Genomic DNA, 72,089 nt, shown 5'->3' with positions numbered 1-72,089 from the left:
ACTTCGTGATCCACCGCACTTGGCCAATGTTAAGATCTTTTTATGTTCATGTGTATAACTAGTTCTTACATTTTCAGGTTCCACACTATTTTATTGTATGAATGTCCTACTATTTATTCTATTGGTGGATATTTGAGGTGTTTCCAGTTTTCTGCTATTACAAATGGTGTTGCTATAAACATTCTTGTAAATGTCTCCTAGTGTAAAGATATGAGTTTCTCCTGGGGATATATGCACATTTACTTTACCAAGTAATGTTAAACTAGATTCCAAAATCGTCGTATGAATTTATACCCCTTCCAGCAGTATTTTCCCTTGCATCATATACTAGCCAATAGATTACATTTTGAACATTTTTTTCCCAATATTGTAGGTAAAAAATGGCACCTGTGATTTTAATATGCACTTTCCAGAATAAAATTAAATTTTATTTCATGTATTTATAAACTTTCTTCTGTGAAATGTCAGTTCATGTCTGTTGTCCATTTAAAAAAAAATTTCTTTGGGGCAGATCTGTTTATTACTAACATGGTGCAGTATAGTTTTAGCAAATTTAATTGTTTTAGTTTCTCAGTGACAATAATAATACAGATGGTCAAAAACAGGCAACAAAATCTCTTTTCTAGTTCCTTTACCTGGCCACCATTTTAAAAACACAAATTCTTCATATATATAGATATATTTATGTATTACTGTATGAAAACACATTTTAACAGACTTCACAGGTCATTTAAAGCTTCAGTTTATAGTCATTCATGTGAAAAATTTCTCCATGGAATGTTCACTTAGAATTCCTCACTGGGATTCCAGTGTTCTGTTAGAAATGCAGAAGTCCTTCTTCAGTGCAGTGCTAGACGTTTTACCTTTGTTCATCACAACTTCCATTCAAGGGTTTCCTAACCTCACTTTTGTATCTTCATTTTTGTTTGCTTGACTAATTTCCTTTAGTATATTTTCAGGTAAGGTAGGTTGATACCTGTATAAATAATTGTATACACGAAGATGATAAACAAGGTATCCTAACTCATGCATAGTTGTAGAATCAACATAGTGAAAAGAAACTGCAAGATCAGAACAGCAACCAGGACTCTCTCGAGGAGGGTAATAGTTGTAATTCCAGTGCCAAAAGGTTCTGGGTAGATAACCTTTAATTAAATGTTCCGGCACAAAGGGATGAAAAGTTTCTTTTCCAGTGGTATCTCTGGAATCTCCTGCTTCTACATTTATAATTTCCATGCATCTCCCCATGCTGTCTTCAACGGAGGAACTAAATGTACACTTGTCTTGTTTTAAATGCATCAACAAATCTCTTCAAGGCTTCTTTGCTTAGTACATATTCTGCACCTCCACTCAATGTAGTCCTGCTTTACATAGGGTTTTAATTTTCTCCCAAAGTAAATGGGTCCTTCAGGGTCATATTTTGAAAGAAGCCATCTCAAATTGTCTAGTATGACATATGTGTCATCATCTGCTTTCAAACACCAATCAGCATCTTCTAAATAATGTTCATGAACATACTGAAAAGCTTTGTTTTCCAGTATGGCTGATCTCTGCCTTCTTTGGTTTTCAATCTCACAGTAGTGAAGTCTTCATTTTCTTCTGAACTCGTTTTAACAACACTTTGTGACAATGCTAGGCCCACGTAACTTTGAGGCCTTTTTCTCTAGGTTTTAAGGGCTTGTCAAAACCCAGCAAAGAATTTTAACTTTCTGATAGAGGTTTTCAGCGATGTCGGTGTTCTCATCTTTATGTTGGCTAGAATCTGCATTGAAGTTCATTTGTCCTTCTAGATGATTGTGTCATTATCATCTGAATGCCTCGCATGAGAATCATTATGAAGCGTATTAGGCTGAGTGCCACCCTATTCTCCCAACAAAATACTAAATAGCTGAGAACATTAAAAAAAAACCAAAAATTCTATTGCCGATCCACAGAGGAAGGCTAACAAATTCAGCTAGGATTTAGAGGCCATTTCCCGAAAGTCTATTTCTCATATCAGCCGTGGCTCCCTCTCGCTCCTCCTGGGGGGCGGAAAGGAAGACGACTTGAGATCGGCGACCTTTGGTTCTCTGGGCAGCCGCAGAAGTGGCTCGCGGCCACGAGCCGAAACCGCCCGCTGCAGCCCAAATAACTCAGCAGCAGCGGCGGCGGCCCGAATTGCCCATTTTTCTATTGGGCTTCTATTGTTCTCATGTATGTATAGTTTATTACCTATTCTTGATAAAAGTCCTTGTCAATTATCTGTGTTCCAATATCTTCTCGCAGTCTGGGACTTTTCGTTTCACTCTTTTAATAATCAGTTCTTAATTTTATTCAAATTTATCAATCTTTCCCTTTATAATTTGTACTTTTATGTCTTTATTGTACTTTTACGTCTTACTTTTACGTGAACCCAGCATGATCACAAGGTCAGGAAATCGAGATCATCCTGACTAACACGGTGAAACCCCGTCTCTACTAAAAATACAAAAAATTAGCTGGGCGTGGTGGGAGGCACCTGTACTCCAGAGGCTGTGGCAGGAGAACGGCGTGAACCCGGGAAGCGGAGCTTGCAGTGAGCTGAGTCTTAAGAACTCCTCCAATCCAAGGTCATACAACTATTTCCTATATTTTATTCTTAAAAGAGTCTGGTTTTGCCTCTTACATTAAGTCCACATTTAATCCACCTAAAGTTGACATTTACATATGAGATTCCCATTCTATCATAAATCTAGTTTTCATAATATGTGGCTTCTAGTCTCTGTATATTGTTCCATGGTCTATTCCTGCATCAAGTCTGTATTATCTTACTTACAATACAGCTTAGTATCTGGTAAGGCAAGTCTCACTCCATCTCCCTCTCGGTTATCATTTGCTTTGGAGCTTCCGTATAAAATTTAGAACCAGACAGTCATATTCAGTAACAAAAACGAACTTCTTGGGATATTATTCTGATTTGCATTGATGCTATAGATTTGGGAGGAGCTGTCACATTTAATGATACTGATTCCTCCTGCCCAACAACAGAAATACTGATGTCAACAATGCCAGTCTATAGAACACACTTTCAGGAGCAGATGTCCATTGATTTGGGTCTATCTTAATGTCTTTCAGTAAAGGTTTAAAACTTTCTACAAAGAGAACTTTGCACACCTCTTATTAAACACTAGTTACATTATATCTGGCTTCCAAATTGACTTTATATTAATTGATCTTGCTAAATTTTTAAGTCTATTAACATTATATGTAGATTCTTTCACAATATATGTATCACCTCATATCTTCAAATAATGACCTCTAAGAATCAGTTCTACTGTCATATTCTCTGGGTTGGCTTTTCTGACTCCTAACGTGGATCAATGCTCTGCTACTGAATCTTACAAGATATCTTACCTCACCTGTAAACGAGGAACACCAATAGTACTGTTTTTAACACTTACATGAAACAACATATGGGAAAGTGACCAGCATATATTAGTCTCTTTAGTTCCTTTCTTCCAGACAGTCAATTGTTTTTTCTTTGTATGCTCAAGGTATTTTGCACATTGCAATCACTTTGAGTTACTCACTGAATGAAAATTATTTCATTTCCTGGCTCCTAAAAAAACAGAAGTAATATTCATTGGCTTTATATCTCCTTCCTGAATACCACACACATAGACATTCAAATGCTATATATATATATATAAAATATATATATACAGCCTATAATATGTTTTGACCTAGGGCTAAAAACAAAAAGCAGCATTACACAGCTAAATAAAATTAAGACCACTTTCTTACACCTACCACAAGAATTCTATTCAGAATGTTAAGATACTATAAATTTCCTCAAAAAAAAAAAAAAAAAAAAGTTAAATGTATTCTCAGGCCAGGTGCAGTAGCTCATGCCTGCAAACCCAGCACTTTTGGGAGGCTGAGGAGGGTGCATCACTTGAGCCCAGGAATTTGAGACCAGCCTGGGCAACATGGCAAAATCTGCCTCTACAAAAAATACAAAAATCAGCTGGGTGTGGTGGTGCACACCTGTAGTCCCAGCTATGCGGAAGGCTTGAGCCCAGGAGGTTGAGGCTACGATGAGCCATGATCATGCCACTCTACTCCAGCCTGGGTGACAGAGTGAGACCCTACAAAAAAAATAACTATTATCTAAGGATTCTCTAAGGTGACAATCTAAATGCAAAATAACTTCTTTTTAAATGACTCTCATTGTGTGCACTAAGTAAACTTAGAAACATTTTCAGTATAAGAATGGAAATAAAAAGGGTTTGATTTGATTAGCTGAATCCACCATAATAGTCAAAATATTATTAGGTTAATTCTGGTTTGATAGATTAGAAAAGGATCTTTCAAATCTTTCTTGGTTCCTATATCAGATCTTCAGTTCCTGGGTCTGCCCTTTACTGGTTGTATTACTGAACTATTTCTTCAATTATTAAAATGGAATTACCAAATCATTATTTACTGATTCATTTTATATATATGCCTATCTCTAGATGGAAGCACACAACATTTAAAAATATTTCAGCCACTGTAACAATCAAGAAATAGTTAAAAATAAGATACCCAATTTCCACCACTAAAATAGATTTTTTTTAAAGCACTAGTTATTGAAAAGAATGTGAAGAAATACACATTTTCACATACATTGAGGGTAAAAGTAAATCGGGGCAATTTACTGTGTCAAAAAACTCAAACATTCATACTCTGAATCAAGCACTCCAAGAAATTCATTATTGGAAAACAGGTATTTGCACTAAGATTTACCTATAAGGAAATTCATTGTAGCATCCTTTATAATACTCAAAAACCTAGTGAAATAACCCGAACACCCAGTGGCAAGAACTGGTTAAAATTATGTTACAAGTTGAAACAGCAGGTAGCCATTAAAAGTAGTTTAAAGGCACAATCTGTCAATCTTTGATGTGCATACAAATCACTGGGGATCTTGCTCAAATGGTTTTGATTTCACATGGTACATTCTGCACTTGTAACCAGTTCCCAGACCAGGTGATGCCAATGTTGCTACCCTGCAGACCATACTTTCAGGAGCAAACTTAAGAGCATTTAAGAAAATGTCAATACTCTAAAAGCCCTCAGTTGGCCTAACCTAACTACATTCTCTCTATAAAACTGACTTAGTCACACAAAATACATCATATCCAAGAACTCATGCTACTAGTAATGTTTAGAGCCAGCTGTGTTTATTTCTAAACAATGTCAATGTAATTTTGTCGTGATTTCATCACAATATTATGTAAACCAATGAAACACTGAGTGCAAAAGAGAATTGGTTCGATGAAAACTAAGTTTACTCTGGCTTTTTTTTTTTTTTTTTTTTGAGACAGAGTCTGGCTCTGAGGCTAGAGTGCAGTGGCCGGATCTCAGCTCACTGCAAGCTCCGCCTCCTGTGTTTACGCCATTCTCCTGCCTCATCTTCCCGAGTAGCTGGAGTTTTTTGTATTTTTTAGTGGAGACGGGGATTCACCGTGCTAGCCAGGATGGTCTCGATCTCCTGACCTCGTGATCCGCCCGTCTTGGCCTCCCAAAGTGCTAGGATTACAGGATTGAGCCACCGCGCCCGGCCTGGCTTTTCTTTTTGAGACAGGGTCTCACTGTCGCCCAACCTGGGGTGCAGTGGGACAATCTTCACTTGCTGCAGCCTCGACCTACCAGGCTCAGGCGATCGATCCTGACACATCAGTCTCCTGAGTAGCTGGGACCACAAGCCTGTGCCACCACACCCAGCTATTTTTTGTATTTCTGTAGAGATGGGGTTTCACCATGTTACCCAGGGTAGAACTCCTGAGCTCAAGCGATCCACCTGCCTTGGCCTCCCAAAGTGCTGGGATTACAGACATGAGCCACTGTGCCTGGCAAGTACTTTGTGAAGTCTCAATAAAAATGAGCTGCTTTAAAAACTGCCATTGACAATGAAATAACCACTTGTCCCCATTAGGATGACTACTATCAGATAAAAAGAAAAGCACAAGTATTGTTAAGGATGTACAGAATCTACAATCCTCATGCACTGCTGGTGAGAATGTAAAATGGCATAGTGGCTGTGGGAAAGTTTCACGATTCCCCAAAAAGTTAAACATAGAATTACCATTACCCAGCAATTTCACTCCTATATACCCAGAACTGAAAACAGGGACTTAAAAGATAGTTGTACACCTATGTTCATAGTAGCATTATTCACAATGTTCAAAAGGTAGAAACAGGCTGTCCACTGACAGATGGATAAACATGTGGCATGTATGTACATAAAACGGGATGATATTCAGCCACATATTGACACATGCTACAACATGAATGAATCTTAAAAACATAAGTGAAATAGCCGGGCGCGGTGGCTCACGCCTGTAATTCCAGCACTTTGGGAGGCCGAGGTGGGCGGATCACGAGGTCAGGAAATCGAGATCATCCTGGCTAACACGGTGAAACCCCGTCTCTACTACAAATATAAAAAATTAGCTGGGCGTGGCGGCAGGCACCTGTAGTCCCAGCTACTCTGGAGGCTGTGGCAGGAGAATGGCGTGAACCCGGGAAGCGGAGCTTGCAGTGAACTGAGATTGCACCACTGCACTCCAGTCTGGGCAACAGAGCGAGAGTCCGTTTCAAAAAACCAAAAACATACTAAGTGAAATAAACTAGACCCGAAACACAAATATTGTATGATTCTATTTATACGATGTACCCAGAACAGGCAAATTCAGAGACAGATGTACAATAGAGATGATCGGGGGCTGGGAATAGGGTGGGAATGGGGAGTTACTGTTTAATGGGTAGAGTTTGTTTGGGATGATGGAAAAGTTCTGGAAATGGATAGTGGTGATGGTTGCAAAACACTGTGAATGTATTTAATGTCACTGAATTGTATGCTTAAAAATGGTTAGAATGCCAACTTCCATATGCTTTACAATTTTAAACATGCTGACACAGCTCTTACAATAGTTGCTAACAAGACAGTGAGGCAGAACTATAATTCAAGATCACTCATTCAAATATTAACATTTGCTTGCCCCACACTGATGCAGACATTTGGGATTTAACAGATATTACAGTAAGATCCTTGCTTTCATGGGACTTTATACTTGAATGAACAAGCAAAATATACAGTTAGGTTGTAAATGCTTGTGAAGAGTAAAGAATAAAACAGAGTTAAGGGAGGTAGCAGTTTCCATTCAATAGAATGGTAAAAACAAACCTCACTGAGATTCTTCTCAGGCAGCTATCTCCAGCATTCCAGTCAGGGAAAATGGCCCACACAAAGGCTCAGACACAAGATAATACCTCGCCTGTTTGAAAAACAAAGGCCAGAGTGGCTAGAATGGAGTGAGCATGGGGAAAGGTACTGGCAGATCTGGTCAGAGGTAAGAGGAGCCAAATTGGTGAGGCAGCTCACGCCAGTAATCCCAGCACTTTGGGGGGCTGAAGCAGGAGGAGCCTGAGTTCAGGAGTTTTGAGTCCAGCCTTGGCAAGATGGCAAAAAGCCCATCTCTACAAAACAAGACAAAAATTAGCCAGGCGTGGTGGTGCGCACCTCCAGCTACTCAGGAGGCTGGGGTGGGAGAATTGCTTGTGATAAGGAGATGGAGGTTGCAGTGAGCCTGAGATTATGCTACTACACTCCAACCAAGGTGAGAGACTCTATCTCAAAAAAAAAAGGGGGGGGGGGAGAGCAAATCATGAACTTTTGTCAGGACTGCAGCTTTACTATGATAGAAATGAAGAGCAGGCTGGGTGAGGTGGCTCAAACCTGTAATCCTAGTGCTTGGGAAGTTGAGGTGTGAGGATTGTTTGAACCCAAGAGTTCAAGGTTGCTGTGAGCTACGGTCACACCATTGCAATCCAACCTGGGTGAGAGAGATCTTGTCTCTTAAATGAATGGGGAGCCACTGCAGGATTTTTAAGAAACAATATAGACTGAAAGCTATACTGACAACAGACTGTGCAGTGGCAAAGACAGAGAGCAACCCCAGCATTAGTAAGAGGTCCCAGGTATCTTCTGGTGGTAGAGACAAAGTATTTCCCTGTAGATGTAGAGTGTGAGGAGTCAAGAGTGATCTGTTTTGGGTCTACACAAATGAAATGATAGTATTTATATTCACTGTTGGGTAAGACTGTGGGTTGAGCAGGTAGGTGGTATGGGAGAGGAGGGGCTGAAATATTAGCCCATCTGAATTGGAAATATAAATTTGGAAACTGACAGCATATAAATCCTACAGTCATGAGACTGGATAACAGAACCAAGTGTAGAGACAAGTCCCCTGGAAGTGCCCTCAAAATTAAAAGGTTAGGGGAAACAGCAAAGGAAACTAAAAAGAATATAAATTTGACTCCCTGCTTTTAACCTTTTCTATTAACCGATCAAGTAACTAGTCTTGGCCAAATCTAATTAGAGGGCACGTTCTGTCCGTGTGTGTGTAAGCGGAAGAAACTATTAGAAGATAAATTACTGTAGATAACTTACTGCCCAGGTACGCATAATAGAGGTAAGAGAAGTCGGGCCATTCGTCTTTTAGTGTTCATTCATAGATGTAGTAAGTCAAGGAAAACATAAAATGGACTGCTACAGAAGTTTATAGGTAGGCAGTCTCTCACTGTACACAGACAAACATAGCATGTGTTTACAATGTGAAATATAAAAGGCTCAAGTTTACATACTTGGAGTAGAATGGGCTTCCAGTATCCTTGGATCAATTTCTGAGTTGTATAAAAATGACTTCATCAGAAAAGTGTTTACAATAGATAATCTAAGGTACACCATTGTGAAAAGGCAGCCATCACTAAAATCCTTTAATAACTTATTAGCTCCAGTTTTCACATTCTGCAAATCACTTTTGACTGTATTCTTAGGTTAGATGCCTAGGAAGATTCTTGCATTTTGTGTTAAGGTAATTTTTTCCCCTCACTTGAGGAAAGTTGAAGAGGTCATGATGTAAAAACAATAATCTATTTCAGGGGGAATAAAGAGCTAAAGTGGTACACATGGCTGGTTCCTATACTGTACTGGGGAGGGGTCCAATTTCTAGATCAGTGCCAACATTTCCCACACGTTATACCCACCTACCTCATATCTAATATGACAGCCATAGTAATTGCGTAGGTAGAACCTGTAGAAGTATTTACAGGAGACTACAAGATACCACACTAAAATGCTATGGCCTATCTTACACAAAAGTATCTAACACTGTATCTTGTAGAGTAGGTACTCAACATTTGTGCAAATGAACATTTTAAAGTCATGTGTTCCTAAATGGTTAGTTTGGGTATCAGTAAAGCTTAAAATCTTATGGTGGTGGCAGCTTAGTATCATGACGTTCAGTAAATAACTGAAAAATCATTCTAACCTCTACTCACTATATTCTGCTAGTCATAACCTTTCAGAGCCCACTGCCTCCCTTTTAAGAGTAGAACACTGGCCAGGTGTGGTGACTCACGCCTGTAATCTCAAAAATTTGGGAGGCCAACGCAGGACGATAGCTTGAGCCCAAGAGTTTGAGACCAGCGTGGGCAACAGGGCAAAACCCCATGCCTATCAAAACTGTAAAAAAAAGCCAGGCATGGTGGCATGCACCTGTGATCCCAGCCACTCAGGAGGCAGAGGTAGGAGGACTGCTGGAGCGTGGGGAAGGCTGCAGTGAGCCATGATCACACCACTGCGCTGCAGCCTGAGTGACAGCAAGATCTTGTCTCAAAAAAAGAAAAACAAAAAAAGAATACTGTCTTACAGGATAATTAAGAAACTAATGAAGCAATAGGTACAAAAACTATTTTTAAAAAACACTGATGGGTGACCAGGCACAGTGGCTCATGCCTGTAATCCCAGCACTTTGGGAGGCGAAGGCAGACGGATCACTTGAGCCCAGGAATTCAAGACCAGCTTGGCCAACGTGATGAAAAGCCATCTCTACTAAAACTACAAAAAAAAATTGGCCAGGCGTGATGGCTCACACCTATAATCTCAGCTGCTCGGGATGCAGAGTCTTGAGAATCACTTGAATCTGGGAGGCAGAGGTTGCAGTGAGCCAAGATCACACCACTGCATTCCAGCTTGGGTGAGAGAGCAAGACTGTCTCAAAAAATAGTGCTCATGGCAATCCCTTAAAAACAACAGGACAGCATCAGTGTGTTCTTCAGCTGGGTTGACAACCGTTAAACTGAAAACTGAGGAAGACAATTACTGCCGTCTCCGTCCCATAGCTTGATCCATCTACCCTCTCCCAGGGGACGAATGTGTTACTAGGTGGATTGCCACCATAAAAATGGGCGCTGAATCTTAGATAGCAAATCCTGACAATCTCACAGATCAACACCGTTACTTCTAAACTAAGTCATGCCCACACCACAATGCCCTCAATTTCCATTTCAAAGAAAACATAAGTCACTAAATATGACATCTTAAAATTTCTACCACGCACCTACAGCCCACAAACTTCTATTTTTATCTACCCTTATCTTCTCTCCTGACAGGAAGGGGTGTTTCTCTTTTATCTGTTCTTTTACCAATTTAATCTGCAGCCAAGAAGCTTTTTGAAATGCTGATTGTGACACTTCACACAATTCAGTGATTCCACATGACTCTTAGGACAATCTTTAATATGACCTACAAGCTCTGGAGAGCCTAGCCTTGCCAACTGCTTGAGCTCCACACATAAGGCTATGTTCCTCACTCCCTGCTTCAGCCAAACTGGCATTCTTTCAGTTCCTACTAGAATGCTCCTCTTGCCAAAAGCCCTTTTTGCAAGTCTGTGCTTAAAAGGTACTTCCCTCTCCCATTCACCAAGTAAAGTCATTTTTTTCCCTACAGATCTCAGTATTACATTAAAGCAGTAAATTTTTAAAAAGTTTTTCTATAAAATGAATATAGGTTTTTGACAGGTAAAGTATATATCATTTATCTGAAACTGACAATAGCTTATCAGAACTGATATACCATACGAAAATCCAAGAACTATTAATGAACTATGAACGACCAAGAACAGCATTGGAAATAACTTCTAATAATTATTATTTCATGGTAATGGCTCTGAAACAAAACTAGGAAGACTGGGAAAAATCTGTCCACAAATCTTTTGTAAAAAAAGCATCTCTCTTTCACTAAATCAGGTCTTGAACTGAGTCTTACGTACTGTGGCATCTGGCCAAAAAATATTCCTAATGATCTTCTCTTAAAGTTAAATGCCCTCACAGGGCAGAGACGAGAGTCTCAACTAATTCAACACAAATGGGGACTGATCAATGGAAAGATGTAACAAACAGTAATATGAAATCTAACAAAAACCTGAACCATAATTTTAGTGGAGGCATGGAAAGGGATCCCAGTGATGGTAATATTATTTCTCATTTCATATTCACTTGTTTATAAGTTACCTTTAACATACTCTAAAAGCTTGCAGGTTGAAATCTGAGACCTGATATTAACACCTGAAACAGAAATGTCTATTGAAATCACAAGTCTGTTACTGTTTCAAAAGTACCCCATAATGTTTCCAAGCTAACTAGTAAAATATTTTTGCTGTAAACATTTCTACTTGATTAAACTCTAGTGAGGTTAATGATCCTCTAAAACTAGACAAATGCTTTCTGAATCTTTGATTTAAAAACAATATAACAGCCTGGAAATCTGTCAGGCCTCTTAATCCTAATTTTAGCCCAATTATCAGTTGCTTTAAAGAGCACCAAAATGTCAATACACAAGAAAACAACCACTATCTAGGAGGCTGGCTTAAAGACAAAATACAGACAACAGTCCAATTTCTGTTATACTGCATACTGCCAATAAATATTAACTATTTAAACCATACACAATGGTTACCAAATCACAAATCAAACAAAAAGGACAAACTGCAAAGTCTTATCAAAAGTTTATTTTATTTTCAATACAAGATAACACCATGCTTGTTACCAGTGCAGTTTAAGGCCGACAATGGCCATATATCAAACTGCCGAACAGTCACCTAAATGCTAAAGAAAGGAAAGACAAAGTAAACATTAAACACAAAATTGCAATTACAAACATTTTAATAAAATGGAATGAGCTTTTTAATAGAAGCTAATATGAAGTCTAATTCTCATGGACAGCAAAAAAAAAAAAAAAAAAAAAAAAGAAAGAAAGTCTATTTGATCAATTATCACCTTACCTTTTTGCACAGAAATCTTATTGTGAAGTCACCATAGAGTCAATAGCTAAAATTTTAAGACTTTCTTTGGCCTTCTGATATTAAACAAATTATTTACAAACTGTAATCAGTAATTCACGGATATTGGTAATATGATACAATTTTTTTTTTTGTTAAGGGCTTTCCATTAAAAATTGTAAAACAACTTTGTAAGGCTGTACAGGGCTGTAAACTACTTTGCTAATATACCATGGGATGCAGAGGAAGGAATAATAGACCTTTTTTTTAAGGCTAAAGTTATCAATATTATAGATGCATTCCTTAAAATACATTATGATTTATACCCAAAGGATCCTTTCCCATTAAATACCACCTGAGTACAATTTTCAAAGTAAAAAAATAAACATGAATTCACCATAGTATTTTAAAATAATTTAAATTACAGAATGTTGAGAAGTGTTACGCAGTAACAGTGCGACAAAAAGAACACACTTTCAAAATAAAATGTTTTTGCTAAATGCAGGGTCTGTCCAATTATGAAATTACTGTAAAACATTTACACCCATGGCAGAATTTTAGGATACTCCCACATGAATAAAACTCTTGGTAGTATTTACTATGCACAGTTACCACTTCAAGGTGTGTGTGACTTCAATTAAATTCAACCTAGTATTTAAGACTCCCATTACAATATGTTAACTAATATAGCAGGAAGTCTTTAAAGACATTAAAATGTATATAATCAAGTATACGTCCCATACAAAAACCATAGTAGCTGCATACTCAGTGAATGCCAACAACCTGAAATTCTAAAAAAAGAACATTGGTTAAGACAAACCTAAATCAATCTGAACAGTGTTGCCTGAATATTTAGAATATTCACAAAAATTCCTATTGCTTCTTTCTAATGCCAAGAAAGAAGAGTGTAAGAACTTTCTCCCAGAAGCCTAGACATTTCAATACATTTTCTATTTCAACTTACAATGAAACTTTAATCCTGAATCTTGATTTCTCTAAATCAAAAATCTCACATTACGAACACAAGGAATGCCATATGTAAGGCCACATCTTAATAAATTTATAATTTTTGGTTGAATATTTATTGAAAAAAAATCAGTCTAAGGCTTCTAAGAGTCAAGTTGCTAAAAAAAAATAAATACACCAGTGTTTAAACTGAAGGTTAAGGTTAAAAAAAAAACGCGTGCGCACGCACACACACACACACACACTGTAAGAACAGAAAAATAGAATGCTTTGCTACAAAAATCCCACTTAATATATTTTAGCACAAAAATGTCTACTATACACAGTGGATAAGCGTGCATTTACGTACATACAACATTTACAGAGGGCTATGGGATGCAAATGAACTTAATGAGTAAAATTTAAAAACCAGTTATCAGTAAAACAGCGAGAATCTCAATACTGTATTCTCAGTCAAGAATTAGAACATAAACTTCCTCTTAAGCTGAAGCTTAAAACACAAAATTGGAGCCATTGTAGAAAATACAGAAAATGCAATGATCATTCAGGTATGAAAACCAAAATGTCGAGACCACTCCAACAGAAAAGTCTTGTAATGCATCTCATTGTATAAAACAGTATGTATTTAGATTGGCACAGTTAAATACATAAGGGAAAGAGAAAGTCTTTACCCTTTCAACAATTTTCCTTCACTATAAAATATTATACAACATTCATTAAAACCTCCACGTTTATTTTAATAACTGACCTGAACTAGTAAAAAATAAAGCAATATTCTCCACAGGAGAATTAAATGAAAATAGTATCTTAAGCTACAAGTTATCTGTATATTCCAAATTGTCATTAACTGCTTAAGAACATTCTAGGTAAAAGGACCATTAAACGGGCTAAACTATGATCAAAAGCCACTGCAACTTACTCCAAATCTTATGAAAATTGACAAAATAAAATGCACATCTGCAAATTTACACTGGAATATGCTTTCCACAACATAGTTCCTTTAACCAAAAGCAGCACTTTCAATCCAAAGTGCTGTCTGAGAAGCAGTACCATTCAGATACCGTATCACTCATCTGTTTACTACTGGCTGAAAGGAATGTGACTGTATAGCACTAATAAATGCTATGTTTTAAAATTCAACTCGTTTGTTTTCATATCCACTACAGTTATTAACTAAGGAAAAAATGAAAAGGTCTCTGAGACACTGTTTTTGGTGTCTATGCAAGGATTTATCTCTTTGGATTGTTTTTACACATAAAAAAACGGAAGAGTTTTCAAATAACATCAACCCATAAACAACTGAAGGGGGTATGAAGAATGAAACAAGGCTTGCAATTTTCACCTTTACTGCTATACATTCATGTGTTATCAGGTAGAGAAGGACTTTGCAAAATTACTTGGTCAAACCAAGAAGTTATTTCCTTCTGACAACACTTAAAATAACAGATTAGCAGCAAACAAATCTAGTACACTCACACTGTCTGCAACAAAGTCACGTAATGAGATCAGCCAAGCAGGGAGAAGAGTAATATAGAAGGAGCAATTAAAAGGTTCCACTGATAAAAAATGAAAAGGTAAAGGATTTAATTAGTATAAAATTTCCAGTTTCATTTCAAGTGCAGTTAGATTTTTGTGATTACATTTTCAAATTGTTCAAAGAAATTTTATTTTCATGGACATTTTACTTACCTTTTAACCTTACTATTAACTAATTTCTCTTGTAATATTTATATGTCCATACTTCTTCACATTAGGGTATTGTAGTCAAAATATTAAAAAGCCAAGAAATGACAAAAACTAACAATATACAGAAAACAGGAAAGTTTTGATACAACTGTAAAATAATATTAAAAAAGCAACTGCATTTTCAACAAAATGCTTAAAAAATCATTTCTGAAAGGGAACAGTTTTGATAAATATCAATGATCCCATGCAGATAACTTCAAACACAAAATATTTTAAAATAAAACTGGCAGTGATATGGGTAATTCAAAACAGCTAATTTTGTCAGAAGTGGTTTGATAGCAGACAAGATGAAAGTGAAGAACAGCAGTGGAAATTTCTGGAGGGTTTCTACAGTTGCACATAACATAGTATCTAGGGTATTTTAACACTTTAAGCATTGTCCTAGAATTTGGGTATACTTTAACAACCAATGTGTATCAACAGAAGATCTCTCAAAGATAATCAGATCTTAAAAATATATTAACGTGCTCAAGAATTTTAACTCAAATTTCTGAAGTAGTGATTTCAAATTACATTCCCATAAAAACACCTAATCAAGTTGACACCCTGCCTCTGCCAATTTTGCAATCAAGAACACATGCTAGCCAGGTGCTTTTAAAGTGGGCCTGTATGTAAGGCAGGTTTGAGAAAAATCTTTGATTACATAACTATAGCATGAATCAATACACTGCATGAATACACATAGTATTCCTTAAACTATGCAGACACGGTTTATCTGTAATTTCCCATTACACATACTGGGGAATACAACCGAATGTTAATGAACATCACATCCTTCAAAAATTTATACCAATTGGAAAATAAAACTAAGGCTCTCTTTACTCACATTTATCTGCTGCAGGGCTGTATTTACACTGCCTATGGCTTAAGAAATAAACCATAAGATCAATAAAAACAGCAAGTAATTGCAGCATCAAATCAGAATTGTCAAATTTTCTTCAATGTTAGCAGTTCACAATTAAGTGTTTCAGTACATCTGTATTGTAATTAACCTGCATTACACATCAAATATGTATGGGTTTTTACTTATGTATTAAAACCTCTGCTTTTTTGACCCCTTTACACATTGACTGGATTGCTATGTCCGTCAAATTTCAATTTTTACAAGTTTACATACCATTCAGCAAAGTCACAAGCTAACTAGGTAAAAACAGCTAGAAAAGCAGAATATAGAAATATTAAATATCCATGTAATCGCCTATTCTAATACCAAAATCAAGGGCAAAAGACACTTAATTACTATGTTTAATTCGCTGAACGCAAGATTAGATCGATGCATATCCAAAAACGCTATTGCAATGCTTTAAAGGACAGTAAAAATGTTGTCATAGTAACATTATCTTTAGATATTGCTGAACACAAGACTTTCCCTGAGGTGTAAACATCAAATAACTTGAACAGCTTTACACATCAGCCCCATTAAACAGTTTATTACAACACTACATCTATTGTAATCAAAGTGATGCTGTTTACAGACATTATCATATAAACATTTTTAACAAGAACAAACTACTACAAAAACAAGCATTTACTTGACTTTTTTTCCAATTGCTTGCACATTATAATGGCCAAATGTATATAACCAGTAATAAAGTTGCAAAAGCTATAACTTTTTAAATCACACAGGTTTCCTTCAAATAAAACAGTTAAGCAACATAAAAAATAAAAGTAGAGCTACTGGTTACCATTTATGCAGATTTGCTTTATTCAGATCTATTCCTGTTCATTTTATCCATGAATCCTTACAGGTTCAGTTCAATCACAAGAAGCAAACTGCTGGACAAGCGTCATTTTTCCCCCATGAAGACTGTTTTGTCTTGGAAGGTGATCCTCTTCCTTCAGCTGTAATGTGTCAAAATTTGTGATGTAGATTTTGCTATTCCCCAAAATACACAGAAAAACGCTGGCTTAACTATACATACACAAGTCGTGCATCTACTTCACTGTTACGTATTCTAACACAAAGTAAGAATTAACAGAAACAGTAGCTGCCTTTGTGGCGGTGAAATGTTCCAATTTACCTGATGATTAAACTGAGACATTCTGATTTCATTCTTCTTAGGTATTATTGCCTTATAAATTTAATGACTGAAGCAGTAATGAAAACATAGCAGCTACTGTTTCTGTGATGATGGAAACATTCATAAGTCATTTTCTAAAATATGCAAGCTACAAAAATAAATGGAAAATGTTTGGATGATTTTAATGTAAATATTTTTCATTCACCCACATTATCAAGTCTATAAACTCGTTTAACAATTAAATGCTGAACTAAATATAAAATTCAAAATTATTTTACAAATTAATTTATTTAACAGCATACAGGAACTTCTGCAAGTATTAGAAATCAAATGGTGTTCCATGTTACAAAATTTATAAATAAGATTTATAAATAGAGTATGGACATTTAAATTAATGACATCCACGTACAAATCTTTAGACATAATACAAATTTAAAACATTTACTTTACTTTTACTCTATTCCACCTATATAGAAATACCTAATGTAGTATTATAAACTAACCAAAACAAGCTAAATGGGAATCTACAATGATAAAGTTCATTTAAAACTCACATAAAATTAAAAAAATAGAATAAAGTTGATAAATTAAAATTTCAAGAATACATATATATGCAAACTTCAGGTAGAGGTTCACAAGAAACATTCAATTAACTTGGATATAAGTAACCATTGAAACATTAGGTAATTAAAGTATAAATGACAAGAAACCACTTCAATAATAAAGTGATTTAAGAGTCAAGAGGGCAGAAGGTTTTTCAAAAAAACTTTTTTCAATTTGAACATGTTCATAGGGCACAGTTTAGTGATATTTTGCCATAAAAATAACTGAAAAATACTTTCTGCTCTACAGTTAAGAGTTATTTCTGCCACTGTTATAAATTTTTCTTTTATGTCCTTTCCTCCCCAACTAGGTTGTAAGTATCTTAAGAACATCAGTACACAGATGAATGCATACTGCCTAGCAGTAATAACGTAAAATTTTAAAACTGCAAAAGAAAAAAAATAGATGGTACAATCCAGGACTTTCTATTTTATATATAATAGTTTCTATATACCCATATTTTTCAGATAACTTCAGCCATTGCTATTGTTATCTTTTATTGCATCTTCATCTTATATTGATGAAGCTATTTAGCAAAATTATTTAGTGGGAAAAAAATCTAAAATGGCAGCTTTCAAATGTTTTATTTTTATTATGTGCAATATGCTTTTAAAAAACTGGTTTATGTATTAAAGAAAGACAAGGCATATGTTCTAATCTTAAATAATAATTACTGGGAAATTAATAAATTTAACTGCAAAAGAATACTATCTCCCTAAATTTTCTGTTGCGCTGGAAGGGATAAAAAGAGATCAGGTCATTAAGAGGGAAAAACTATTTAAAGTCATAGCAAAACAAAAATATTCCATTCTTCCATAAAACATATCACATACACTGCATCTTTGTATCATTATCACTCCAGTGGAGAATTAATACTATTTTTATATAGAGAATCCTGTTTGTAAAATTGCAACACACATCTTTTTCCAGGACTAATGCACTCATTTGTTTGATTATACTTTATAGATAGATCTTTTCTATTAATAAATCTAATTTTCACCATACAGACATAAAATATGGGGGATAGTCTAGCCATTTTTATTTCTATTTCTAAACACTTTACATTTATGCACTTGGAAATACAAATTTTACAGTCTTAAATGAAAGTGACTTTGAAGGCAATACAACCCATTTCCAATAATCCAATTCCATATTATACTCTCAAATGTCTAAGTAGGCAACTACATCAACAAAGATAGCAAAAACCAGCTTAAAAGTGACAAATACATTCAATGCCCATGTTTTCAACGTATCATTTGGTAAAATCTGTAATGTCAAAGCCACACAATTACTTGCTTTAGCTATTAATTATAAAATAAAGGCCTATGTAAACAGATGTCAAAACAACTAAAAGATAAATGGAATCTACACCTTTTTAATAAAGTCTGTAAACTAAAGTGAACACTAAGTAAAATTTCAACACACAGAGAAGTACCTGTATTTTAATATATCAAGCCATTATTAACAACTCAAATTATAATTGTTTCTGTTAGAAATTTACGTACATTTGCTAGAATTAGTATTTTAAATTAATGGTAAATTCATCTTCTAAGATTCAAATAAATACTTGATAGGGCACTTTTATAGATTTTCACATTAATATACTGAATTAAAAGGATTCTCATATAATTTTAGAGATGCACTATTAACTCAATGAAATATAATTCACTTTTCTCTATCTGAAAACTTCTTAAGAGGAATGGAAATGAGGTGGGCAAGAGAAATAATTATCTACACACGAGTTAACTCTAAAATTAAAATTCCTTCTGGTGTTGACTAGAACATATTACATAAAAACAATTCTAGTTATTGTAGATATTTACAAGTTCTCGCTACCCAAACATTCATATTTTCATCTTTCTACCTCTGTACATAGTACTTACCTCATTTTAACTAAAGCATTTTATTACTCTATAAAACACATACATAATTGTTGCTCTTACAACCCAGTAAAATAGTAGAAATAAACTTAATCACATTCAAAGAAAAATGAGCTTTGTTTCCAAAATATTTACAAAATGAACATCCCAAAATAACCTGTTATTTGTAATTCATGAAGAGTTAAAACATGCTACCACAAAAGAAAAATTCTTAAAATTTGGATAGCATAAATGGCACCCTTACCCCTTTTTGGTTATTAGGTTTCTTTAAACAACGTTAACTAAATATTCATTCAAGACAAAATTTATTCAAAACAATCTATTTTACAAACTAAAACAATGGTAGTAAATTTAACACTGAGATGAAGGTGAGAGAGCAAGATGACTCACACTGGCATTGAATTTTTTTTTCAACAGGGAACATTAATCATTTGTAAACAAAACTATATTCTTAAACCACAGTGAGCAAAACACACTATACATCCATTCAAGGGATCACTTCCTACTCCCTCTTGTAACTTCAATTAAGTCAGCTGTGCAGTGAGACAGGTTTTGTAACACTCAAAGCAAGAAAAATCAGAGCTAAAGCAATGAAAGCTAGCATACATATCCAGATGAAGCAGAGTAGTTAGGCTATATTAGAAAACATATGGAGGCCGGGCGCGGTGGCTCACGCCTGTAATCCCTGCACTTTGGGAGGCCGAGGCGGGCGGATCACGAGGTCAGGAGATCGAGACCATCCTGGCTAACAAGGTGAAACCCCGTCTCTACTAAAATACAAAAAATTAGCCGGGCGCGGTGGCGGCGCCTGTAGTCCCAGCTACTCGGGAGGCTGAGGCAGGAGAATGGCGCGAACCCGGGAGGCGGAGCTTGCAGTGAGCCGAGATGGTGCCACTGCACTCCAGCCTGGGGGACAGAGTGAAGACTCCGCCTCAAAAAAAAAAAAAAAAAAAAGAAAACATATGGAAACAGGGCTGGGAGCTATAAGGCAGACCTCACATAACCTAAGAGCTGCAGAAACAATTTTAAAATCTTATTACAACCAGTATCATTCACCAAGTAATTAAGATAATTTAGTTTTCACATAAGCCTCAAAGCAACACTAAGAAGAAAATGAAACATCTTCAACATATGTAAGAATTTTTTTTATTCTTTTGACGTTTTTTGGTTGTTTTCAAATTAACACAAAGTTAATAAGCTGAACACACAATGCAAAGCATCCTAAATCTTGGGCAATAACAAAATCTACGATCCTAAGATCATATTTAAGGTAGTAGAAAGATAATCAGACGAGGCTGGCCGTGGTGGCTCATGCCTGTAATCAATCCCAGCACTTTGGGAGGCCGAGGTGGGCGGATCACCCGAGGTCAGGAGTTCGAGACCAGCCTGACCAACATGGAGAAACCCTGTCTCTACTAAAATTACAAAATTTGCCAGGCATGGTGGCACATTCCTGTAATCCTAGCCACTCGGGAGGCTAAGGCAGGAGATTTGCTTGAACCCAGGAGGCGGATGTCGCGGTGAGCTGAGATCGCACCATTGCACTCCAGCCTGGGCAACGAGAGTGAGACTCCCTCTCAAAAAAAAAAATGTAATCGGACAGCAAAGGCAAGTTATTTAATCCAGACCCCATACCCAATGCTTAAAAATTGTCATGGATAATAAAGATGTGAGAATTGTAAAACCTCATAAAATAGAGAGAGGAAAAGCCTGAATAAAGAGTATTAAAAAAAAAAATTTGGTTTCAGTAAACAAAGAAAAGCTGAATTGTTAACACAAATTTGCTGAGCAGAGATGTTCCAAAGAAGTAACAAGAGGAATGCAACCTTTTAAGTAACTCAACTAGGAAACTAAAATTATTTCAGTAAGAAATGTACAATCTTAAAGCACTGAACTACTTTTATTTTGCTCAGAGTGGTCTGAGAATAGAGGCAGAAATTACAGAATATGAAGCACAATGTATTTACATACTGAAATTTACAATATTGGTATTTTCTCATTAAAATATTATCTATTTGAACTTAGATATTGAATACTTTTAGAAAAACCAATACATTTTAAAATGAGAGAATGCAATTAACATTACCAACAGTTCAAACACAAAAAAAATTAAGATGGGACAGACATTAACAGCTTGCCAAGATCATTAAGTTTCCAGTTAAAAAATTAAGAACTTGCCCTTTTAGCCATTCATCATCACTTTAATAGATTACATTAGTATTTTATTTGTATACAGCCTTACTAGTGACATTCACTTTAGCTTTCAAATCACTCATTCCATTTAGTCCATTTAAGATTTACATGAAAGCTCAAAAGGACTCATATTTTAAAACTTCTAAAAAGGTCAACAGACCTTATTATGATGGTGATCAAATTTGCAGATAGCTTTTGTTTTTATTAAAAAGTTTTACTTGAATATATTTAATCGCAGTCCCCACCCCTTTATTCATGTCTACATCCACAATAAATACTGTTTGATATAGCAAATGTACAATAATCCAGGATAACAGAATTTTTTGCACTAGAAATGCTTATGTAAAATTTTGCTTGGATGAAGGCACATACAGTATTACAACTCAATTCTGATTAATGTACAAACAAAACATGGAAATTCTGGTATGGTACATCAGTGATTAAGAAAAATGTCAACAATAGTTTGCACATTAGGAATTTGTAGCTACTGTCTGAATGTAATGAAACTCAAGTCATGATATAGTTAGGTGTACCCATTACTAGAAAGTAATGTTAGCTAACTCAAATACTTTTAAGATTAACAATGGATTTTGTTTACTTGGCTGACTATGCTAGTTTTACTAAAACCAGTAAGAAATTTAATTAGTTAACTTTGGGTTTAAATTGGTTTGGAGGCCCCTTGATGGGCACATCCAATTTTGCAGAAGAATTCGTTTCATTATCATGTCTTGACTAACTAGAAGCTTGCTGATAACTTATAAAGTCTAAAAAAAAAATAGGTAACTTACAGAACCTGTACCTTTCTATAATGGAAATGAGTGACATAAATAAGCATTTCAACTAATAACCCAGTCACAATCCACCTTAAGCAACTGATGGATATTGAGAATTTTTTTCATTAAGATGGGATCAGATGTATTTAACTCAGGGGAAAAAAGTGCTACATCTTTAAAATTTAGTGTTTAGATTTACATAACACAATATTCAATTTTTACATTCAAAAACAATATCAATTTCAATAAGCTTAGTTTTAAAAGTATAAGATACGTTTTGCCTCATATTAAAAGAATGTTTTGAGTTTATATTAAATTTTGTAGTACATGGAAAACTATATAAAAATCAAAGTTTTGATATTCAATCTGCATATTCAAAATGCAAAGTATCAAAACCAGCTTTTTAACTTAAAAAGTCCTTAAAACTGTAAATAGTGTTAAGAGCTTATTTGTGTTCCATAAAAATAGCATGCTTATTTTCTAGGCATTTAAGGACCTTATTTGCATATCTGTTATGGTTAAAGAAATTGCTATTCTGTCACAGAATTACATACACTTGATAAAGCCTTTAACTTTGCCCATAACAATTTAAATACTAACAATTACCATGACTGAATTTTCAGTAAGTTTCCCATGATTACTGAAAATAATCACATAAAGAGTATTTACCTATGAGGGGTTTGCTTAGCCTTAATTTAATTTGAATATGCCAACCAACATATAAAGAAAAAAATATTTTAATTTACAGAATAACCTTTGTGTCACATGCATAAGCCTTATAGTGCCCTCCCCCCAGCTCTTCACATGAATAAATGCTGTTAACAAATATAAAAAATAAAATTACATGTGAAAATGAAGCATAAACAGACAACTCTTCCCACTTTATGAAAAATGTACACAAGAAATAGTTTTAAAATACAGAAAAAAAGACAATGATTATGATTTATGAATGAAACATCAAAGAAAATTATTTCCAGTTATTCTAAACTTGGGTATATGGCTTGACACGATTTAAAATTTTTTAGATATGGTTGCACCCTGAACCCATTTTAACTGAATAACTTTTACATCTTCTTTGCAAATTAAAGGATACTGTTTCTTTTAAAAACAAAAACCAGATGTCAGGATAGTGTCTTTTCTAAAAAAAAAAAAAATTTTCTTTCTTTCTTTTTTTTTTTTTTAAAGGAAAAGTCTCTTTGAATGTTGAGAAAACATCCTCCTGTATCATAAACTATTATTGTGTCAGATTTTCTCATAAATTTTTAGGGACAAATAAAACTAGTTCAGGAATAGTAACTTTCCATTTATTTTTAAAAATCCAAACACATAATATATATGTGAAATAACTCTATTTTGTATTCTAAATTACACGCAACCTAAGTATGTGATTACAAGAATCCCAATTTTTAGATTTTAGAAGTACACAATGAGTCCTCTTGATTATTTCCTTGCTTTGTTAAGACCATTAACTATTTGAAACCTAAAAGTAATAACTCAGCAATAAAATATTCAAAGATAAAAGGGTCAAAAATTTACCTGTCATTACTTACCCATAATTTGTTTCAGATGTTTCCAGAAGATTACATTCACAAGTAGTTGGACCATTTAAAATGTAGGTACATACTGTACGAACAGTAGCCTTGGAGTTATAGTTACTGTTAAGAATACACACACATTTAACAGGAAAAAGGAATACCCACCTTCTAACGATGACGATACTCGCGCTCTCGGTCACGCTCTCGGTCACGGTCTCGGTCACGATCCCGGTGCCTCTCTCGTTCTCTGCTTCTCTCTCTATAATAATCGTCATGACGGTCTCTACTACGGGATTTATGACGCCGACTCTTTTCTCGTGATCTACTATGGTCCCTCTCTCTTGATCGTTCACGTCTTCTAAAAGAAATTACTGGATTAATGCTCTCCATAATTAGATAGCTTAAAAATATTCAATTTTTTGATGTCTAAAAAAATCTAAGGGAGCAAAAAATTCTTTGTAAATCTGGTTTAAACTTACTATCCTGAGCTGCCAATAATGATTTACCAACTCACCAGTAAGCATGAACCAGAAATTTCATTATTAAAAACACTACCAAAAAATCAGCAACCGAACACATCACAGAAATGCATCACATCATCTATTTAAGCTAGTAGCCTAAAACAGATGTGTAGTATTTACTGAATGAACAAATAGAAAGGTACAGGGAAAATTTCAAAGCACTCGTGTTTTAAGCTAAACAACATCTACAATACGACTTTTTTAGATATAAGAGTCATGAAGTCATAACATACGATGGGGCTTAAATATATGAAAATGACAACCTATTAACATTCGGTTCATGAGGAGCAGCGTCCAACACAAAGAAACCTTCTAATACGCATGTTATATTTAGGGAAGGAGAAAAGGCACAGGAGAGGGCTAACAATTGCGACCAGTAAAAAGAATTGATACAGTATTCACACTGTATTTAATATGTAGAAATGTTTCATGAACTGCCATTTTTTAAAAACAAATAATTTAACCAAAGCTTACTGCCTAAAAGACTTCTACAAATTCTGCTAAATTTACAGTAAGGAAATAATAACTGTCTATTAAATAATATTTATGTCTTATATTTCTACACCAGACAGCTAAACTCCTTGATCAAGGCCTAAGTTATTACTTTTTTTTTCAAGGTAGGGTCTCTCTGTCACCCAGGCTGGAGTCCAGGGACACGATTACAGCTCATTTCATCCTCGACCTCTGAGACTCAAGCAACCCTCCCACCACAGCCTCCCAAGTATCTGGGACTATAGGCATGCACCACCAGGCCCAGGTATTTAAAAAAATTTTTTGTAGAGATGAAGTCTCCCTATGTTGCCAAGGCTGGTCTCAAACTCCTTGGGCTCACGTGATCCTCCTGCCTTGGTCTCCCAAAGTGTTGGGATTTAAAAATTATTACTTTGGACTTTAAAACTTAAAAAAATGATACAAAATACCTATATCTATGACATATTTGTTCAGACACAAAGATTCTTACACTGGGTCAAAAAGGTAATAATTACAAAATTGGGGACCATGTCAAAGGCAGGCTCCTTTCTCTTAACTTAAAGAAGACTACTACCAGATACAGTACACTAAAGACACATCTAAGAATACCAAGTGAAGCTTAAAGGTCTGCCTTTCAAAAATATATAAAATTTAAAAGTTAGCAGCAATACTTTAAAAAAAAAAAAAGGGAACTACCTATAAGATAGATCAGTAATTTATTCAGTCACTCCCTCATTCAAGACATTTTTATTTAGCACTCATTCTATACCAGACACTCTGTAGGCATTAGGAATATTATAACGAGCATGGCTGAGCATAGTGGCTTATGCCTATAATTCCAGCACTTTGGGAGGCCAAGGTGGGAGGATCACTTGAGCCCAGGAGTTCAGGACCAGCCTGGGTAACTTAACAAGACCGCATCTCTTAAAAGAAAAGAAATACAGTGAACAGGATAGATAAAGCCCCTGCTTTATCTCATTAGAGCACATGTTTATTCAACATGTGTTTATTCCACATGTGCTCTAATGAGGAAAAAATATGCCTCGATAACGAGCATTGGTTACGGTAAGTACTATGGAAGAAATAAAAAGAACAATATAACAGACTAACTTGGGAGAAGCCCCCTCCTAAGAAGTTAGAATGAGACGTGAAGAATAAGGTGCCAGCTATGTGAAGAGACAGGGAAAACTGCTCCCAGGAGAAGGAATATAAAGTGAAGTGGTCAAACATTTGATGTATCTAGAGAAAAAGGAGAAATATGGCTGGAGAACAGTAAGGAAGAGGTACAAATGAAGCTAAAAAGATAGGAAGGGGCTTTATCACACAGTCCCTCAATCTTTAGTCTTGCTTTAAGACTGAGTAGAAGTCTTTGAAGGGTTTTAAGCAAGCAACTAACATTTAGAGTTAAAAAAGAAAAAACACTCCAGATGCTAAATAATAAGTAAAAGCAAAGTCCTCTTTTTAAAGTCTCAAACACAGTATTCTTTCCATTTGTAAACTAACAGTTTTTTTAAATGGAAATGAGACAGGAAAGTTTTACCTTGATCCAGAACCATAAGACTTGGACTCAATTCCATGAAGGCAATCTTGCAAAGAACTAATAAGAACTTTGCAACGATCATCAGCGGACACTTTGGATTGTTTAATTAAAGAAATTGCAGTTACCAATGTCTCAATAGCACTCCCATAATCACCTGTGAGGGAAAGGAAAAAGTTTCAAGTCAAACAAATTTTGTTTTCAAAATACCATCAAACCACTTGAGGTAAGAGTGATAAGGCATTTTACAAAAGTACTGTGCTATCAAATAACTATGCAAGGCAATGTCTTCTTTTACTGTTTCACCATTTGCAAAAGACTTTCATGGTCATGATACTAACTCAACTTATTATTACAGGTGTGTAAAGCACATTATCATTTTGCAAATACAAGAATAAATAAGCTGTCATAAGGCCCCGGAACCTTTAAATGTCAAGGGTAAGACTTACATCTATACCAAATAACCTAAAATTTGGATTTTCCCCACTACACTGTGACACACAGCTTTTTTCAATGCTTTTTAAATAAATCACAGGTAATGATTTCGGAATACAAAAAGAACATGTAAATGACCTATCTTCTAGATTGTACTTACATTTTTAGGTCATTCCTAATAACATAAATAAGAAATATTAATACAAGAAATATACAAACCAGCACTGGCATCAGATACAGCTCTCGAAATAGCACTGCTTGAGATTGCCCTATTTCTATTCATGATTTCTTCAAATTCAGCTTCACTCAATGGCGTTCTTGCAGTATCCATTTCCCTGTAAAATAAAAACACAAACCTTAACTCATACTCAACAGATTTCCTAAGTTAGTCACAATAGTGTATAGCAATTCATACCAGCTGCTTCTGACAAAGCAATAGTAGTTACTTTTACATATTGAAGCATGCTACTTTTGCTACAAAGAGAATGTCTAAAAATTCTCCTATACCAGTATCTTTCAGCTAAAACAGGGTAGCAGCTTAAACACCTCATCTTCTTGGAAGGTAGAAATAACATATTTATATAGCTACAATCTAATTATTTACAGTCATTGTTCCTATCTTTTATCATCAAGTACTTGCACAGATACACACTAACCTACCTTCCAGGGGGGCCATAGTCACCCCTATCATATGGTGGAGGTCGACCATATGGGTCTGTTGGTGGTGGACCTCGGCTATCTGATGTAGGCATGCCGCTGTTAGTTGGTGGAGGAAAGAAAGCTGGGTTCACATGCGGAGCTGGTGGTGGGGCACCTGGAGGTGGTCCAGGAAGATGCGGAGGAGGAGCTAGTGTAAGGGGTGGCCCAAGTGGACCGGGTGGACGAGGTGGAAAGGGGCCTGGAGGTGGAGGTGGTCCCTGTTGTGGAGGTGGTGGGCCAGGAGGGGGGCCGTAGCCTGGAACTGGAGGTGGAGGGCCAGGAGGAAGTGGACCCAATGGAGGCTGCCCAAAAGGTTGTCCAGGAAAAAGAACTGGTGGTGGAGGGCGATCTCCTCGATTAGGAGGCCCAGCTAGAGGAGGAGGCAGAACCTGACCAGGAGGTGGAGGACCAGGTGGACCAGGTGGGCCTGGAGGACCTAAGGGTGGACGTGGTGGAGTTTGTCCAGCTAAAAAACAAAGGAGAAAGAGAAAAAAAAAACACTTCACTAATAAGATATTTTCTTTCATATGCCAAGATTATACTTTAAAAGCATAAAGCATACACCAAGTCTTTGTCTTTAAATAAAACCCATATGGTAAATATTATACTACCAACTACAATGAAGTATATCCTTACAAACTTAACTAGCTCCATTTATGCTTAAGAAAAATTACTGAAACAAAAACTTTAATAAAAAAGATTACAATGCCTAGAGATATTTTCCATCTTTCAGTGTACACACACTTCTTACAGTGAAATCACCCACCTTATATTCTACTCTGATGCCAAGCTAGAAAGTGAAACAAGGAAAAATGATCTTGAAAGGATTTTTTAAGAGGTAAGAAAATAAGACGGATGTAAATATTCTATATATAAGTCAAGCAAGTTTGGAGAAAAATAAAGACCTTTTAGGCCAAAAATGGGTATTTCCTCTATGCTGTGCCCCATATGCCATGGAATCCTAGTTTCCAGGAACAAAGGCCGAGTTCCTTTAACAAGATGCTTGATCAAATTTCCTGGATTCCAAAAATAGCATAACAAGGAGAGTAAGTCACATTAATAATGCATTACTTGAAAAAGAGAGAAAAGGAAAAGAGGTATTAGGTAGACATGTTTTATACATGGTAATTTAAGAAAAGTTTTACCTGGAAAAGGTGGGGGTGGCCCTCCTGGTCCTGCTGGCCCAGGAAATCTGTCCCCACCAGGAACAGCCCCTGGAAAACGGCCCCGTCCTCTACCACCTTGTGGAAATGCTGCACGGGAACTGCCTCCTGGAGGACCAGCTTTACCTTCCCCAGACATTTGTCCTGATTGTGTAGCTGCAAATATCCAAATACTCATAAATAGCAATTATTAAAAATAGTATTCTGAAATGCAACCATTATTATTAAAAACAACTCTATTTCTAACATATTAACTTGCAAATGCCTTGTGCCTATGCAAACTACATAAGGAAGTATGGGTTAGGAAAAACATTCACATCTATATGGGTACTTTTAAAGACTCAAATTTTTCAGGTTTAAATATATTTTCCATAAGTAATCATGAGTTACTTTCAAAATACCAGCACTCTGCAGCAGCCAAGACCGAAATTCTTCAATAGATATCTTAATTTCAGTATTACATCATTTAAATTTTGTAACATACTTCTTCTTAAGTCTTAAGTGCTAAAACATTAAAAGAAAAGGAACCACTTGAATTTCTGTTAATTACATAATCATCCATCTTATCTCTTTATATGATAACATCCTTAAATGTGTAATGACAAATCTTTTCTATATTCAGTTTACCAAGTGGTGAAAGGTCTTGTTGCCAAGCAGAAAAATCAATGAACACTTTCTGGTTATCAGTGATCTCTCCCCCACCATAATACATATCCACATAGTTTTCCTTTAATCTAAGAATTAGAATGTAGTTTCCTTCTGTATCTAAGATGGAAATAACAGGACAAGAATGGCAGGGCTACAGAACTTGCACATTGTTGTGTAGTACTGGGTCTGTTATATCTGGAGAAAAATGGAACAAGAGTAGGTTTCTAGTACACAGGCCCACAGTCATAACCAGTGATTAAATCTAATTCAAAGCATGGACTTTGTGAAAGGGAGTTTCTAGTGAGCAAGTATTAAGATGACTTCTCTAGTATAAAACGCCTAACAAATGCACTGGTTAAAATGTACATATTTTAATAAAAGCCTCTGAGGACTGCTTACTTTTCCTGGACTGCATTTCAAATTGACTCAGGAACTGTTTATTGCATGGAGTTACAACAGGATTCTGACCATGAAGTTCTCTTTTAGGCAACAGATCCATTAACTTTTTTGAAGACGCTTCAGATCCAACACCAACAAGGGCAAACCTAAAAGGTGTTTAAGGGGCGAGGATACAAAGTAAAAAGAGATGAATATTATTACTGTTATCCTTCTGTAAAAAGGTCTTAATCTGCTTTTATTAAAAAAAAAAAACAGCTGGGCACACTGGCTCATGCCTGTAATCCCGGCTGCTTAGAAGGCTGAGGCAGGAGGATTGCTTCAGCCCAGCAGTTTGAGGCTACAGCACATTATAATCACACTACTGCACTCCAGCCTGGGCAACAGAGTAAGATCCTGTCTCTAAAAATAAATAAATAATTTTAAAAACTGAAAATATTTCTTAAAACTATATGAGTACACATTTTTGTTCATATTCTATAACATACCATAGAATTCAGTCATTCAAAATATATAATTTGGTGGTTTTTAGTATTTCACAGTGTTAAAACCACCACCACAATCAATTTTAAAACATGTTCATTACCCCAAAAAGAAACTCCATATCCATTAGCCAACGCTTCCATTTCTTCCCATCCCTGTACCCTATGGAACCACTAAACCTAATTTCTGTCTCTGGACTGGTCTATCCTGGACATTTCATCTAAATGGAATCATACAATAGGAGGTCCCTTATGACCAGCTTTCTTTAGCATGTTTTCAAGGTTCACCCATTTTTACAGCATGCATCACCATTTCATTTATTTTTATGGGTGAATAATTTTCCATCATAAATATACAACATTAAAAGAAATCTATCCATCAGTACACGGACATTTGGGTTGCTTCCAATTTTTGCTACAATAAAAAGATGTACAATACCATTAACCATTGGGGAAGTGCAAATCAAAACCACAGATACCATCACATTCCCACTAAGATGGCAAAAATAAAAAAGACAACAAGTATTAAAGATGTGGAGAGGCCAGGTGTGGTGGCTGGCCTGTAATCCCAGCACTTTGGGACGCCAAGGCAGGCGGATCATGAGGTCAGGAGTTCAAGACCAGCCTGACCAACATGGTGAAACCTCATCTCTACTAAAAATACAAAAACTAGCCGGCCGTGGTGGCACACGCCTGTAGTCCCAGCTACTCAGGAGGCTGAGACATGAGAATTGCTTGAACCTGGGAGGCAGAGGTTGCAGTGAGCCGAGATCCTGCCACTGCACTTCCAGCCTGGGCGATGGAGTGAGACTCTGTCTCAATAAATAAATAAATAAATAAATAAAGATGTGGAGAAACTGAAACCTTTGCACATTGCTGATGAGCACGTATTAATAAAATGGCACAATGGCTCTGGCAAATAATCTGGTAATTCCTCAAAAGTTTAAACACAGAGTTACCATATAACCCAGTAATTCCATTCCTAGGTACACATCCAACAGAACTGAAAATAACACATTCACGCAAAATGGGTACACAAATATTCACAGGGGCATTTTCCTTAATAGCCAAAGGTGGAATTAACCTAGACGTCCATCAACTGATAGATTAAAAGAAGAAAGTGCTATATCCGTGTAGTGGAGTATTATTCAGCCATAAAAAGAAATACTGATGCATGCTTCAACATGGATGAACCTTAAAATCATTATGCTAAGGAAAAAAGCCAGTCACATAGGACTACATATTTTATGATTCCATTTAGATGAAATGTCCAGAACAGGCATATCCAGAGCACATTAGCAGTTACCAGCAGATAGGAAATGGGAGTGACTGCTAATCGGGTACAAGGTTTCTTCTTGGGGTGATGAAATTTTCTGGAATGAGACAGTGGTAATGTTTGCCAAACTTCATAAATATAATAAATATCCTGAATTGTACATTTTAAAAGGGTGCATTTTATGACATGTGAATTATACCTCAATAAGAAAAATAAATTTAAAATAATCAGAATGATTACCAATTTGTACAGTTACAGGATATTCTAAATTATTTGAGGGAGGGAGGGTCTTAGTAGCTTAAGAAGCTTAAGCTCTTTTCCCTCTCATGTTCAATATGATCTTGTAAACTATACCTCTTATTCCAGTCAACAAGTTCTGCTGTTTGCACCAGGATTATCTTGGGTCACAGCATTTAGAAACAACTAAATTAATTTAACAAATATTTATTAAGCACTTCTTATAAGCAACGTACCATTCTAGAGCTGGAGATGTAATAGCGAACAAAAAAATCTCTGCTCTCATTAAGCTTAAAGTCTTGGAAGAGACAACAAACAAGTAAAATATATCAGAGTGGAAATAAAGGGAACAGGATAGGAAGGTGCTACTTTGCACAAGGTGGTCATGGAAGAAAACTCTTGAACATTTTGAGTTCTGAATGAAGTGAAAGAATAAGCCATGTAGATATTTGAGGGGGAAAAGTAAACCAAGAAGAGAAAACAGCTAAAGGTTCTAGGTAGGAATTGGTCTGGCAAACAGCAAAGAGACTAATGTGGCTGCAAGACAGTGGTAGGATAGGGTTAGAAAGGTGGTGGGAAAACAGATCACAAAGTACTTTGTAGACAATGGTAAAGACTGAGACAGACAGGAAGCCATGAGAAGATTCTGAGCAGAAAGAATGTCATCTTTTTTTTAGAACTTCTATAATGTGGAGAATAGACTGTAGGGGGCAGTCTATACTTCCAGTTAGAAAGCTACTGCCAAGTTTAAGTGAGAGATGATAGTGGCTTTGACCAAGTGGTGTAAGTGAAGTTAGTGAGAAGTGTTCAGACTCCGCATACATTTTGAAAATATTCTCAGTTTAGTATAACGTGGTATAACCTTCTAAGGTAACTAAGCAATATATGAAATAAGCACATTCTTTATCATTTTGCATCTAACAATTTATCCTTAAAAGAAAATCCAAAATCTGTACCAAGACTTATATAAAATGATGTCTGCTGCAACATTATTTACAATAGGCAAAGGTGGAAACAACCACGATAACCAAAAATAAGAGGTAAATTATGGTAGCATACCAGCTATGATGCAAAAGAATTAGACATTAGAGATGTGTATTTATTTTTATTCCTTATATCAAACATATAAACACATGAATTATAATTCCATTAATTAATTAATTAATTTTTAGGAAAAAGCCCAAAAGAATCTTCACTAAAATGTTAAAAGTAAATATCAATGGATGGTAGGATAGTGGCATTTTATTTTCTTACTTTTGGATATCTATATTTTATAATGTTCTCATTCTGATCCTATCTCACTTGTATAGTTTACTAGTGAAATACAGCAAAACATTCATGTAACACACGGTATTCAGCTGCCCATCTTCTCCCATCTCTTAATCACAGGGAGAGTAATGGTTCCTAAACTGTGATTTCAACAACCATTTCAACCACAGATGGAGAAAACTTGGGAAAATTAGAAAATAGATCTGTCCACATCTCCATTCTATTGGTTTTAGTGTGCTAGGTAATAGGGTACATAAAGTGAACAGTATCAATCTCTGCTCAAGAACCTCCTTCCAATGTAAACAATCATGTGTTGTATGCACGCGTAATTAACATTAACTTAAAGGAAAGTTAACTTGTTAAAAACTGTATCACTAGCTACTAAATCAAAAAGAAAGAAAAAAATCTTACCCCTTTGACTGGCCGTTTGCCCGATTTTCAAAAAATTTTATCTCCAAAATATCATTTACTCCCAAAGAATGAACTGCTTCAGTTAAGTCTTCATCTGTTGTCCACTGCAAGATATTTTTCCCCTTATTAACCATTAAAATATAACCAAGATTTTTATTATCCCAGTTTAGTTTTTAAGGGGAAATTTGGGACATACAAAATAAGTGCTGAGTGCAAATCTAAGTCTAGTTACGGCCAGTCAGGCTCCAATTTTTAAACAGCACAAAAAACATCCGGGAACCTAACTTCATTCCCTGATACATATTTCAGAAACTAGACAGTACCCTTGGGGTTACAATAGGATTTGACTCTCAAGAGTTGCTGGTCCCTTACAGCTTTAAATTGCTATGATTTTAAATTGTGAATAAAACCAATTTCACTTCCTCCCATTAAAGGAAAATATTTTGAATTTCATCTTGTTTTTGAATTAAAACATAGACAAGAAAAAACTAACATGTATTTAATATTTACCATACACTTTATGTATTAACTAACTCTTATAACAACCCTATAAACCCTATTATTATCCTCATTTTACACACGATACAATAGAAGTTAGAGTTTGCCCAAGGTGACAAAACTAATAATAGATGGTGGAGCTAAGATCCAAATACTTACTTAGCAACCATACTTACATAACTACACTGCTACTGTTTCCAATACTATAGAATACTCAGACTGGGTGGTGGGAGATGTGTTACAAATTAGTTTTAAAAGAAATGTGAATAGGCTGGACACCATAATGCCAGCACTTTAACAGGCTTGGTTAGGAGGATACCTTGAAGCCAGGAATTTGAGGCCAGCCTGAAGCAATATAGCAAGTTTTTGTTGTTTTTTTAATTAGCCAGGTGTAGTGACACATGCCTGTGTTCCTAGCTACTTAAGAGGCTGACACAGGAGGATCACTTGAGTCCAAGAATTTGAGGCTTCAGTGAGCTATGATTACACCACTGTCCTCCAGCCTGGGTGATAGTTTTGCAAATTCTGTCTCCCCCACCAAAAAAAGAAATGTAAATAAAAAGGTTAAAAATACAGTGTTGGCCGGGCGCGGTGGCTCAAGCCTGTAATCCCAGCACTTTGGGAGGCCGAGACGGGCGGATCACGAGGTCAGGAGATCGAGACCATCCTGGCTAACACGGTGAAACCCCGTCTCTACTAAAAAATACAAAAAACTAGCCGGGCGAAGTGGCGGGCGCCTGTGGTCCCAGCTATTCGGGAGGCTGAGGCAGGAGAATGGCGTGAACCCGGGAGGCGGAGCTTGCAGTGAGCTGAGATCCGGCCACCGCACTCCAGCCTGGGCGACAGAGCCAGACTCAGTCTCAAAAAAAAAAAAAAAAAAAAAAAATACAGTGTTATTAAGGAAATGCAACGGTGCCAAATTTTACTGATTTTTGGATATACAAGTTTTTAACTTTCACGTATACATAATAACTAAGTAGAGATACAAAAATTCTATAGGACTATTTTAATGATATTTAAAATGTAATGTTAATAAAAATATAAATATACATATGTGCATTTAATGAAGCTCTAAATCAATAATCTTAGTCTCATGACAACCCAAATTAAAATATAATACATATAGCAGTGCTTCTATAAATCAGATTTCAAATTTAAGAGCAGAAATAAAACTCAAATTTGTAATACAAATTAAATGGACACTATTTTTAAACCAGGAGTGACACTATGTCTCTTGCCTTTTACACTTGAATCCTGGTTTGAGACTCCATGTGAGCATTATTTTTAGTGAAATTAGGCTATCTGAAGCAAGGTAAAGTGGTAGCATAAAAAAGGTAACTGAAGACAAAACTAATTTAACTATATTTAACTAGTATCTCCACCAAGAAAAGCTGAACGACCACAAAACTCAAAACTAGAAGAATTGGAATTAATGATGTTGCAAAGATATCTATATTTCTCTCCTCACTGGACAAGCAAACACGTATAGAAAAACAAACACAGTAACTTCAAACTTATAAAAATCTGGAGAAAAACATTAATTACTAGAGCAGTTCAAAATCAATTACCAATAATTTAATTCATATATTAACTTCACTCACCCATGTTAGATTTCCAATATATAATGCAATCCTCTTTCCAGTATACGTATAGACAACATTTGGTGCCGCTCCTTTACCGACATCATCACCAACTGTTGGTGGGAGAGTATCCATGTAATCCCGGTCTTCTGGGGCATCTCCATTATTTGCAGATGGAGATATGACATCGTCATACAAATCTATCTGATCATGCCCACCATATTCAGCTTCCTGAGATACAGAAATAATGTTCTAGATTATACAAAAGTCAAAATACTACTAAAACAGATTTGAACACAAATTCAATTTTTTGTTTTAAAAATCTGATAGAAAAAGGTCAAGGATTTCAGTACCAATTTTTTTCCATTTTATGCAATAGATGTATTCTTGAACAGGCCTAAAAAGTAAATTTCTTGCCGGGCATGGTGGCTCATACCTGTAATCCCAACACTTGGGAGGCCAAGGCAGGTGGATCACTTGAGGTCAGGAGTTCGAGACCAGCCTAGCCAACATGGTGAAGCCATGTCTCTAGTAAAAATACAAAAATTAGCCAGGCATGATGGCTCACGCCTGTAATCCCAGGTACTCAGGAGGCTGAGGCAGGAGAATCGCTTGAACCTGGGAGGCAGAGGTTGTAGTGAGCCAAGACGGTGCCACTGCACTCCAGCCTGGGCGACAGAGAGAGACTTCATCTCAAAAATAAAAAAGTGAATCTCCTTTTTTATTTTTATTTTTTGTAGAGACCAGGTCTTGCTACAATGCCCAGGCTAGTCTCAAACTCTTGAGTTGAAACAATCCTCCTGCCTTGGCCTCCCAAAGTGCTGGGATTATAGGCTTGAGCCACGGCACCCAGCCTAAAGTTAATTTCCATATAATGAATCCTACTTTTCCACTGATACTTATAATATAAAAAATAAGTTCTTTTGGAAAAAGAAAGACATGGAGACAAACAACACGAAACTTTCCTTGGAAATACTCTTAAGTAATAACACATAAAAATGCAAATAGACAAGTTTTTTTAAAAACTGACATTAGAAAAATCACCCCCAAATCCAAAGCCATTATATCTTTAATATTTGATCACAGAAAAATAGTTATTACGTTCTATAGTATTCAGATCTTGTCTTCCAACCTTGAGGAATCTACTAATATTTTTTTAAAAAGCATAGTGAGCTGAGGCATCGGAAAGAAGAAATATGGGCACATAAATAATTCAAAACATCATAATGAACAAGGGAAAGAGAAATAACAAATGAAATACATGTAGAACTATCCAAATTAATTATCTTCCAAGTTGTATCATTCTCAGTGAAGAAAGAGCTAATGCTTACCTGAATTCTTAGTTATCTAGTCAAGTAAATTAGCAAGAGAAAAGCAACAGACCACAAAACAAAGAGTAAAGCCCTGGCACTGTCACCAACGAATCAAAGCAATGCTACTGGGTGTCACATGCCTAAATGATAATTAGGGAAAAGGAAAACTAAAATGAAACAGACATAGGAGCAGGAAAAAAATAGAAAAGAGGGTTCAATTTGTGACTAAGTACATGAAAAACGAAATGTAGGTAAAAGCAGAATACTCAACACTATTTAATTGCCTTTGATAACCATTACTAGACCATAAGCTTGACTGAGCCTGTAGCACAGGAAAATTTCCATTTTTATCTTCTACTCTCCCTTTCCACAACTAAGTACCTGTATTGGTGTGAACCATTTTATTCTTATGACGTAGAACATTTGACATAAGGAAAAAGACAATTACAAGACAACTTAAAAGTTCAGATATAACTTACAGATTCTCCCATTAATACAATTTACTACAGAAATATACAAATGGCACATATGGAGGAGCTAATGGTTTTAGGTACCATGAGCCAAAACAGTCCCTAAATGGATAGAGAATGACCCAGAGAAAAGCATTTGTTATATGATGGTAAACAGGGCAACAAGATATTATCATGGGCCCGGGCTACTGTTTTGTTATTTAAAAGACAGCCAGAATAAGATCTTTTTAAAAGAAAAAGAAAAAAGCCTAGAAGGGGAAATATCATTTATATACATAAAGGGACCTCAAGTAATCATCAGGTAATCTACGTAATTAAAGACTTATCCAATTTACTAGTTACAGGATCTTTACATACCAATTTTACTTGTTATGAGGTAGAATATCTAAAAGACTTATTTAACAAGGGGTCTGGGATCTCAAGGTTAACTCAGAGAACAAAGCTAAATTTAACAAAGGGCAGAAACTAAGACCACAAGTCACCAAATAATGCCATAATTTTATTGTTTGTACAGCAATCTAAAATCATCTTTAAGAAATGAGTTTTTGTTAAAGTAACATGCTCAAATTTCAATGACCACAGAAACTAGGAAAAAAGAGGGTAAGTTTTGTTATGAAGTTTCAGTGTAGCTGAAGCTTCAGGCGATGTGGCTGCAGCAGTAGTTCCATACACTTAAGATACTAAAAAGTTTCCCACAAGGGGTGTTGGGCACTTTAATCTCTCTTGAAATCCGATTCTGTACATCAAGTAGAATTATTAATATTATTCAAAGGGAGTTGAGTTTCCATCCTCCTCAGCAGAAACTATAATCACAATATATGGTCTGAGGGAAAGTAAAAAAGAATGGAAGGGTTATTAACAGCAGTACTAAATGTATTTTTAAATTTACACTTTCACTTACATAAATAGGTGAACAGATTATTTTTCTTCTATTAGCTACAAACCTGTGAAAATGTTTACATAAGTAGACAAAAAATTTATAAGCATAATTGCAGCTACACTAACCTGGTACACCACAATCACTATTTTTGTCCATCCATGAATTCCTATGTTGACACAAACCAATTTTCCATATTGATATGATTCTACCAATATTTAGGATCAGCCATTTTGTCTGGCAATTGTACTGCTTCCAAGTGGTTGTAGTATGATCCTAATTAAGACCATGGTGCCGGGGTCCATGTGGACTAGTTAGCTTCTCTGTTCCAAGGCCACAGCCTGTACACTTAGCCCCAATGGTATACATTTAAACTTTGTGAAAAAAATATAATGAATCTGAATACATTTGCTGCCATTACTAAAAATGAAACTCAAAGCACACTCTTATGTAGTATCAGTAATCTTCCTTTTAATCAGCTTCATATCACGTCAATCCTCCAGAGTAAAAAAATACAGAACACACTGAACTTTGTTCTTACTTCAGAAAGTGAGAAAACATGCATGATGTTTGCATGAGAAATTATGGAAAATGTATATCACAGGTCATATAGAAATAGCGCTCTGCAAGCCTACTGAACAAACTAAAAAAAAAGGTTTCCAGTTTTAAAGAAATATTTAACAGTATCATTTTTTATTACATGAAGGGTCTTTTCAATTATTACTTTTAATTTTAATGACATTCAAAAACAAGAAAATATCATCATCCCTCTAGTTATCTCTGATTCCAAATGCTGCCCAATCTTATCTGCTGTTCATAGTAGCTAGCTAGCTACATTACATAAAGATGGGAATAAACAACAGCTCTTAGGGTTTGTTTAAAAAAAAAAAAAAAAAACAACTCACTAATCTTTTTCACTTCCTACCATTCTAAATCACTACAATCATTCTAAAGGCAAGGTATTTTCTCAACATTTTACGAAATAAGATTACGTTCTACATGACATACAAGTATCTGTTGCCAAGCCAGAGAAAATGGATGGTAAAATGACCAAAATCCTATTAGTTCCCTTAAAGTAAGGCTTCTCAACCTTTTCATTATCCCTGTCTACTCCTTCCCTTCAACAAGTTACTTTTAGACATTTTTTTTCCCTAATTACCCGTCTTACAATTTTAATATCACAGATACATGATACATATTGTATACCACTATTGGGATGAACTTGCTAGCTGTCAAAATATTCATCATTCTCCCTGACAGGCCTGACATTTTTTTGATGGTTCTAAAATTACAGTAACATCATTCGAGGCTAGGCATGGTGGTTCATGCCTGTTAATCCCACCACTTTGGGAGGCCAAGGCAAGAGGATCCCTTGAGTCCAGGAGTCTAAGACCAGCCTGGGCAACTTACGGAGATCCCATCTCTACCCGCCCCTCCCCAAATATATACACACACACACACACACACACACACATTTCGTGCATTACATGATACTATCAGTAAATACACAGCAAAGGCCACTTGTTTCAAAGCTTATTTTAAATTATTTCCATTTAAAGAAATATATGAAGGGGGGAAAGTTACATTTTGCATTTACAAAATATATCCTGTACCTAGGAAAAGAAACACTAGTATGCAAAATCCAATAGCAAATAACCTAATGCATATATTTTTAAAGAAAATATATCATTTTCTGGTTTTATCTAATTATGTTCTGAGTAGGCATTAAAATTGGCTAGTAATCCCTGTAAAAATCCCTTCCTTAACTAATGGTAAGGAAGCCAATTTGGTACTAAAAATATGCCACATAAACCACAGTGGACAATTCATAGGCAACTAAATTAACTGTACCCATAAATAACAAAACAGAGAAGAGTTCTAGCTTCCCTGAACATTCCTATCCATTTTTCTGAATCAATTCTAACTAGCTCATTCTCAACCTGACAGCTTTATTTCAGATGGTTTCCTAGTAAACATAAACAAATCATAAATGACATTTCTCTGATATTTGTCCAAGAAACTTATTTCATTAACTGGCTAAACAATTGGCTAGAATACATACATAATGACTGAATGTGAAGCAAAATGATTCATGACATAAAAACTGACTTATCGGATGTCCAGGTCCGTAACTCCTAAGTGAATTTTTTGTTTCAACTACCACCTCTATACACCTACATTTTTAAAAAAGTAATTATTTCTGTGTATGACAAAGTCTTGCTCTGTTACTCAGGCTGGAGTACAATGGCCTGATGTCAGCTCACTGGAGACTCTGCCTTCCAGGTTCACGCAATTCTCCTGCCTCAGCCTCTGAAGTAGCTGGAATTACCGGTGTGCACCACCACGTCCGGCTAAATTTTGTATTTTTAGTAGAGACAGGGGTTTTACCATGTTGGCCAGGCAGGTTTCAAACTCCTGACCTCAAGTGATCCACCTACTTCAGTCTCCCAAACTGCTGGAATTATAGGCATGAGCCACCACATCTGGCCTACACTTCCATTTTAAAGTTGGGTGGTCAGATTACTAAATTTGTGCTCAGCGACTAACTGCCTGACAGGCCAGAAACTAAATCCCACATTAAGAGTTTTTGACTCCCAAACAAGCAACAAAATACACTACTTCAATGAATGCAGTGTAAAGTTCACAGAATTTCTTTGACTTTCCTCTCCAGATCAACAAAACTCTATAGATTAAACATAAAGGAATGGTAACTACAATATAGGACCTGTCAGTGTGCTATAATTACAGTAGTCCCCTCTCATCTGAGTGGGATATGTTCCAAGACCCCCAGTGGATGCCTAAAGCCAAGGAAAGCAAGGAACCCCACATACTATGTTTTTCCTTATACATACCTATGATAAAGTTTAATTTATAAAGTAGCCACTGTAAAAAATAACTAATAAAAGAGAACAATTATAGTCATGCATGACGAGGTTTTTGGTCCAGGTGGTCAGATTAGAATGGAACTGAAAAATTACTATTGTTTAGTGATCTTAGCCCAATGCATTACTCACACGTTTGGGCTGGTAATGCTGGTGTAAACAAACCTACTATGCTCCCAGTCATATAAAAGAATAGCACATGCAATTATGTACAGTACATGATACGTGACAACAAGCGACTGTGTTACTGGTTTATATATAGTATACTTTTTTGTTTTTACCTTTTTTTTTTTTAAAATAGAGATGGGGTTTCGACATGTTGGCCGGGCTGGTCTCGACCTCCTGGCCTCAAGTGATCTGCCACCTCAGCCTCCCAAAGCACTGGGATTACAGGTGTGAACCACCACACCAAGGCCAATTATACCATACTTTTTATCATTATGTTAGAGTGTACCCTTTCTACTGTAAAAAGTTAACTGTAAAACAGCCTCAGGCAGGTCCTTCAAGAGGTATTACAGAAGGCATTGTTTTCCTGGGAGGAGAGCCCATGCTTCTTACTGCCCCTGAAGACCTTTCCAGTGGGACAAGATGCAAAGGTGGAAGACAGGGATATTCATATTCCTGACCCTGGGCAGGCCTAGGCTAATGTGTGTGTGTGTCTTCAGTTTTTAACAAAAGTTAAAAAATAAAAATAAAAAAGGCCAGGTGTGGTCGTTCATGACTGTAATTCCAGCCTCCTTTGGGAGGCTGAGGCAAGAGGATCACTTGAGGCCAAGAGTTTGAGACCTGTGCAACACACTAAGACCTTGTCTCTTCTAAAATAAAATTAATTTTAAAAGTTTTTTTTTTTTTTAAATGTAATAGAAAAAAGTTTAGGCCAGGTGTGGTGCCTCACACCTGTAATCTCAGCAGTTTGGGAAGCCAAGGCAAGAGCATCACTTGAGGTCAGGAGTTCGAGACCAGCCTGGCCAACACGGTGAAACCTCATCTCTACTAAAAATATGGTAGTTAGGCAGGTATGGTGGTGAGTGCCTGTTATCCCAGCTACTCGGGAGGCTGAGGCAGGAGAAGTGCTTGAACCCAGGAGGCAGAGGTTGCGGTGAGCCAAGATTGCGCTACCGCACTTCAACCTGGGTGACAGAGCGAGACTCCATCTCAAAACAAAACAAAAAAGAAAAAAGTTTATAGAATAAGGCTATAAAGAAAATATTTTATATAGTTATACAATGTGTTTGTGTTTTAAACTGTTATTATTGAAGAGTCCAAGAAGTATATAAAGTAAAAATGGGCCAGTCACAGTGGCTCACGCCTGTAATCCCAACACTTTTGTAGTTCAAAGCAGGAAGACAGCTTGCACCCAGGAGTTGCAGACTAGCTGGGACCACATGGTGAGACCTCATCCCTATAAAAAAATAAAAATTAGCCAGGCATGGTGGCACACGCCTGCAGTCTCAGCTGCTCTGGAGGCTGAGACAGGAGGACTGCTTGAGCCTGGGAGATAAGGGCTGCAGCAAGCCACAATTGCACCACTGCACTCCAGCCTAGATGACAGTGAGAAAATAATCAACCAATCAATCAAGTGAAAACACTACAGTAAGCTAAGGTTAATGTATCATTGAAGAAAAAAGTTTAAATAAATTTAGTGTAGCCTGAGTGTACTGTACAGTGTTTATGAAGTCTACAGCAGCGTACAGTAACGTCCCAGATCTTCACATTCACCCACCACTCACCTGCTGGCCCTCCCAGGGCAACTTCCAGTCATGCAGGTTCATGATGAGTGCCCTATACAAGTGTGCCACTTTTTATCTTTTATACCAAGATTTTCACTTACCTTTTCTATGTTTAGATATATTAGATACACAAATACTTACCACTGTGTTACAACTGCCTACAGTGTTCAGTACAGTAATATGTTGTACAAGTTTGTAGCCTAGGAGCAACAGGCTACACCATATAGCCAACATATGTAGCAGGCTGTACCTTCTAGGTTTGAAATGCAAAAGCACTCTATGATCACATATGATGAAAGCACCTAAGATAGACTTCTCAGAACATATCGCCATCATGAAGCGACACGATTGTATAAGTTTACTGTAATAAAAGTTACCTAAATATAGTATCTCTCAAAGTACCTTACTGTATGTAATATTTTCAGCCCTCAGAACCACGAGTAACTGCAACCACAGAAAGTGGAACTGTGGATACATGTGGACTACTGTATGTAGGTATCTCTCAGCTCCCCTACAGTGTACTCTAAGGGTAGAGACTACCTAAACTTTGTATCCCTTGTTGCTGGCACATAACAGACACTCAAGAAATGTATTTTCAACATTTTTTTTTTGAGACAGGGTCTCGCTCTGTCATCTAGGCTGGAGTGCAGTGGCCTGATCTCAGCTCACTGCAACCTCTGCCTCCCAGGTTCAAGCGATTCTCCTGCTCAGCTTCCTGATTAGCTGGGATTACAGGCAGGCACCACCATGCCCGGCCAATTTTTGTATTTTTAATAGAGATGGGGTTTCACCATGTTGGTCAGGCTGGTCTGGAACTCCCGACCTCAAGTGATCTGCCCACCTCGGCCTCCCAAAGTGCTGGGATTACAGGCATGAGCCACCACACTCGTCCTAAACAATTCAACTTTTAAATTATTTAGTTTTGGCCAGAATTTTAAAATCTACAATTACTAAATATTGGGCTAGTAATTACTACACTTGAGTATAAATCCCAGTTTAAACTGAACTGACACACTATTGAGTGTGAGACAGAATCACTTTCTTCTCAACTTCAAGTAATATGGAGGTTTGGAAGACGTTCAAATTGCCCTTCCAACTGTTCTCAACTTGGTGACATCCAAAGACCTCTAAGAATTAAAGAGAACCCATAAGGATTAGTCAGTCCCTTGTGCCTCCTCCCCCTTCATTCTCCATTCTTAAGTTCACCTGGTGAAGAAAAGAACTCTATTAGAGCTTCACTAAATTATTATTCTCAATCTATCCCCAAACAAATTAGTTTCTGCTAAGACTGTTGAATGCCTCACTTTTTTCTACTTCAATAGATGCAAATCACGTTTTGAAATAATACTGTGCCTTACCAAAATACAAACAAGCTTCATAAAAGTATGACATTTAAAATATGAGACTCAGCAGGATACAGACAAAAAAATAGTAGAAAATGGAAATTAAGACTATGCCGAATTTCAAAGTACACAAATCCAATTAGAACTGCAGTTTACACTGGAAAACAAAGTTTTTTTTTTTAATGTTTACAACAGTTTTGAAGCCAAAATAAGTCAAAACTGGCTAATACTTAGGCAAGTATTTTACTCAACAATAAAACAAGAGGTCAAGTCTATTATAGCAACTAGTAGAAATAAGGTCACCAGCTAGTAAAGATTAAATCAGTTGTAAATTATTTTGTGGTTGCCTCTAATGGTGGCAAAATTTTGGAAAAACATTTCAATGACAGTAACATTTTTAAAAGCAGGATAAGCTCTGAAAATAACCAACTATCCTTTTGTGACTTTTTTTTTTTTTTTTGGTACAGGAACTACCACAGCAAGCAGTGGTACTGCAAAAAGATATACAAATCAATCAATCATTGATTGGCCAACGATATGCAAAGTAGCAAAAACAATGCCTCTATGTATCCTCGCCATCAATCTATTCAAACATATAAAGATCTTACTGGCAAAATTATACAACTGTATTAGATATGTGGTACGTACCTTATACAAATCGTTGAAAAGTTACATTTAAAAGGAGTCCCTCATTGGGTCCACAAAACTAATCTCTTCTTACCTCCCGCCCAGTCAGCACTTGCTACTGCACAGGGATAACAATCCACCCAGCTATCCGGAAAAGGGAGATGTCCCTCTCAAATTAAGAATGCAAAAGCCCAAACATATTTCATTAAGAGGTACTGAAAAAAGTTTAACTTCTAAAATTGTGTCCCAATTCTTCTTTTATTGTGCATAGAAAGGTGAAGCAAAGTATTCTCTTGTAAGAAAAGCTAACAAGGGCAGCCTTGAACACTTAATCGTTGTTCCTTGCAGTTACGGCCCTCTTCTAAACGCACTGTTACATTCACTTGATAAATAAAAAGAAAAAAATTTCCTAGAGGTCTTATAAGCGTTAGAATCTGTGTTGCACTCGAGGAATGTATCTGATTTGTAACTGACACAATTCAAACATTATTATTTAAAACAAGCACAATTTTAAAAACACAAAAATTTAAAAACTTAACCTTTGATTACAATATATTACATTTAAACAAATCCAGTCTTCAACGGAGTAGCAAACATTTAAAGCCAACTAGTAGTTTTCTGTTTTCTAATATTTAAACCAGAACAAAGTCATTCCTGAAAAATAAAACAGTAAAGAGCTCTTGAGTTTCCTTGTTTTTAAAAAGCCTGAGCAACTAGTCACGAATATGACGGTTAATGGAGGGGGAAAAAACACATTAAGCCAGTATTATTTTATTAAGCTTCTCATAAGGACCTGGGAAATACAAAAAAAATAAAGCTTTTAGGAACACGGCAGTTAGGCACAATTTGTTTTAAATGTGTTACTACATAAAATGCAGTAAAGATACGACCAGCAGGTTCAAACCTTAAACGTCACTACTCTAGCAACAAACGACATCTTTTGCAAGGATGCCCATTATCAGACATCACAGCTCCGCGTTACCTCTAAGCAACGTCGTTCAGGAAAACCTTGCATTCTCACTTTCGCTCAACCTTTCAAAAGGTAATGCAGGGCCGGGGGATTTAACACTTTGTTTTCGAAAACAGGGTCTTATCTACAACTCTATTTTTAAACCACATCATAGGATTTGGGGTGAACGTTCTTTCGTTTTAATCACTATGAGACCTGTGGGTGAGCTAACATCTTTTTGTTCCATCCAAACATCGCGCTTCCAATCTTCCTTTTGGTCCCCGGCCACCCATCTTCACAGGTATTTTCATAACAAAGGCCAAAAACGACTGGGCTTCAAAGGCACTGCAAGCCCTGGATTAACAAGGCAGGACCAGCGCACCGACTTTTATCTGTGGCTCCAAAAGTCAAATGACTTGTTGCAAACAAGCCTGCACCTCAGCCGCCTTCAGAAAGTGTGAAGGGAGGAGGAAGGCGCCACGCCGAAACCTGTCGCAAACCCGAGGAGAGCCCCAGGGACTGGGCGCGCGGGATACAAAGGGCTGTGAATGCGGCCTTCCATGAGGCGATAGTGCGCGGGCAGGGAGACAAAATGGAGCAATGGGAGGAATCTGAGCCCGAGCGGCAGCGGCGGGGAAGGGGCGGCGGCGGCGGGCGCGCGCCCTGCCGGGGCTTCCTCCTCCGGCCGGCGACGGGGGAAGGGGCGCGGCGGCGGCCAGTTCTCTCCGCCGCTTACACGCGGCCCCACCGCCCGGGCCTAGCGCGGCGGGAAGCGCCAGCCGGGTGCCGCCAACAATAGGGAGCGAGGCAGCGCCGGCGAGGGAGGAGCCGGCGGCAGCTGCACAGCGGCCCGCATCCGCGCTCCGGGCCCCGCGACGGGTCGCCGCGCCCGCGGCCCGTGAAACGACGCGGTAGAACGAAGGGCGGGGCGGGGGGGCCGCCACGCCGGGGGTCGGCGGCGCGGCCCAGAGGCGGCAAGGGCGCATAGTCTGCAGTCGCTTCGGCTCGCGGCCGCAGCGGGCCCCGGGTCAGCGTCCCAGCCGCAGCGCCGCCCGCGTCGGCGACGGGGACCCGGGCTCTCACGTACCTGGTTGAACTCTTCGCCCACATCCGCGTAAATGTCGATGTGGTCCACGCCGTCCGCCATCTTCCCTCAGCCTCGGCCGCCACCGCCACCGCCGCCGCCTCCTCCTGCAGGTCCGCCCGCCGCGGCAGCAGCAGCGGATCTAGCGGCGGTGGGGGGCGCTTGCGTCACTTCCGAGGCCCGAGGGATGGAGGCGGGAGCGACAGGGGCCGGCCGGGGGCGGGGACTGTGCAACCCAGCCGCTTGGCTGGCTGAGGAAAGGCTGCTCCTCTAAGGGCAGAGGGCGTTTCTTTTGTGTCTGGATGAGGCCCGGGAGTTGGGGGCAATTTCTTTGTCCTACTCGCGCATCCAGCTTACCAGTGGGTCCCACCTGTTTCCACACACCGTCTTTTCACGTGGCCTCTGCCATACTCAAACGTTTTGTTAATATTTTCATTTATCCGTTTTTCTTACCTTTCACACATGCAGGACTTCTAAAGGTGGAAGTTATATGTTCATGGTTAAATACAAAGTGTAACCCCCGGGCATTCTGTGAGCGGCTTAAGACCAAAAACAATGTGTTGTTTCTGCATCCTCAGAGACAAGCAGAGTTTTATTTGCATGTAAACGCTAGATACCCGTCAGTGGTTATATTTGCACGCTGTTTATGTTGCCATTTCCATCTCTAATCTTCATGGGCTTCTTTCCTCTCCCCTTCCTCTCGCATTCATTGCCCTTCATTTTTTCTTCCTTAGATCTACAGTAGGTTGTCTCTGGCATAGTTCAGATGCTTCTAAAATGAATGCAGTCATCTTAGAGCACACCCAAGAGTGGAGGTCTCTTGAGGCCAGGGGCTTCTTTCTCAGAATCCTAGAATGTCCCAGCGGGAAGGGAACTGGAAAGGTGTCCTTAGGTCCAAACATCTCATTTTACAGAGGAGAAGACTGAAGCCTAATAGAACCTAAGTGATTTAACCAGGTCACATGGTCAATAAAGGTAGGAACATTCAGCCACGATACTTTACTCAAGGATGTCTCTCCAGTTTGAAACTTTCCCCTCCGTTCTTTATTTCTTTTTCACTCATTAAGAAATATACTATAGTAGAGCGTGTTTCCTGAGAAACTGGCGAGAAATCATCCATAGAATAACCCAAACAACATCTGTAAGGTTGGGCATCTCTAATCCAACAATTTGAAACGCTCCAAAATCTGAAACTTTTTGTGCACTGACATGATGCCGCAAGTGAAAAATTCCACACCTGATCTTATGTGCCAGGTTGCAGTCAAAATGCAATCAAAACTTTGTTTCATGCACAAAATAACTAAAAATATTGTATGACATAATCTTCAGGCTATGTGTATAAGGTATATGTGAAACATAAATGAATTTCGTTTAGACTTGGGTCCCATCCCCTAGATATCTTATGTGTACACAAATATTCCAAAATCCACCAAAATCCAAAATCCAAACACTTCTAGTCCCAAGCATTTTGCATAAAAAAGACTCAATCTGCACTTGGTATGGTGGAAAAAGCTTGGTTGCAGTCATGGAGACCAGATCTGGGTACCCATTTCTAATCAGACATTTTATCAGCTAAATGACCTCAGTCAAGTTTTCAACTCTCATAATCAATCTCAGAATCTTTAAAATCCAGGCAATAATATCTACCTCACCAAGGCTGAAGGTTGGTGATACTTTAAATGAGTTAATATGAGTTAATATGCAAAGTGCCCTGTCCTGTTCCAAGAATCAGTACTTAAATACTGATTCACTTTCTTTCATAGGGCGTTATAGAAGAAAAGAGACACTGAAGTTTAAAGATGAGAGCATTTTCTAGATTGGTGGTATGGTAGAATGATGGCCCACCATAGATGTTCATATTCTTATCCCTGAAATCTGTGAATATGTTACCTTTGCAGATATGATGAAGTTAAGGATCTTGAGATAGAGATAGGGATACCTTGATTGCCCAGTAGGCTCAAAGTAATTGCAAGGGTCTTTAGAAGTGAGAGAGGGAGGCAGTAGAATCAGAGAAGATGCAAAGATTTCTATTGCAGTTTATTTTCTTTCAATACAATTAAAAACCATTCCAGCCAGCATGGAGGCTCATGCCTGTAATCTCAGAACTTTGGGACACCATGGAGGGAAAATTGCTTGAGCCCATGAGTTTGGGACGAGCCTGGGCAACATAGGGATACCTTGTCTCTACAAAAAAATAAAAAAATTAGCCAGGCATAATGGTGTGCACATGTAGTCCCAACTACTCGGGAGGCTGAGTTGGAAGGATCACTTGAGCCTGGGAGGTTGAGGCTGCAGTGAGCCATAATTGTACCACTGCATTCCAGCCTGCGTGACAGAGTGAGACCCTGTCTCAAAAAAAAAAAAAAAAAAAATATTATTTCAAGGCTCTGACTTCTATTGTTGTCTGTAAAAAGTCAGCTGTCAATTGACTATTGCCTCTTTGGAGTTAATTGGTCCTATTTTTTCTGGTTGTTAACATTTTTCTCTTAGACTTTAGTTTTCTGTTCTCTTACCATGTGTGCTTGGAAGTGTATTTCTTGTTATTTGTGATGCTCAGGATTCACTGAACCTCTTGAATATATATAGATGTGTTTCATGAGTTCTGGAAAATTCTCAACCATTATCTCTTCAAATTTTGTTTCTGCCCCCACTCTCTTCTCTCCTTTCCTGACTCCAGTTAAATATATGTGGCCGGGCACAGTGGCTCATGCCTGTAATCTCAGCACTTTGGGAGGTCAAGGCAGGTGGATTGCCTGAGGTCACGAGTTCAAGACCAGTCTGACCAACATGGCGAAACCCCATCTCTACTAAAAATACAAAATTAGCCAGGCATCGTGGTGCATGCTTGTAATCCCAGCTACTCAGGAGGCTGAGGCAGGAGAATCACTTGAACCTGGGAGGCAGAGGTTGCAGTGAGCAGAGATTGCACCATTGCACTCCAACTTGGGAAATAAGAGTGAAACTCCATCTCAAAAATATATATACACACATATATATGCTATGTATATTAATATATATTATATATGCTATATATATTTTAGTATAAAATGTACATATACATACATATGTGTGTGTATGTTAGATCTTTTTATTCTATGCACTATTTCTCTTACCCTCTTTTTAAAAGTTTTCCATCCATTTGTCTCTCCATGCTTCATTGTAGGTCTCCATGCTTCACTCATTTTTGTGATATATTTTCTAGTTTACTAATTCTTCCTCCTATGGTGTTAATCTCATCTACTGAAACATTAATTTTGTGTTTTTTATAATTTTCGATTCTAGAATTTCCACTTGATTCTTTTAAAAATCTCTTAGGTTCGTTTTTATGGCATCTAATTATTTGCCAAAATTGTCAGTCTTGGCTTTCATCTCTTTGAATATAGTAGGCATCATTGGTTTACAATCTGGGGTCTCTGATAATTCCCATATCTGGAATTCCATTGGGATTGCTATGTGTTATATATTCTGACTGTGGCTCACTTCCAGCAATCAAAATAATGTAAACTCAAATATTTAAGAAGAGCAGGAAAGAGGTTGGAAGGCAAGCAATGTTCTAAGGTTCTCCATATGTCTGCTTTTTCTCTGTGCAGAAGAACTTTCTCTTCTTTTTCGTGTGCATGGCAATGCAACGATGAAACCTCAATGCAAGTTCCAGGGTTCAAACAACCACTATTTAAGCAAATATTCAGCAGTCTTAGTTTCAATTACAAAATCTAAGGAATGTCAAAGTAAGGTTCTCTGTGCTGGAAAAAAAAATCTAGGGAAAAAGGAACTGATTAACCCAATTTTTATGAGATTCTACTCCCATGCCAATCGAGGTTTTTAAAGGGAATGGAGTCCAGAGTAAAAACATGGCTGACAAATCCTACCCTGTAAGTCAGGAAATGGTGGAGAATTCTCCATAAAAGATGGTAGCTTTGAGCCAGACAGACATCTCAAAGAATGTCTAACACATTCTACTTATTAGACAACAATATATAAAGTCATCATGGTTAGGGAAGACAAATGCAAATCCATAAATATTTTACACTTGCTATCATTCCAATTTACACCAAACAAGTCAATGCCATAGTATCCATAGGAACAAGATTTGCATTCCCATATACTACGGGCCATATTTTAGCCCAGTGGTCCCCAAACTTTAAAAAATACTTACCTGTAGTCAGGCGCAGTGGTTTGCACCTGTCATCTCAGCTGCTCAGGAGGCTGAGACAGGAGGATCTCTTGAACCCAGGAGTTTGAGGCTGTAGTGAGCTGTGATCACACAATTGCACTGCAGCCTGGGTGACAAAGTGAGACCTCTTCTCTAAAAACAGAAAAAAAAAAATTAAAAAGAAAATCAACTGGCCGGGTACGGTGGCTCATGCCTGTAATCCCAGCACTTTGGGAGGCTGAGGCAGGAGGATCACAAGGTCAGGAGTTCGAGACAAGCCTGATCAACATGGTAAAACCCCATCTCTACTAAAAATACAAAAATTAACCAGGCGTGGTGGCACATGTCTGTAATCCCAGCTACTCATGAGGCTGAGGCAGGAGAATCTCTTAAACCTGGGAGGCAGAGGTTGCAGTGAGCCGAGATCATACCACTGCACTCCAGCCTGGGTGACAGAGCAAGACTCCATCTCAAAAAACAAAAAAAAGAAAAAAATTTAATTAAAATACCTGTATCAGTATAACATTTGAAAACATGCAGCCATAATATATGTAAGTGTAAACATTATTTTATTAAAACTTTTTATGCTAACACCATGAACACAATACAAATATAAAATTTTAAATCATGAAATGAGATTTTTTAGTATCTTGCCATGCATAAAGGCCTTAGATTATTATTAGTGGATTTAATCCATATTTCAAATAGTTTTCATTTTGATTTTTTAACATTTTAACATTTTTAATTTTTGTGTGTACATAGTAGGCGTATATATTTATGGGGTACATGAGATGTTTGATATAGGCATGCAATGTGAAATAATCACACCCTGGAGAGAATGGTCAAGCATTTATCCTGTGTGTTAAAAACAATCTGATTACATTCTTTCAGCCATTTATATATATACAATTAAGTTATTATTGACTATATACTCACCCTAGTCAAATAGTAAGTCTTATTCATTCTTTCTATGTTTTTGCACCTATTAACTATACTCACTTTTGACCCCCAAACCCTCATTACCCTCCCCAGCCTCTGATTACCACCCTTCTATTCTGTATATCCATGAGTTCGATTGTTTTGATTTTTAGATCCCATAAATAAATGAGAACATGCAATGTTTGTCTTTCTGTACCTGGCTTATTTCACTTAACATAATGATCTCCAGTTCCATTCATACTGTTGCAAATGACAGGATCTCATTTTTTTTTGTAGCTGAATAGTACTTCATTGTATATACGTATCACATTTTCTTTATCCATTCATCTAGTGATGGACACTTAGGTTGCTTCTAAATTTTAGCTATTATAAATAGTGCTGTAACAAACATAGGAGTGCAGATATCTCTTTGATAAACTAATTTCCTTTCTTTTGGGTATATACCCAGCAATGGGATTGTTGGATCATATGATAGTTCAATTTTTAGTTTTCTGAGGAACTTCCAAACTGTTGACCATAGTGGTTGTACTAATTTATATTCCTACCAACAGTGTACAAGTGTCTCCTTTTCTCTACATCCTTGCCAACATTTGTTATCTCCTGTCTTTGAGATAAAAGCCATTTTAACAGGGGTGAGATGATGTCTTATTGTAGTTTTGATTTGCATTTTTCTGATGATCAGTGATGTTGAGCAATTTTTCATATACCTGTTTGCTATTTGTATCTCTTCTTTTGAGAAATGTCTAGTCAGGCTTTTTGCCCATTTTTAAATCAGATTATTAGATATTTTCTATGGAGTTATTTGAGCTCCTTATATATTCTGTTTATTAATCCTTGGATAATAGAGATGGGTAGTTTGCAACTATTTTCTCCCATTCTGTGGGTTGTTATATTAGTCCATTCTCACACTGCTATAAAGAACTACCTGAGACTGAGTAATTTGTGAAAAAAAGAGGTTTAACTGACTCACAGTTCCACAGGCTGTACAGGAGGCATTGCTGGGGAGGCCTCAGGAAACTTACAGTCATGGCAGAAAGGTGAAGGGAAAGCAAGCAGGTCTTCACGTGGTGGCAGGAGAGAGCAAGTGAAGGGGGAAGTGCCACATTTTTAAACAACCAGATCTTATGAGAACTCACTCACTATTATGAGAACACCGGGGGGAAATCTGACCCCACCAGTGATTCAGTCATCTCCCAGGTCCCTCCCCCAACATTGGGGATTACGATTCAGCAAGAGATTTGGGTAAGGACACAGACACAAACCATATTATTCCACCCCTGGCCCCTCCCAAATCTCATGTCTTTCTCATATTTTGAAACCAAACATGCCTTCCCAATAGTCCCCCAGAGTCTTAACTCATTCAAGCATTAACTCAAAATTCAAGTCCAAAGTCTCGTCTGACACAAGGCAACTCCCTTCCACCTATGAGCCTGTAAAATAAAAATAAGTTAATTACTTACTTCCAAGATACAAAGGCAGTACAGGCATTGGGTAAATGCTTCCATTCCAAAAGGGAGAGATTGGCCAAAACAAAGGGGCCCCATGCAAGTCCAAAACCCAGCAGGTCAGTCATTAAATCTTAAAGCTCAAAAATAATCTTGTCTGATTTCATGTTTCACATCCAGGTCACACTGATGCAAGGGGTGGGCTCCCAAGGTCTTGGGCAGCTCCACCCCTGTGGCTGCTTTCATGGGCTGGTGTTGAGTGCCTACAGCTTTTCCAGGTGTACAGTGCAAGCTTTCTGGGGACTGGAGAACAGTAGCCCTTTTCTCACAGCTCCACCAGGCAGTGCCCAGTGGGGACTTTGTGTAGGGGAGCTCCAACCCCACATTTCTCCTCTGCACTGCCCTAGTAGAGGTTCTCCATGAGGGCTCTGCCCCTCCAGCAGACTTCTGCCTGGACATCCAAGCATTTCCATACATCCTTTGAAATCTAGGCAGAGGCTCCCAAACCTCAACTCTTGGCATCTGCATACCCAAAAGCCTGACAACACATGGAAGCTGCCAAGGCTTGGGGCTTGCACCTTCTGAAGCAATGACCTGAGTTGTATCTTGACCCCTGTTAGCCATGGCTGGAGCTAGAGCAGCTGGGACGCAGGGTGCCACGTCCTGAGGCTGCACAGAGCAGCGGGGCCCTGAGCCTGGCCTGCAAAACCATTTTTCCCTCCTAGGCCTTCAGACCTGTGAAGGGAGGGGCTGCTGCAAAGGTCTCTGAAATGCCCTGGAAGCATGTCCCCCATTGTCTTGACTATTAAAATTTGGCTTCTCTTTACTTATGCAAATTTCTGCAACCTTGAATTCCTCTCCAGAAAATTTTTTTTCCTACTGCATGGTCAGGCTGCTGCAAGTTTTTCAAACTTTTATGCTCTAAGCCTTTTAAATATAAGTTCTAATTTCAGACTGTCTCTTTGTGAACACATATGAGCATATGCTGTTAGAAGCAGCCAGGTGGCACCTTGAATGCTTTGTTGCTTAGAAATTTCTTCCACCAGATACCCTAAATTATCTCTCTCAAGCTAAGTTCAACAGATCCCAAGGGCAGGGGCACAATGCCATCCGTCTCTTTGCTAAAGCATAGCAAAAGCAGCTTTTACTCCCGTTCCTAATAAGTTATTCATCTCCATCTGAGACATCCTCAGACTGAACTTCACTGTCCATATCACTATCAGTATTTTGGTCGCAGCCATTCAGCAAGTCTCTAGGAAGTTCAAAACTTTCCCTCATCTTGCTGTCTTCTTCTGAGCCCTACAAACTGTTCCAGCCTCTGCCCATTACCCAGTTCCAAAGTTGTTCCCACATTTTCAGGTATCTTTATAGCAATGCCCTGCTTCTCTGGTACTGATTTTCCATATATTAGTCTGTTCTCACACTGTTATAAAGAACTACCTGGTACTGGGTAATTTATGAGGAAAAGAGGTTTAATTGACTCACAGTTCTGCAGGCTGTACAGGAGGCATGGCTAGGAAAGCCTCAGGAAACTTACTATCATGGCAGAAAGGCAAAGGGGAAGTGAGTATGTCTTTGTATGGTGGCAAGAGACAAAGAGAGTAAAGCGGGAAGTGTTACACACTTTTAAACAGCCAGATCTTGTGAGAACTCACAAGTACAAGCACAGCAAGAGGAAATCTTCCCCCATGATCCAATCACCTCTGATATGGTTTGGCTCTGTGTCTCCACCCAAATCTCATTCAACTTGTAATCCCCATGTGTCAAGGGAGGGGCCTGGTGGGAGGTGATTGAATCATGGGTGGCATGATTCCTGAAACAGGAGGCATGTCTGGGAAGGCCTCAGGAAACTTATCATTCATGGTGGAAAGATGAAGGGGAAGCAAGAGACATATTACATCACAGCAGGAGAGAGAAAGAGTGTAAAGGGGGAAGTGCCATATGCTTTCATCCAGATCTCATGAGAATTCACTTGCTTGATCGTATGGACATTTTAACAATATTGATTCTGCCAATCCATGAACATCAAATATTTTTCCATATTTGTGGTGTCCTCTTTAATTTTTTTCATCAGTGTTTTATAGTTTTTATAGTTTTATTTAATTAAATACCCAGGAATTAACTTAACCAAAGAAGTGAAAGATCTATAGAGATCTTTCTATATTTTATGTGTGGCTATTGTAAATAGAATTACTTTTTTATTTCTTTTTCAGATTGTTCACTGTTAGCATGAAAAAATGCTACCGATTTTTACATGTTGATTTTGTGTCCTGCAAAATCCTGAACTTGTTTATCAATTCTAATACTTTTTTGGTGGAGTCTTTAGATTTTTCCAAATATAAGATCACACCATCTGCAAAGAAGGATTTTTTTACTTCTTCCTTGCCAATTTGGATGCCCTTTATTTGGCTGATTGCTCTAGCCAGGACTTCCAGTACTATGTTGAATAACAGTGGTGAAAGTGGGCATCCTTGTTGTATCCCAGATCTTAGAGAAAAAGCTTTCAGATTTTCTCCATTCTATATAATAGTAGCTGTAAGCCTGTTATATATGGCCTTTATTATGTTGAGGTATGTTCCTTCTACACACAGTTTTTTAGGGTTTTTATTGTGAAGGGATGTTTAATTTTAACAAACACTTTTCCCGCAACTATTGAAATGATTATGTTTTTTTGTCCTTCATTCTGTTGATATATCACATTGATTGATTTGTGTATGTTGAACCATCTTTGCATCACAGGGATAAATCCCACTTGGTCATGATGAATGATCTTTTTAATGTATTATTGAGTTTGGTTTGCTAGTATTCTGTTGAGGGTTTTTGAATCAATGTTCATCAGAGGTTGGGCAAAGTGGCTCATGCCAGTAATCCCAGCATTTTGTGAGGCTGAGGTGGGCAGATCAACTTGAGGTCAGGAGTTTGAGACCAGCTTGGCCAACCTGGTGAAAACCCATATCTACTAAAAATACAAAAATTAGCTGGGTGTAGTGGTGGATGCCTGTAATCCCAGCCACTTGGGAAGCTGAGGAAGGAGAATTGCTTGAACTCAGGAGGTGGAGTTTGCAGTAAGCTGCGATTGCACCATTGCACTCCAGCCTAGGCAACAGAGTGAGACTGTGTCTCAAAATAAAAAATATATATATGTGTGTGTGTATATATATTTATAAAATATCTATGTATATATGTTTATCTCATATATATTCATCAGAGACATTGGCCTATAGTTTTCTTTTTCTTTTTTTTTGATGTTTACCTGGTTTTGGTATCAAGGTAATACTGGCTTCATAGAATGAGTTTGGAAGCATTCTCTCCTCCTCTATTTTTTGGAATAATTTGAGTAAGATTGTTGTTAGTTATTCCTCAAATGTTTGGTGGAATTCAGCAATGAAGCCATCAGGTCTTGGGCTTTTCATTACTGGGAGTCTTTTTACTGTAGCTTCAATCTTGTTATTTGTTATTAATATGTTCTGGTTTTACATTTCTTCTTGGTTCAATCTTGCTAGGTGTTATGTATCTAGGAATTTGTCTATTTCTTCTAGATTTTCCAATTTATTGGCATAGAGTTGCTCATAGTAGCCACTGATAATCCTTTGAGTTTCTGCCATATCAGCTCTAATATCTCCATTATCATTTCTGATTTTATTTATTTGTATCTTCTTTCTTTCTTAGTCTAAAGGTTTGTCAATTTTGTTTAACTTTTCAAAATACCAATTTTTTGTTTCATTGATCTTTTGTATTGTTTTCATTTATTTCTGTTCTGATCTTTATTTCTTTTTTTCTACTAATTTTGGGTTTAGCTTGCTCTTGCTTTTCTAGTTCTTCAAGATGCATTGTTAGATTGTTTATTTGAAGGTTTTCCTCTTTCTTGATGTAGGCACTTATAGCTGTAAACTTACTTCTTAGTACTGTTTTGCTGTATCCCATATGTTTTGGTATGTTGTTTGTGTTGTCATTTGTTTCAAGAAATTTTTCAATTTCCCTTTTAATTTCTTCATTGATCCACTGGTCATTCAGGAGGATATAGTTTAATTTTTTTGTATTTGAATAATTTCCAAAATTCCTCTTATAAATTTCTAGTTTTATTCCATTATAGTCAGAGAAGGTGCTTGATATTATTTGAATTTTTTGAATGTTTTAATACTTGTTTTGTGACCTAACATATGGCCTATCCTTGAGAATGATCCATATGGTGAGGAAAGGAATATGCATTCTACAGCTATTGGATGAAATGTTCTGGAAGTATCTATTAGATCCATTTGGTCTCTAGTGTAGATTAAGTCCAATGTTTCTTTGGTGATTTTCTGTCTTGAATATCTGTCCAATGCTGAAAGTGGGGTGTTGAAGTCTCCAACTATTATTATATTGGGGTCTATCTCTCTTTTTAGCTCTAATAATATTCACGTATCTTGGTGCTCCAGTGTTGGATGCATATCCATTTAAAATGAGTATATCCTCTTGCTGAATTTACCCCTTTATATGCCCCATTATATAGTGATATGGTTTGGATTTGTGTCCCCAACCAAATCTCATGTCAATTTATAATCCCCAATGTTGGAGGTAGGGCCTGCTGTGAGGTGATTGGATCATGGGGGTGGATTTCCCCCTTGCTGTTATCATAATGAGTGAGTTCTCATGAGATCTGGTTGCTTAAAAGTGTGTGACACCTCCCCACTTGCTCTCTTCCTCCTGCTCTGGCCATGTAAGACATGCTGCTTCCCCTTTGCCTTCTGCCATGATTGTAAGTTTCCTGAGGCCTCCCCAGAAGCAGAAGCCTGTACAGCCTGCAGAACCATAAGCCAATTAAACCTCTTTTCTTATAAATTATCCATTTTCAGGCATTTCTTTATAGCAGTGCAAGAACAGACTAATACATATAGTGACCTTGTCTCTTATAGTTTTTGTCGTAAAATCTATTCTGTCTGATATAAGTATAGCTACGCCTGCTCTTTTTTGGTTTCCATTTGCATGGAATATCTTTTTCCATCTCTTTATTTTCAGTCTATGTCTGTCTTTACAGATGAAGTGTGTCTCTTTTAGGCAACAGATCAATGGGTCTTGTTTTTTATACATTCAGCCACTGTATCAAATAGTCTTAAAATTTTGATGTTTTGGGACCAAATCTTGTTAAATCTGATTACATTATCGTTTTCGTCTCATTATGTAGATCATAAAAATTCTTACCAGAAATAACACAGGCATTGGCCCTGCCATTTTTTTGTCTTTCACTTGTACTTTCATTATTGGTATTAGCTTTGAACCATTGTTTTTTAGGAATCTTCATAAGGCACTTGGGCATGGGTACTTTGTGATGGTTAATTTAGGTAATCTAGAAAATATGGTCTGTAAGTCTAAGTATGTGAGCTCTCATAAACTGCCATGTATCATACTACACTGCAAACGAGGTGTATTATGTGCCTGTGTGAGGGAATCACCTGAGAATCCTCTGCATTGTAGAACTTCTCCTCTTCCCTTGTAATTGCGCAAATACCAGAGGAGGGATTACTGGGCAGCTAAAGTAGTTAATGATTCAAAACTCCTCACTTTCATGAGTACCTTCCACAATTTGTTTAAGATGACTGTTTCCTTTCACTCCACTTTCCTCTTTCATAAATCCTCTCATGTAGGGTAGAGTTGGAGGGGCAGCAGCATCTTTTTGTATTTAAGTGGAATTTGAATAAGGGATACATTTACTTGGGTTTAATAGGAAATATCTGTGTTATTGTTAGCCATCTTGGTATAGTGATTATTCCCAGAAATATTTTTACTGCCACTGTGCTGACTCACACAGCTTCTGTGATACAAAGATACAAGGCCAGGGATCGTATTGTGATCTGAGTATGTCCAACATGGTAGACTCTAGAAGTATGTGTGCAGTGGAGGAGAAACAGTTGAAAATGTCTAGAGCCAGATATTACTAGGTGAAAAAGTAGTTTAATCACGAGACATAAAATTGTAAGTGGAAGATATGGTTTTCATTAATGCCCACTCAAAATGGAAATCTCTAGTGGAGGGAGTACACTAAATAATGGGGCACATAAAATAATCACTTTTTTTCCTCTTTGTGATAAAATCACATGAAATTTCTGTTTTTCCTTGTAAAATAACTATTTATATTCATACCTTATTTTGTATTCATTTAAAAAATTATTTTTCTTTAAGAAAGCCCCCAAAGGATAGAAATATTAGGCCCCATAAAACCTAGATTCATGTCTGCCTCATCCCTTAGCAATGTGAAACCATTTGACATCAGTGAGTGAGGACATCAGTGTCAATTCATATATTAAATATTAATTATTTAATATTTTTTTTGAGGTGGAGTCTCGGTCTGTCACCCAGGCTGGAGTGCAGTGGCGCGATCTCAGCTCACTGCAAGCTCCGCCTCCTGAGTTCACGCCATTGTCCTGCCTCAGCCTCCCGAGTAGCTGGGACTACAGGTGCCCACCACCACGTCCGGCTAATTTTTTTGTCTTTTAAGTAGAGATGGGGTTTCGCCGTGTTAGGGTGGTCTTGATCTCTTGACCTTGCGATCTGCCCATCTCGGCCTCCCAAAGTGCTGGGATTACAGGCGTGAGCCACCGTGCCCGGCCTAATTATTTAATTTTTAAAATAAAAATATAAAAGTATATAATCAAGTAACTTTCATTATTCCAATGAATAGATGTGTATACCTCACTTCGAGACAATTGATTAAACCAATTATTTTACTATGGCTAAATTTGAAAAACATTCTAAGCTCAGAGAAGTGTATCATATGTTCTACTAACCCTCCTTGATTCAGTCAATCCCACATTTCAAGCACTACAATTCCTGTTACCAAATTCTGTTAGGTTGAACCATATGAGAGAGCAGCTTTTTGGTTGGTTGTTTTGAGACAGAGTCTCGCGCTGTCGCCCAGGCTGGGGTGCAGTGGCGCGATCTCGGCTCACTGCGAGCTCCACCTCCCAGGTTCACACCATTCTCCTGCCTCAGCCTCCCAAGAAGCTGGGATTGCAGGCACCCGCCACCACGCCCACCTAATTTGGTTTTTGTATTTTTAGTAGAGACAGGGTTTCACCATGTTAGACAGGATGGTCTCAATCTCCTGACCTTGTGATCCACCTGCCTCAGCTGCCCAAAGTCCTGGGATTATAGGCATGAGCCACCATGCTTGGCCAAGAGACCAGTTTTTATATATATATTTACATATATATAATATATAATTACATATAATATGTATAATATATAATATATAACATATAATTATTACTATAATTTATAATTTGTAATTATAATTTATAATATATAATTATATGTTATATATAACATATAATTTATAATATACAATTATATGTTATATATAATATAATTTATACTATATAATATAATATATTATAATTTATAATATATAGTATAATTTATAATACATAATATAAAATATATTATATATAATTATATATAATTATATATACTACTTTTTATTATTAACGTATTAAATATTATACATATTATATATTATATTATTATATATTAAATATAATATAATATGTATTATAAATATATATAATATAATATAATACATAAATATATATTATTATATATAATATAATATTATACATAAATATATATTATATATAATATATATAACATATTATAAATATATATTATATTGATAAAAATATATATGATATATTATATATGATATATATTAATTATGTATAATATACTATATATTATATCACATATATTTATTATATATATTATAGTATATATAATATATATGCTATTATATTATATATTATATATAATATAATAGTATATATATTCTATAGTATATGTTATATATTATAAATAAATTATATATTTATATATAATGATATAAATATTATAAATATAAAAATTTATAAATTATATAAATAAATTATAAATTTATATAGTATATAATATATAATATATACTATATATACTATATATTATAATATATAATATAAATTATAAATTTATATAAAATATAAAATTTATAATAAAATAAATTTATAATTTATATATATAATATATAATATATACTATATAATACATATTATATTATAAATGATATATTATATTCTATAGAATATATGTTATATCTAATATATATTATATTTATGTATCTTATATATATCTAATATATAATATATCTAATATATATTATAATCTAATATAATATATCTAATATAAGTATTATACTATATATTTATATATGTTATATATACTATAATACTATATATTATATATTATAAATTTTATATATTATATATTTTTATATATAATATATTAGATATATTATATTATAATATTTATAATATGTAATTATATATAATATAAATATTAAATATTATATAAAATTATATATTATATATTATATAATATATACTATATACATAATATAATATATAATATAATATATTTATAATATGTAATATTATATATACATTATAATATGTAATATTATATTATATATTTTATATAATATATTTATATATAAATATATGTTATATATTTTATATAATACATAATAAAGCGTATATTATATATTATATATTTTTATATATCATTCAGCTGCAAGTAAAAGAAACAAGACTCAAATTGATATAAACAGTAAGGCGATTTATTGTGAGACTATCAGTGAACTCACAAAATTAACTAAGCAGCTTGAGAACCAAGCTTGGAAAACAGGCAGAAACTAAATGAGGCATAATAGAGTCAAGATCATGCCACAGAGATAAACTGCTTAGAAAGCTACTACTTGTATCACGTCACTGGACTCTTGATGTCACTTTTTTGTACTCCACTACTTGTGGTCACTCACTGCCAGACTGCTGCAACTTTGACAGCTGTAGCCACTTCATATAACTCTGAATTTGGTTCCTTCACACATTCTCTCCAGATTGTAAGTTGGAGGCTGCACATTAAGCCCATTTCACATGCTCTTGTACATACTACCAGGGTGATCAGATACTGGCCAAAAGAAAAGTTTTTCTTATAAAGAAAATATTGAATAAAAATACATCCAAATGTTAGTATTAGTTTTGGGCAGTGTGATTATAGGTATTTTATTTTCTTATTATTTTTATTTTTTAAAAAATTCTTCTTAGAGATAAGATCTTGCTCTGTCACCCAGGCTGGATTGCAGTGGTGTGATCATAACTCAGGGCAGCCTGAAACTCCTGGGCTCAAGGGATCCTCCCACCTCAGCCTCCCGAGTAGCTGGAACTATAGGCTCTTGCCACCACACTCAGCTAATTTTTCGTAGAGACAGGGTCTCACTGTATTGCCCAGGCTGGTCTCCAACTTCTGGCCTCAAGGCATCTCCTGACTCAGCCTCCCAAAGTGCTGGGATTACAGGCATGAGCCAACATATCTGGCCTTATTTTTGTATTTATTTACACATTTCTATGCTTTCAGTATTGTTACAATATATATTTATTGACTTTATAATTTAAACATTTTGTAACTTTATTTAAAATAAAAAGGCATAGACTTGGTATGTTATTATGCATTATAACCATACATTTGGACTCAAGATGGAGCTTGGCATTTAAAACTTGTAATCATAAGTCACACACCCGATTTAAAAAATAAAATAATCTGAAAGCTACTCTGTACTGTACCATAAGATACTTTTTCAGCACTTGTATGAACATGTGTTTGAAAAATAAACAGTTCTTAACATAACTTTAAAGCATATTGCTTGTTACAAATGGTCATTTTGTGCTTTGTAAAATTATACTTGTCTTTGTGGTTTTTAATGATTTATTTCTGGAAATTACTGAAGGTGAAATTGGAATGTAAAGTCCAAGTGAAGGGCTGGACATCAGCAAACACAGTAACATTAATAGGAGTGGGACTATTTTTCAACATCACCAATTGACCTTTATTTGCTAATGAGATTCAAAACTAGTAATCATACTGTTTATTTTTTCCCTCAACATATATAGTAACTAAATAAATGTGTAAGTGATGACAGAATGTATTCATTCCACTATTCAACAAATATTTTTAATGTGCTACTCTGTGGGGGCCACTGTAGGAGGCAGTGCAGAGGGAAAGAAATGTAAATAAGATTCCATCATGATGTGGTGAGAAGTGGTGTGATAAGGGTCCACGTGATAGATCTTGGTTTCAGATCCAACTCTGTCACTCTGTTCCTGTGCATTTTGGGCAAGCGTTACTTAACCTCAATGGGACCTGTTTAAAAAATATATATAGGGATAATAATACCTACCTCAGCTGGGTGCGGTGGATCCCACCTGTAATCTCAGCACTTTGGGAGACTGAGGCAGGAGGATCGCTTGAGCCAAGGAGTTGGAGACCAGTCTGCGCAACATGGCGAGACCTCATCTCTACAAAAAATTTAAAAATACAAATAAATACCCTAAATCGTGTATTAGGTTGGGGATGACAGGAATGGAAAGGAGGTAACAATTATCAAGTATATAGTAATATCTACCAGCTCCTAAGATAAGTGCCTCACAAGCACCTACTCAAGTTACAAACTCTATGTAGTGTGGGAGATGAGGGAGCTGGTGATCCTTGGAAGCACAGATGCTACTTTGAAATTCCCTGGGAAAATGTATCAGTCAGAGCCTGGCAGGAGCCAGATGGCACACAGAAGAGGGAAAATGGAGAATTTGAAGGAGTAACCATTTATGAGGATGAGGGCAGGATTAAGAGAAAATAATAAGGGAGGATAAGGCTCTGTAGGGTAAGTAAGGGCCAGGAGCCTGAAGAGACAAAGGGAACAATCAGTTACCAAAACCCAGCAGGAGAACTGTAACTGTAGGAGAAGGATGCCTGACTCAACCTCAGCCTTCAGTAGAGCCCCACAGTCAGGAGAACCTGGGAGGTAAATACCTGACGTTACTTCCTCTTGACCTTAGATCTCCTGATAGACATGCCCCTTGGTTGAACCCAAGTCAGAAAGGACGAGGTAACCATTGATAGAGTTTATAACGATCACCCCCTGGGGCAGAGAGCAGGCTGGAGAAGCTGGGGAAATGAATCTGGAGAGGCAGAGGAGAATATCTGGCACAGAAAATAGAAATGAGAAAATGTCACCTCCCATGTATGTTCACTTGTGGGATCAAGGAGCTTTAATCCGCTTTTGGAGACTAAGAACTTCAGAGAAGGGATCATTCCAGGCTGGGCTTTACCTCAGTACCTGCCCTATTCTAAATTCTAACTCAGGAGTGATGTGATTAAAGTGGTTTATTCAACTTTGGTGAAACCTTCAACATGGCCTATTTAGTTATTATATTGTTCAATAAACAGGGAGCACTTAGGCAAGTTTAAACAAAAAGTCTCTTCCTCACTCAGAACCAAGAAATGTTTCTTCTCAAGAGCTTGCTTGGTAAGCCATTGTGAAGCATGAGTTCTAACTAACAGGCTATTGCATCCCCTATTCCACTGCATTTTCATGGGCTCTATCAAAATGAAGCAGTCTTGCCACTCCTTTTTTGTATACTGTCTCTCTTCTTCCAAAAAACTCTTAACCTCAATTACATGGAGGCAGAAATGGAAATAGCTAGGGTCAAATTACAAAATGTCTGTGCTCTAGGCGCTAACAATGTTCACATAGGCTTTGGAAGTGAGCAGGCCTGAACATAGTTGATGATTATGTGGATAAATCTTTAAGTCATACTTATTATACTGTAAACTCCTTGAGGTCAGAGTACATATCCTATCCATCTTTATACACCCATAGCATCTGGAAGAATGTCTTAGGTGTATAAAGTATTTCATAAATGTTGGCTGAATTGAATTGTTAAAAAGAATCAACCAACTTCAGATCTAAAAAGGACATATAATCCCAGCCCCCCCTTTTTTTTTCACAGAAGAGGAAACTGAATCTTAAAAAGGTTGATAGTAAAGCACTGCTGGTACAAATTATTGAAAAGCCTGGGTTCACTCAGTTTATGTTGAATTTTCCTTTCAGTATTTCTCAAATACGTTCTATTCTGCTACTATTATTCTGATCCAGGCCCTCATTACCATGTATCACCAGCAAAGATAATCTAATCCAATGTGTTAATTTTACAAGGGAGGGAGGTGACTTACTGTAAGACATTAGAAGGGATGTATTTTGTTCCGTCTTCAAGTTTTACTCAGTGGGAGTGGAATTCTAATCTACTGGGAAACACTTTCATTGCCTTTCCTTTCCTAGGCTTCTTTGCAGTTAGGGTAGCCATTTGATTCGGTTCTGACCAATGCAACCTAGTTGGAATTCTACTTGTAGCATATAAGGACATTTTTGCTTTCATAATCAATGGGATGGATATGACTTTTATCCTTTCTTCTCCTTTTTTCTGCCTTGCATGTAAACTTGATACCTAAAGGAGTTATAGCCTCCGTATTGTAACTGTGAGGCAATAAACATCTAGGCAAAAGCGACCACGCTAAAGAAAGTGCAATAGAAATAGTCTGTGCTAAGGTTCTGTTCTGGAGTATGACAGAACTATTGAATAATGTCAGACATCGTTTAAAAATATAAAGTTAAATATGTTCTTTAAAAATTAAAGGTAACGTGCAAAACCAGAGATATAATTTAGAGCTTTTGACATCAGTGAGGATAAAAAAATGTGGGCTAATGGAAACCTTTTGTTAACCTAACAGGAACCACAAAAGGAGAAAAAAAAGAAAAACAAAAATGTGAATAGAAAACACAAAATAAGATGGTAGTGTGTCCGAAAACATCGGGACATAGCAAATGCATATCAAGCTAAACTCACCAATTAAAAGACAGAGATGATCAGAATCAATATGATCTTGAAATTACATGACACATGCCCAAACAAAGGCTCACAGGGGGTTAAAAATAAAGGGTGTAGGAAGCAAATATCAGCCAAAATGAAGGTGACATAGGCATAGTAATATCATATAAATGAAAATTTAAGGAGTAATTATTAATAAAAATATATTTAAGATAACATTTTTATTAATATTTCTTTTCTCTTTTTTTAAACCATATTTACATTGAAGAACTAAATGTATCTTCTTTAAAGAAATGTTGGACAGGCACAGTAGCTCACACCTGTAATCTCAGCATTTTGGGAGGCCTAGGTGGGAAGATCATTCGAGTCCAAGAGTTTGAGATCAGCCTGGGCATTATGCAAAATCCCATCTCTACAAAATATACAAAAATTAGCCCTGCATGGTGGTGTCCACCTGTAGTCCCAGCTACTTGATAGGCTGAGGTGGGAGAATCACTTGAGCCCAGGAGATCGAGCCATGATTGTACCACTGCACTCCAGCCTAGGAAACAGAGCAAGACCATTCCTCAAAAAGAAAAAAGAAGGAAAGAAATGTTGGCATGAATAATATAAAAGTATAAGGTAAAAGAAAATAAATTACTGTATAGAGACAACTACTGTTAACATGTTGGGTATTTTGTTTCAATATTTTCTTTTGCTTTTTTCCCCTGACTGGAAATAACTATATATTTTTAAAATTCTGTAGAAAACTAATCTATTAATATATGACAATCATAAAGAAGTTTAGACAATGTTGAAAGCAGAAAGAAATAAAAATTAGCCTTATGCCTGGAAATAATCCTATAAATGTTTCATGTATATCCTTTCAGATATTTCTATGCACATGTATACATATACTTTCTTTTTTAAAAATAGCATTATAGGTAGGGTGCCCCACTTCACTCCTGTAATCCCAACAGGTACATTGGTTGAGCCCAGGAGTTTGAGACCAGCCTGGGCAACATGGCTAAACCCTGTCTCTACTAAAAATACAAAAAATTAGCCATGCGTGGTGGTGTGCATCTGCAGTCCCAGCTACTCAGGAGGCTGAAGTGGGACTCACCTGAGCCCTGTAAGTCAAGGCCACAGTGAGCCATGATTGTGCCACTGCATTCCAGCCTGGGTGACAGGAGTGAGACACTGTCTCAAGAAAAAAAAAAGCATCCTAATATATGTCCCTTTTTCACCCAATGATGCAATGTAGACATCTTCCTATATCAATATTATATAAATATTAATACATACATTAATGTATATATATTATCCATTCTATGATTTACCCTAATATTTCTCAATGTATTTTTTTTTTTTAGACACAAGGTCTCAGTTCATCCTGCAAACTGTAGTGCAGTGATGTCATCATAGCTCACTGCAGTCTTGAAATTTTGGCATCAAGTGATACTGTTGCTGGGATTTCAGGCACGAACCACCGAACCACCGTGTAGGCTAATTTTTAAATTTTTAATAGAAACAGAGTCTCTCTATGTTGCTTAGACTAGTCTCGAGCTCCTGGCCTCAAGCAAACCTCCCATCTCAGCCTCCTGAGTAGTTGGAATTAACAGGCACAAACTACAGCATCTAACTCTCCATGCGTAATTTTTCAAAGTTGAAATAATGCTGTGTATCATTTTCCATCTTGCTTTCTTCATTTACTATAAAACACTTTTTAAGATTTTTTAAAAGATATATTTGAATGATCAAATACTTTATTTTATATGTATGCAAATTTACTTAGCCATTGTTCTATTGTTGGATATTTAGGTTGTTCACAATTTTTCACTTATAGGTGCTGTCTTTGCATTTTGCTGCTATAGCAGAATATCACAGCCTGGGTCGAAAGCACGATGCTGGCATCTGGCAAGGATCATCCCATGGTTTAACCCATTATTTTTTCAGGAGCCCAATCGCAAAATTACCTACTCCTATGGACACTGGCATTAATTTCTTCATGGGGTCAGAGCCTCTCAAAGGCCCCACCTCCAAATACCTTTACATTGACAAATTTCAACATGAGTTTTGGTGGGGACATTAATCCATAACAGATACTACAACAATAATTACTTTTGAGGATAACTTTTAATAAAACTTGGGTCCCCTAGATTTTCCTCAAAATTACTTTAAATACAAGAAAGCCACCAGCAAAGCATTAATTGAATGTCTAACTAGTAATTAATATTTATGTACTTAGCATATTTGCTTAAGTCAAATTTATGACTTAGTAATGTTGATTATATCCAGTAAAGGGCTGATTATATCCATCTTTTTTTTTTTTTTTTTTTTTTTGAGACAGGGTCTTGCTCTGTTGCCTAAGCTGCAGTGTAATGGCGTGATCATGGCTCATTGCAGCTTCAATCTCCTGGGTTTAAGTGATCCTCCCACCTCAAACTATGTGACACCATACTACAGGTGGGACTACAGGTATGTGACACCATGTGCAGCTAATTTTTTAATGTATTTGTAGAGATGGAGTCTCATTACATTGCCCAGTTTGGTCTTGAACTCCTGGTCTCGAGCAATCCTCCTGCCTCAGCCTCCCAATGACTGCATTCTTTTTTTTTTTTTTTTTTTTTTTGAGACAGGATCTCACGCTGTCACTCAGGCTTGAGTGCAGTAGTGTGATCATGACTCACTGTAGCCTCAACTTCTTGGGCTCAAGTGATCCTCCTGCCTCGACCTCCCAAGTAACTGGAACTACAGGCTCAACACCACACCCAGCTAATTTTTGTAGAAACGGGGTTTCGCCATGCTGCCCAGGCTGGGCTTGAATTCCTGTGCCCAAGCAATCCTCCCATCTCAGCCCCCCAAAATGCTGGGATTATAGGCATGAGCCACTGTGCCCGGCCTGACTATAATCTTTATAGTACAGTCAGTCTTAGGAAATCTATGCAGATAGGCATTTATTTGTGTTTTATAAGGCTTGAGCAGCATATTACAATTTTAGTTGTCATAGACTTTTACAGTTGTTTATGTGCTTTTTGGATATTTCATGGATCAAATCTGTGTGTGTTTTCCTGCTAAATCCTTGGTAACACAATCCCCCAATCAGTACATCATTTTCCCCTGAATTTCTGCTTCCTTTAGTCCTAAGGACCAGTCAGGCTGGTGGGAGTTCTGTAGCACCAAGGATGGTGAGGCAGAAGGTTTGTTGCCTGAAGCTGTAAATGTCACAGAAATCAAGGGAACATGCCAAACACAGCTATATGGAGAGCTAAGCTGAGTGAGCAGAAGAGAAATCTGGATCTTTGCAACCTGAGGGCAAGTGGCATCGGCAGATATTATGGTGGCTCACACCTATAATCCCAGTGCTTTGGGAGGCCGAGGTGGGAGGATAGATTGAGGCCAGGAGTTCCAAATCAGCCTGGGCAACATAACAAGACCCTGTCTCCAAAAAAAAAAAGCCAGGTGCAGTGGTACACCTGTAGTCCCAGCTACTTCGGAGGCTGAGGTAGGAGTATCAACTGAGCCCAGGAGTTTGAGGCTACAGTGAGCTGTGGTAGTGGCACTGTGCTCCAGCCTGTGCAACAACATGACATTCATCTCTTTAAAAAAAATAAAGTTAGAAATTAGAGAGTTGTTTCAGGAATTTAAAAGCCAGGAATCAGGCTGGGCACAGTGGGTCATACCTGTAATCCCAGCTCCCTGGGAGGCCAAGGCAGGAGGATTGCTTGAGCCCAGGAGTTTAAGACCAGCCCTGGCAACATAATGAGACATTGTCTTTAAAAAAAAAATTTAGTTGGGCATGGGAGCACACACATGTAGTCTCAGCTACTCGGGAAGCTGAGATAGGAGAATCACTTGAGCCTGGGAGATACAGGATTTGGTAAACTATGGTCATGCTACTGCACTCCAGCCTGGGTGACAGAGCGAGACCCTGTCTCAAAACACACACACACACACACACACACACACACACACACACACGCCAGAGATCTAAAAGTGGAGAAAAATAAATAGATGCAGTGAGGAGTCCAGAGTCTAGGCCTGTCCAAATTGTACCTGGTAGGAGGTTGTTACTGCTGGACTTATTGTGCTTGTCTCTACATGGCAAAAGAAGGTATGCTTAAAGAGCCATGGTGGCTCATACCTATAATCCCAACACTTTGGGAGGCTGAGGAGGAAGATCGTTTGAGCCTAGGAGTTCTAGACCAGCCTGAGCAACATAGTGAGATCCCATCTCTACAAATATAATAAAAAAATTAGCTGGGCATGGTGGTGCACACATGTGGTCCTTGCTACTCAGGAGGCTGAGGTGGGAGAATTGCTTGAACACAGGAAGTTGAGGCTGCAGTGAGCTGTGATCGCACCACTGCACTCAGCCTGGGAGACAGTGCAAGACCCAGCCTCAAAAAAAAAAAAAAAAAAAGAGCCAGGGCAGAGCTGTCACAAACATGCCTCTTCTCATCTCTCCAACTCACCTCCTTCTAAGGGTTTGGTAGTATCACAGCTCCATGTGTTAACTAATAGAAAGCTCTTGTATCAGTTTCCTATAACTGCTGTAACAAATTACTAAGCCAAATGGCTTTTTTTTTTTTTTTTTGAGATGGGGTCTGTGTTGCTCAGGCTGGAGTGTAGTGGTGCAATCTTGGCTCACTGCAACCTTTGCCTCCCAGGCTCAAGTGATACTCCTGCCTCAGCCTCCCTAGTAGCTGGGACTACAAGTGCATGCTACTATGCCCAGCTTATTTTTTGTATTTTTGGTAGAGACGGGCTTCTACCATGTTGCTAAGGCTGATTTCCAACTCCTGAGCTCAAGCTATCCACCTGCCTTGGCCTCCCAAAGTATTGGAATTACAGGCATGAGCCACTGCGCCCAGCCACCTAATAGCTTAACACAAACGTATTACAGTTCTGCAGGTCAGAAGTCTGAAATGGATCTCACTGGCCTAAAATCGAGGCATTGGCAGGACTGTATTCCTTCAGAGAATCTGTTTCCATGTCTCTTCCATAAAAGATCAGTCTTCTGACTTAAGAAACGTGTAGTATACCTATGTACCCACAAAAATAAAAAAATTTAAAAAGTTTTTTAAATGTTTAGGGGAAACCTTTGGCTGTGCGATTAGTTGCATGAAGGCCCCCAAACCTGTACCACAGAAGCCTCTTTTGAAAACTGGGCAGCCCCAAGTACGGTATATTCTACAAAGCATACTTCAGATGCAGCCATAGAGAGGAATGGAGAAAAGGAACTTCCCATAGGACAAACCTGGGGCCATGAAAAGGAAAGGACAAAGATTCATGAGAGAAGTCTCAGCTTCCCCCATTTACCACTGCCCAGGGAGCAGGAAGAACAAATGCCAGGTGGGATTATCTAGGGGCTTCCTCCGCTACCAGGGCAGGAAATCTTTGTGATTACTGCTCTGTGGGGTTTGATGATTGCTATGAACCTGAGGCTGCTGTGTGTTTCCCATTCTTCTCTTTTTCAAAGAATTTTTTTAAACAAATACTAGCGATCCCATTCCTACTCCACAATTTTTAAAAGTAAGGTGTGAGGCAGGTAACTCATGTTTTAGTTTACAGGCTACCAGTTACTTGAGGAATTGCATACAGACATTAGAAAGAGGACAGAATTAACCAGAGGCTGAACTTTGAGCTCGATGCAAACACTGGATGGTTTGGCAGTTTCTGACCCAAGAGAGGAAATAAATGTGTGGAAAGAAGGTACACATGGATATTTGGGTGACTAAAAGGGCAGAATAGGCCGGGGACTGTTCGTTGCCTCTCAATATCCCTTCTCTTCCTATATTAGAAGTCTTTAGCTTGGCATGTGTCTACCTAGAAAAACTGTATTTCCAGCCTTCCTTGCAGCTAGATTACTCACATGATTAAGTTCTAGGCAATAGGATCTGAGTGGAAGTGATGTTTGCAACTTCTGGGTTGTGCTCTAAAAACAGTGGCAGGCTGGGTGCATTGGGAAGCTGAGGTGGGCAGATCACGAGGTCAAGAGATCGAGACCATTCTGGCCAACATGGTGAAACCCCGTTTCTACTAAAAATACAAAAATTAGCTGGGCATGATGGTGTGCACTTGTAGTCCCAACTATTCGGGAGGCTG

General features: G+C 37.2%; 1 protein-coding gene and 1 pseudogene across 3 annotated transcripts; both read right to left on the bottom strand.

The window, feature by feature from the left end:
- Positions 1–401: 401 nt before the first annotated feature.
- LOC112635454 lies at positions 402–1,972 on the bottom strand (annotated as a pseudogene).
- A 9,870-nt stretch (positions 1,973–11,842) lies between these two features.
- CPSF6 (cleavage and polyadenylation specific factor 6) lies at positions 11,843–46,918 on the bottom strand. 3 transcript variants are annotated; one of them, XM_025401521.1, is made up of 11 exons: positions 46,744–46,918; positions 35,487–35,696; positions 33,388–33,491; positions 29,716–29,861; positions 28,651–28,824; positions 28,411–28,521; positions 27,467–27,971; positions 27,026–27,141; positions 26,375–26,528; positions 24,008–24,200; positions 11,843–16,679 (listed from the first exon to the last, which is right to left on the bottom strand). In XM_025401521.1, exons 1-10 carry the CDS (start codon positions 46,801–46,803, stop codon positions 24,011–24,013), a joined length of 1,770 nt encoding a protein of 589 aa, XP_025257306.1. In that variant the 5' UTR covers positions 46,804–46,918; the 3' UTR covers positions 11,843–16,679; positions 24,008–24,010. The 3 variants fall into 3 exon arrangements, with proteins under 3 accessions (XP_025257306.1, XP_025257307.1, XP_025257308.1); XM_025401522.1 differs by having other exon boundaries at positions 24,008–24,197; XM_025401523.1 differs by lacking the exon at positions 28,411–28,521 and having other exon boundaries at positions 24,008–24,197.
- Between the last annotated feature and the right edge of the window lie 25,171 nt (positions 46,919–72,089).

Source organism: Theropithecus gelada, chromosome 11 (assembly GCF_003255815.1).
Source record: "Theropithecus gelada isolate Dixy chromosome 11, Tgel_1.0, whole genome shotgun sequence".
NCBI lineage: Eukaryota > Metazoa > Chordata > Mammalia > Primates > Cercopithecidae > Theropithecus > Theropithecus gelada.
The sequence above is the reverse complement of the archived record's forward strand: the minus strand, read 5'-3'. Positions and strand labels throughout refer to the sequence as shown.

Excerpts from the sequence above, each read along its gene's own strand:
- CPSF6 (XM_025401521.1), bottom strand. The coding sequence starts at position 46,803 with ATGGCGGACGGCGTGGACCACATCGACATTTACGCGGATGTGGGCGAA. Across the intron at positions 33,492-35,486 it reads ATATTGGAAATCTAACATGG|TGGACAACAGATGAAGACTT; the intron begins GTGAGTGAAGTT and ends AATATCTTGCAG. Across the intron at positions 28,825-29,715 it reads TGAAATGCAGTCCAGGAAAA|CTACACAATCAGGACAAATG; the intron begins GTAAGCAGTCCT and ends GGATATTTGCAG.